The following is a 72,089-nucleotide window of genomic DNA, read 5'->3' as shown; positions in this document are numbered from 1 at the left end:
CTTTTTAAATATACACCTGTCTGAAATCCGTATATTTTTACGTTTTGTGGAGGTTATTTACCGAAGTGACCCAATAAATTCACGCTATTTTAATTAAATTTTAGACAAATTGTGTTTGATGTCAAAACAAATGTCCCATTTGTAACGTCTTAATCTTAAAAGTATTTGTACAAATAAACAGTATAGGATTTCTATCAAAATAAACAGGTACATCTAAAGTACGTAACTTTAACAGAAACAATATTATTGATTTCAAACGTAAACAGAGTGTTACATGACTTTGATAGGTTGTAAAAAGGGGTGGAATTTTGTAATTAAACTGATAAATCTTTAAAGAAAAATAAATCATTTGACATCAAACACTGTAAATCGAGGTCAAAGACTCCAAAACCTTTATTCTGTTTCAACTTTGAGGTTTGTTCTCTGGACATGAAATTCTTGAACTTCATTTAATTTCACCTTGCTTTTAGATCTGTACGTTAAAGTTTAGAACTCAATTCTGCTGCAGCTTTGAGGTTTGTGATCTTTAGATGAAATTCTAAAACCTTCTTGAACATAATTATGTTTTGACTGGGCGTATGACATTTGCTCCGATTTAAAAAAAAATTTGATCTTTCATTTTCGCCGATTTGATTTTTTCGTTTCCGCCGATTTTTCACATGTAAATAACAGATGAATGTTATTTTGTTATTTATCAATATAAACCTCTCCCGTTAGTCAGTTGTTCATATGTTATGAATTGTCAGTTATAACATGTATATACATAGTTTATGTTGTCTCCTGCAAATAGATTGATGCTGTTTCCATCTTGCTAAGAACTGGTATCGTTAAGGAAAGTCTGCTGGGCTACACACTGAGTATACAGACAAATAAATTTACACTTGTAAATGGCTACCATTCCTTCCCCCAGATGAAATCGAAAACTGCTTTTCGTTTGTACGAGGACGAATGACAGTCCAGAAACGTTTAATTCACATTACAATAAACAGTTCTATTAGCACCACCCTAACATATAATGATGAAATTATAAGAAAGAACATGTTTAATTTATAATGATTAAAACAAAAAATGTACACAATCGCGATCAGTCAGGTACATGTACATATAAAGAATACAGATATGTTGTAAAATTAAAGCCCAATGAGATAACCATCCATGCACCAGAGCATTCAGATACATGTATATATATAAAATAACATGTGGTATGATGACCAATTAGACAACCATCAGCCAGAGACTGTAGGAGGTATATGCAAGCAACTATACAATGAGCAAACGCATACCATATTGTGAGCTATAAATGACATGGACAATACAACACAACTGTCCTCATGTATGCACAAAACAATTAAGGAAGAACAAATATGCCAGATAACGACCAGCGACAGACACTGATTAACGGGTTTAAGAATGTATTGTAAGTACATGTTTTTGTTTAGGGGCCAGCTGAAGCCCGCCTTTCGGGTGCGGAATTTTTTCGCTGGGTTGAAAACGAATTTTTGCAGTTTTGTGTTTTTTCTGGCTCTTTGGTCGGGTTGTTGTTTATTTGGCACATTTTGCATTTCCATTCTCAATTTTATTAGACTATTTGCGATCTGAGTCTGATTTATGTCCGTCCTGTACAATTTTCATCAAACCATCACTTAAGGATTTAAAAATTAAGTGATAAACATTAACGTTGGAGGATCTTTGTAGTATGCATTTGTTTAATTAATAGATGTAGCATCCTATGTTAATGATGGAAGACACATAGATTAAACATGTAACTTTTCAACCTATTTGTATACCATGTGCATTAATCACCTGCAGTGTAAAAAATGTAAAAGTGATGCATCTGCTGTATGTAATAACACATTACAGGTACATTGTTTATATATAATCACGTAACAAAAACAAATCCGGTCTCATAGATAACACTTATGTGTGAGGAAATTACCCAATCTGTATAAAATGTTAAATAATGATTTATAAACAATTAGATAATTAGAATCAGCTGGTGAACAGTAAATTATACAAAGGTATTTCATAAAAATGTTTCGTTTGTTTCATTGAATTTCAAATAAACTACGAGATGATCTTTTGATGTAAATAGCTGTTTTTTTGTTAATCATTATTTCAAAGAATTAAAGTTTACATGTATTAACTATGCTACCGTACAAGCTGAAATCAAAGGTGTCCTAAATAAACATTATGTTATCCGAAAAAGCTTTTTGTAAACTTAATTTATTTGTATTATCTCATTTTTCATTTTTTGACTGATTTGTTTAGATTCCAACGATTAACATAAATTGATAGTCCAGTACCTTTGAACTTACAGATATGATGGAACTACAAAATGTTAATTTTACCAGAAGAAACTATATAATGTATTTATGTTGGAAAAAGTCATAATCGAAAATACGAAGCGATTTCAACCCCAGCAGAATAATTTCTTTGGTATGAAAATAAACGATTGCCACTATTCGCCAGAACTCGCACTCTCTAAACTATCTGATGAAGTAGCGGCGATCACTATTTTGTTTCTGTGTAGAAAGTTACGATGCTATACTGTATAATATAGTTGTAGATATAAAAAAAAAAGAAGATGTGGTTTTATTGCTAATGAGACAACTCTCCACAAGAGACCAAAATGACACAGAAATTAACAACTATAGGTCACCGTACGGCCTTGAACAATGAGCAAAACCCATTCCACATAGTCAGCTATAAAAGGCCCAGAAATGACAATGTAAAATAATTCAAACGAGAAAACTAACGGCCTTATTTATGTAGAGCCAATCTTCGCTAGCCAAAGGTTGCGATCACTTCCTAGGAGGTTTAATTTTAGTTTAGTTTAAACAATATTTTATTCAAATAAATTGAATTGGATTGGGCAACAGGCATATCCTATGTAAGCCCTGCCCTCTCCACAAAACGAGGTACAATATATTACATTCAAACAAAGCAACACATACATAAACTTAATGACAAAAAACAGAATTATTTTTTTCGAAAATACCTCTTAGCTGACTGGAATGATGTTTCAAATAGTTAACTCAAATCAAAAGTATGACTATTTTAAAGATGCTTCAAATGTTAACTCAGAAAAATTAATAAAAAAAAATAAATTATGAAAAAAAGTTTTAATATTCTAGGTAATAAACTCCAACATTGATTTAGAGGTCTCACATTAAATTTAATGGTCGCCAGTCAGCTATTTAAAATAATAAATTTAATAACAAATTTTGAAACAACATGTTTGATATCATGTACTTATTTTTACTAAATTATTGCACCTGAAGAAAAACGACAGCGAGTAGTAACCATATTGATACATTAAAGAATTATAATAATATAAAAAAGAATTTAGAATGTTAATAATAAAAGAAGAAAAAAATAGATTTAAGAAATTAAAGATATACAAATTGAATATATGAATGATATAGAAATAAAGGTGCATTTATTAGCTTTTTAGCTTTAATAATATTAATTTCAATGTACTGTCGTTTCATTATAACTTTTATTTCAATCTTAATTATTTTTCAGCTGGTTCGGGTCTAAGAGCTTAATATAATATAAAATATAGACATACAAAGTAAAAGTTAATTTGGTTTTGGACTATAAAATACATTTCATTATACAAATCTCTCTGAATTTTTTATATATTCATGAACAGCCTTAACTATCTGCACATTGTCTTCAATACTCATAGATTGGTCACCAAATAGTATCAAGTTTAAATCAATATCAACTCCATAAGCAGACAGTTTATCAAGGAGTGTGATCCTGTTAATATTGTATGATGACAATCAAAAAAATTATGTTGGTTGTCTTCACATTTATATAAACATTTAGGACAGGAAGGTTCTTTTGTCAAAAATTCATGAAACAAGTGAGAATTTAAATTACTTGCATCGTTTCGTAATTGACAATGATGTTAAATTTTCTTATACCTGAACAAAAATATTTAGGAGGAATCTCTGGTTTATATAATTTATCAAGTACAGATTAGAACTGGTTAATCGACAAAGCATTTTTAGCATTAGTATCTTATTCATTCCAGAGTTTAACAACAGAAGGGATGAAACTTTTATGATATGAAACTGTTCTGCACCTTGGGATGGTATAATTCTGAGAGTCTCTCCTAAGATTGTAATCATTCGGTGTGAGAAAACAAGGTTCTAATAAATCTATCATATAACTTGGAGAAAATCCATTTTTTATTTTATAAAATGTAGTAAGTTTATGCTTCTTCCTTCTGTCTGGTAATTTTTCAAGACCTATTTCATTGTATATTTTTTTAAGAGAAGTTGTACGTCGGAGACCAGTAATAATACGAGCAGCTTCAATTTGAACACTTTCTAATAAGTTAGCTTCTTGTAAAGTACAATTATCCCATATAATGTTTGCATATTCTAGAATAGGGCGAATAATTGCTGTATAAATTGTAATAAGTACATTTCGATCCAAACTATATTTTACTTGTCTTAATAAATGTAATCTAGAACATGCTTTTTTATAAGTTGCATTTATATGTAATTTCCAATTAGCCTTACTCTCAAAGTTTAGACCTAGGTGACAGTGACTTTTAACTTCTTTTATTTGGTCCCCTCCAATGCCAAAGTATAAAGGGGGAGGATTGATATCTTTTCTAGAAAATAAAAGGGTTTCTGTTTTGGAGGGATTAAAGGTTACAGCCCAGTTTTCAGCCCATGTTTTAATCCTCCCAAGATTATCAGTCAAAGACATAGAAACAGTATCATAGTCATCATCAATAATGGCATATAAAGAGGTGTCATCTGCAAATAATCTAATATGATTACTCATATTTTCCACAATGTCATTAATATAAGTTAAAAAAAGGAATGGACCCAGTACCGAGCCTTGGGGTACCCCAGCACTGGTACCTTTTTGAGATGAATAAAACCCATCCAAAACAACTTTCTGGCATCTGTCACCTAGGTAATCTCCAATCCAATCAATTAAATTACTATGGATACCAAAAACTTTCAATTTATATAGTAAACCATCACATCATGCCAAACTTTGTCAAAAGCTTTGGAAATATCGCAAAAAATAAAGCGAATATCTTTTCCTTGATCAAGATTGGAAATAATAGTATTATATATTTCTGCTAGTTGATTTACTGTACTATCACCTGGTTGAAAACCAAATTGAAATTTACATAATAAATTGTGATCTTTCATGTAATTAAACAAATGCTTGAATAAAATTTTCTTCATAATTTTGGATATGGTACTTGAAAGCGAAATAGGTCGGTAATTAACTGGATCATGACAACTTCCCTTTCCCTTAAAAATAGGAGGGAGCGATCACTATTGTGTTTCTGTGTAGAAAGTTACGATGTTAAACTGTATGATATAGTTATAGAGCCCATCTTCGCTAGCCAAAGGTTGCTCTCTCCTCCTAGGAGGGAGCGATCACTATTGTGTTTCTGTGTAGCAAGTTACGATGTTAAACTGTATGATATAGTTATAGAGCCCATCTTCGCTAGCCAAAGGTTGCTGTCTCCTCCTATGAGGGAGCGATCACTATTGTGTTTCTGTGTAGAAAGTTACGATGTTAAACTGTATGATATAGTTATAGAGCCCATCTTCACTAGCCAAAGGTTGCTGTCTCCTCCTATGAGGGAGCGATCACTATTGTGTTTCTGTGTAGAAAGTTACGATGTTAAACTGTATGATATAGTTGTAGAGCCCATCTTCGCTAGCCAAAGGTTGCTCTCTCCTCCTATGAGGTAGCGATCACTATTGTGTTTCTGTGTAGAAAGGTACGATGTTTAACTGTATGCTATAGTTATAGAGCCCATCTTCTCTAGCCAAAGGTTGCTCTCTACTCCTATGAGGGAGCGATCACTATTGTGTTTCTGTGTAGAAAGTTACGATGTTAAACTGTATGATAGAAGTTATAGAGCCCATCTTCGCTAGCCAAAGGCTGTCTCCTCCTATGAGGCAGCGATCACTATTGTGTTTCTGTGTATAAAGTCACGATGTTAAACTGTATGATATAGTTATAGAGCCCATCTTCGCTAGCCAAAGGTTGCTCTCTCCTCCTATGAGGGAGCGATCACTAGTGTGTTTCTGTGTAGAAAGTTACGATGTTAAAATGTATGATATAGTTATAGAGCCCATCTTCGCTAGCCAAAGGTTGCTCTCTCCTCCTATGAGGGAGCGATCACTATTGTGTTTCTGTGTAGAAAGTTACGATGTTAAACTGTATGATAGAAGTTATAGAGCCCATCTTCGCTAGCCAAAGGTTGCTGTCTCCTCCTATGCTCACTATTGTGTTTCTGTGTAGAAAGTTACGATGTTAAACTGTATGATATAGTTATAGAGCCCATATCTTCGCTAGCCAAAGGTTGCTCTCTCCTCCTATGAGGGAGCGATCACTATTGTGTTTCTGTGTAGAAAGTTACGATGTTAAACTGTATGATATAGTTATAGAGCCCATTTTCGCTAGCCAAAGGTTGCTCTCTCCTCCTATGAGGGGACTGGACTGTAACTTTAGGCTAGCAAACATGTTGTAAAGATAGAAACCAGGAGTTATCCTTGAATTTTACTGTGTTCTTTTTTAAACGAATTCAAATGTAATGTTAAAGCATTGAATATTTTTTCTGAACTTCATTATAAGGTATCATTGTCAGGTATACCACTAGTATATATGTATATACCAGGAAACATGTACATGTATTGCACTAATTTAATCGTTTCTGTTATTTATCTCGTAATACGGAAGCCGATAAGGGCCATTCAAAAAAAAAAAATTATGTCGTAATAACGACATAGCATGTCGTAATTTCGACATAACATGTCGTTTTTACGACATCGCTTTGTCGTAATTTCGACATAATATGTCGTTATAACGACATCGCTATGTCGTAATTTCGACATAACATGTCGTAATAACGACATACACCATGTCGTTTTAACGACATAGCTATGTCGTAATAACGACATCGCTATATATTAGAATATGTATTATGATTGCCAAGAGACTAAATGACACAGAAATTAACAACTATAGGTCATCATAATGCCCCCAATAATTAGAAAAGCCCCCGCATAGTCAGCTATAAAAGAGGGACGGTCGAAAGATACCAGAGGGAGAGTCCCCGAAATGCTGTGTGGCAGACAGTGTCATTAATTAATTATTAGCTCCCTTGGTAAAACTCCAAATTTCATATTTAATGTATTTCATTGTTAAATAATATACATGAAGCTTAATAAGTATATATTTGTTAATTGCATAGCTTTTGCTATTTGAATTCATTGGTTAAAGATATTTATTTATATTGTAAAGTTTAATTTTTGCATCGTCGCAAAATCTCTGGTACCTTCTTTGGTTACCTTCTGTAAGAAACTTATATATTTTATAGATCCAATTGAGGGTAAGCAAAGTTTCGATCGTGAAAGGGCTATACAGCCTGTCAAGGTCAATAATAACTTCTATTTGTTTCAGTCCTACCAAGGCAAGCCAAGCTGTCCACCTCCCTGTAATTAAGCACAACCTACATGGCTTCTTGCAGTAAGGGTGAACTGAAGTATTGATTGTTCTATATCTACTTTCAAACGGTGGGCACTATGTTCCTACAAGCCCTAGGATTTAAAACAGAATCTTCAAAATTTCATCCGCAAAACAAAATAAAAATGTTAGAAAACACGAACCAATATTAAAACAAAATCAATATATGTTTTAAATTATGTTTTTACAGCTCTTCATCATTTAGTAAGTAATACCTAGTTTATTTGAGGATTAAAATAACAAAGCTATGTGAAAAAAAACGGATGTCTAACGTTACATTTATGAAAAACTGTTTTAACTCTTATGTAAAGTGATCCTATTTCTTATTCTCTGATCTTTTTGATTCTTGGCAGGAACAGCGACATGTGTCGGTTCTTTGTGGCGTTAAAGCCGTTATTTTGCCAAATTTCATTTGACTCGGTGGCTACATATTAAGCTGGAATAAGAAAAATGTCCAACGACGTATTTCGTTAACTCAACGACTGAAAGTGAATTTTATAAGTAGATATAGCAGAAAATGAATAAAAAGAGTAAGACACTAATAATATCTAACAAAAGTACAAATATTTGCCTCATTGTTCTTGAGTTCAAATATTGCTGATTCAATAAAATCTTCTCTTCACAGTCGTTTTTCTAACGGTAGCCATTTTGTCCAAGTTGATATTTCATTTTCAAAGCAGTTAACGCGTATTTTTTATAATTGATCAAAACAAAAGTTGGAACGACGAGTAAAAAATGCCAAGATTCTTTTCTTATTAACTACATATTTGGGTCTTCAAGGAGTAAAATGATTCCACACATTACAAAACGGTAGCCAATTTGTCCAAACGTCGGAAAACGTCTAAAATCCGAAAGACGCTAATTTCCGACGTTACATGTGCTAAAGTTTCAATTAAATGTTCATGATAATTAACAACAAATCGTGTTATGAAATTTGGAAAAAGAGGTTGATGATTGCTGCAGAAAAAAAGAATACTGCATGTTGCTATAGACTCCGCCTGGGGACATAGGTTCGACACAGGTTAAATTTTGCAATTTTTATTAATCGTTTATAGCTTTTAACGATTTATTTAATAGAATGGGGAAATGGGGAAAAAATCACATGATCTTCGTCCACTTTTTGCAAAGACAAATTGGAGACACCAAGACAGTCCTCTAAATGTAAAATGCGAATTGAAATTTATGTTGCGGAAGTACTCTGAAATAGACAATTTAAAGTCGTCACTTTTAAGGTGTCAGTATTCACCTCAGAAAATTACAAAACCTTTGAATAGACTTATTAAGAAGGGATATAATTACGATACTGTTGTCAAGTCATTAAAGATTACATATTTTGGCGTTAATATTGAGTCACTGATAAGGTCTTTGCATCGGAACTAAACACATTTATTCTAAAAACAGTTGTTGGCATGACACGGGTTATGTTCTTCTCATATATGTTATGATGGTATGATACTAAACCCCTAACGGGAATGATTGTGCCTGATGTTCATATGATGAAATCATAATCTTTCAGTCAGTTTAGTTGAAGTCTGGAGCTGGCATGTCAGTTAACTGCTAGTAGTCTGTTGTAATTTATGTATTATTGTCATTTTATTTATTTTCTTTGGTTACATCTTCTGACATCAGACTCGGATTTCTCTTGAACTGAATTTTAATGTGCGTATTGTTATGCGTTTACTTTACTACATTGGTTAGAGGTATAGGGGGAGGGTTGAGATCTCACAAACATGTTTAACCCCGCCGCATTTTTGCGCCTGTCCCAAGTCAGGAGCCTCTGGCCTTTGTTAGTCTTGTATTATTTTAATTTTAGTTTCTTGTGTACAATTTGGAAATTAGTATGGCGTTCATTATCACTGGACTAGTATATATTTGTTTAGGGGCCAGCTGAAGGACGCCTCCGGGTGCGGGAATTTCTCGCTACATTGAAGACCTGTTGGTGACCCTCTGCTGTTGTTTTTTATTTGGGCGGGTTGTTGTCTCTTTGACACATTCCCCATTTCCATTCTCAATTTTACTTCAGTAATGTGCAATCACCAATAATAAAAGACTTAATACCAGTTCACGGAATGTTTTAATTCGCGATTTGTCCTGTTCATGTTATAACTGTCGTGATGAAAGTAATTCCTTACTATCGAAGCCGGAAATGTTCGTCAATATAAACTTGTGCATGAAATGGAGGTAATTGAAAGACGAATCCCAAACAGCGACGAAAACTGTTTCATCGAATTAATAACTAGAGGCTCTAAAGAGCCTGTGTCGCTCACCTTGGTCTATGTGAATACTAAACAAAGGACACAGATGGATTCAAGACAAAATTGTGGTTTGGTGATGGTGATGTGTTTGTAGATATTACTTTACTGAACATTCTTGCTGCTTACAATTATCTCTATCTATAATGAACTTGACCCAGTAGTTACAGTGGAAAATGTTAGTAAAATTTTACAAATTTTGTAAAAATTGTTAAAAAAAAATGACTATATAAAGGGCAATAACTCCTTAGGGGTCAATTGACCATTTTGGTCATGTTGACTTCTTTTTAGGTCTTACTTTGCTGTACATTATTGCTGTTTACAGTTTATCTCTATCTATAATAATATTCAAGATAAAAACCAAAAACAGCAAAATTTCCTTAAAATTACCATTTCAGGGGCAGCAACCCAACAACGAAATGTCCGATTCATCTGAAAATTTCAGGGCAGATAGATCTTGACGTGATGAACAATATTACCCCTGTTAGATTTGCTCTAAATGCTTTGGTTTTTGAGTTATAAGCCAAAAACTGCATTTTACCCCCATGTTCTATTTTTATCCATGGCGGCCATTTTGGTTAGTTGGCCGGGTCACCGGACACATTTTTTAAACTAGAAACCCCAATGATGATTGTGGCCAAGTCTGGATTAATTTGGCCCAGTAGTTTCAGAGGAGAAGATTTTTGTAAATTGAAAGATTTTTTATTTTTTATTTCTTTATCTTTTCAATAGAAAATGTAAAATATTTCCAATTAAGATTTATTTATAAAAATGACATTGTATTTATCTTATATGTATTATATTGTATGTATGTCATGTATATGTAGTAATTGTTGGAAATAAAAAAATCAAAAGTTAAAAAAAAAATTGAAAGATTACTAAGATTTACGAAAAATGGTTAAAAATTGACTATAAAGAGCAATAACTCCTAAATTGGTCAACTGACCATTTTGGTCATGTTGACTTTTTTGTAAATCTTACTTTGCTGAACATTATTGCTGTTTACAGTTTATCTCTATCTATAATAATATTCAAGATAATAACCAAAAACAGTAAAATTTCCTTAAAATTACCAATTCAGGGGCAGCAACCCAACAACAGGTTGTTCGATTCATCTGAAAATTTCAGGGCAGATAGATTTTGACCGGATGAACAATTTTATTCCTGTCAGATTTGCTCTAAATGCTTTGGTTTTTGAGTTATAAGCGAAAAACTGCATTTTACCCCCATGTTCTATTTTTAGCCATGGCGGCCATTTTGGTTGGTTGACCGGGTCACCAGACACATTTTTAAAACTAGATACCCCAATGATGATTGTGGCCATGTTTGGTTTAATTTGGCCCAGTAGTTTCAGAGGAGAGGATTTTTCTAAAAGATGACTAAGATTTACGAAAAATGGTTAAAAATTGACTATAAAGGGCAATAACTCCTAAAGTGGTCAACTGACCATTTTGAACATGTTGACTTATTTGTAGATCTTACTTTGCTTAACATTATTGCTGTTTACAGTTTATCTCTATCTATAATAATATTCAAGATAATAACCAAAAACAGCAAAATTTCCTTAAAATTACCATTTCAGGGGCAGCAACCCAACAACGAAATGTCCGATTCAACTGAAAATTTCAGGGCAGATAGATCTTGACCTGTTGAACAATATTACCCTGTCAGATTTGCTCTAAATGCTTTGGTTTTTGAGTTATAAGCCAAAAACTGCATTTTACCCCTATGTTCTATTTTTAGCCATGGCGGCCATCTTGGTTGATTGGCCGGGTCAACGGACACATTTTTTAAACTAGATACCCCAATGATGATTGTGGCCAAGTTTGGTTAAATTTGACTTAGTAGTTTCAGAGGAGAAGATTTTTGTAAAAGTTAACGCAGGACGACGACGACGACGGACGACGACGGACACCGGACGCCAAGTGATGAGAAAAGCTCACTTGGCCCTTTGGGCCAGGTGAGCTAAAAACCCGGGATTATATAAGCCGTTTTCGCGGACGATCCAGGAGTATATTACTATATTTTAAAATGTATATCAGAAGTTGAACACTATAGATGACTTGGGAAATAATTCTAAAGCCAAAGTTCAAGTAATTGTAGGGGTGTATTTCGACAACTTGTGTGCCAGGGAAAACACAATTCTATTCAAATTTAACCAAGGGTAAAAATGTCCGATTTACTTGCAGTGTCAGATATATTTGAATTGGAGTTGAATTAAGATATAGAAATTTTACAATGACAGATGATATGCACCTTGAAAGTTAAACATCCTATGAAAAAAGTTTTGTACATCTAAAAAAAAATATTTTCATTGAAAACCGTATACATGTACTTCCTCCCATCTTTCCTTCCTACATTACTTGTGACAGTTCTGCATTTTTTGTTGAAATAACTTAAAGGATAAACATTATTAAATCGAATCATTTCCACAACTTTAGGTAACTTATGATAAAATGACATCACAAAACGAACAGAACCAGAATCAACCAACATATAAAAAACCGAATAAAACTTGCAAAAATTAATCGAAGTCAAAAACCCTCTTCGACGCCGCATTTTAAGTGTAATGTGGTGTTGTAGGAACATCGTGCCCAACGTTTGAAAGTAAAAATAGAGCAATCAATACTTCAATTCACGCTTATTACAAGAAGCCATGTAGTTTGCGCTTATTGATTGGGATGTGGAAAGCTTAGTTTGCCTTGGTAGGTCTGAATGTCAGTCCACATATAGTTCTTCCAATAAATTGAAGTTTTTAATGTCTTTGACTGGCTGTGTAGCCTTTCACGATACGTCGGTAGTTGAAAGAACTTTAATGGGTTCTATAAAATATACAAGTTTCTCACAGAAGGTAACCAAAGAAGGTAACCAAAGATTTTGCGACGATGCAAATATTAAATTTTACAATATAAATAAATATCTTTAACCAATGGATTCAAATAGCAAAAGCTATGCAATTAACAAATATATACTTATTAAGCTTCATGTAAATTATTAAACAATGAAATACATTAAATATGAAATTTGGAGTTTTACCAAGGGAGCTAATAATTTATAAATAACACTGTCTGCCACACAGCATTTCGGGGACTCTCCCTCTGGTATCTTTCGTCTCTCTTTTATAGCTGACTATGCGGGGGCTTTTCTAATTATTGGGGGCATTATGTAACCTATAGCTGTTAATTTCTGTGTCATTTAGTGTCTTGGCAATCATAATACATATTCTTTTATATATATATATGGCGATGTCGTTATAACGACATAGTGATGTCGTTATTACGACATAGTGATGTCGTTATTACGACATAGCATGTCGTAATTACGACATAGCGATGTCGTAATAACGACATGTTATGTCGAAATAACGACATCGCGATGTCGTAATAACGACATGTTATGTCGAAATAACGACATGTTATGTCGAAATTACGACATGCTATGTCGTAATTACGACATAAATTTTTTTTTTTGAATGGCCCTTATCGGCTTCCGTTTATTAGATATAGGTTACACTGTTAATTTATTTATATTTATAGGTTACTATTGTTGCTTTTTACATACATAATTGTACGTGTAAGTCAATAGATCTCTACATCAAAAACAACACAATCGTAGAAATCTTTGTTAAACTATAAAACATAGTATTTTTTAATGTCCTACACATGTTTTTATCCTATCTGTAATTACAGCTTGGAGTATCTATTTAAACCTTATAAGTCATATGCACATTAAGAAATGATACAATAAATTACATGCACGTTAGACGTAGGAAGAAGAAAGACATGAACACAGTCATGGGTGTTGGTGAAGTTTGCATTGCTGCTGGAGTTTTTATCACGTGAATTCTATTTTTTTTTAAAGACGTCATCTTTAACATTGATTCATTTCGCTACAAGTAATGGTGTGGTTCATAAAGATAGATTGATGCATTTTATTAAAAAGAAAACGTTTTAAGTTAATTACTTTAACCGAATGAGTTTGTTTCTTTGAGGCATGCATTGATGAATTTATGATGATTTCATATCCTTCCGATATTTAAATGTTGCTGTTTTTTAATGTATGACTGAATTCAACGTGACCATGTTTTAAGTTCTTATGAGCAGATAGGGCATACTGAAATATTCGATGTTGGTATTGAGCATTCGTGTGCTTATTTCAGTTGAACGTGTTTAGATTAAAGGAAACAACTATGATTTCGAATCTTACAAATTTCAATAACAATATCAACTGAAGCCCGATAGAGTGACTGGGGGGATAGAAAAATGAAACTTAAATGATACACCTGAACGACAACCACTGAATTACAGGCTCCTGACTTGGCATTTCCAAATGGGGTGGGGCAAAACTAGTTTGTTGGCGCCAAATCCTCCTCTTAACCTACAACAGTGTTGTAACGGCATACTATATGAATAAACTTGGATGGAGAGTTGTCTCATTGGCAATCATACCACATTATCTTATATCTATGAGAAACAGCAAAAACAAAACCAACAGTCACTCACTTACAGGCTACTGACTTTGGACAGGCACATATAGAATGTGCTAGTAGGCTTGACACAATTTGAGGGCATCAACCATCCCTAATCAAGGACAGTGAAGTAACAGTGCACCATAAGAACGAACTTTAAATAACAGTGGGAAAATGCTTAACTCATGAGATGGATACAAATAGAAAAACATCTAGTACAAAAACTATAGTGGACGTTACAGGGTACTTATAAATCGTAGTATAGATTTGAGAGTACTCACAGTTACTGACAGCTAGTTCAAAGACAAAAACTCTTAATAAAACGATAAAGCATCTTAAATTAAAATATCAACCAGTTCACATTTAACATCGAATGAATTTAGCGTAAAGACGTCATCAACAGTCAGAAAAAAACATGACTGTGTGCAAGGTCAGGATGACCAAGTTAGAGGTATAGACAAGTTGTAGGGTCATGAATATGCATATTATGTTGATATAAGGTAGCATAATCAATATTAATATCAATAAAGCAAAATTCAAAAATTTAGCTACAGGGTTAAATTGGTAAACTTTTAGAACAAATTCTCAGACACGTCCTGTCAGAATATGGACGTTAAATCCGACGCCCCGTGTAAAGAGAGTGCCATAACCTTGCAACAGTTCTTTCATAGGTGGGTCGGTAGGTGATCTGTTGCAAGATTTAAGTTTGTCCCTATCAAATTTACCATAGTTTCCCTAACATTGATCACGAACGGCCTCTACTACAGAACAAACTTATTGTATTTATTGTTAATTTGTCCTGACCATGCATAACATATTTGTCACTGGACGTTAAGCAACACGAACTCAATCAATTAATTAAACCCTGTTTTCCAGTGGTTGTCGTTCGATGCTCTGTTGTATAATTAAACCCTGTTATCCAGTGGTTGTCGTGCGATGCTCTGTTGTATAATTAAACCCTGTCATCCAGTGGTTGTCGTTCGATGCTCGGTTGTATAATTAAACCCTGTTATCCAGTGGTTGTCATGCGATGCTCTGTTGTATAATTAAACCCTGTTATCCAGTGGTTGTCGTTCGATGCTCGGTTGTATAATTAAACCCTGTTATCCAGTGGTTGTCGTTCGATGCTCTGTTGTATAATTAAACCCTGTTATCCAGTGGTTGTCGTTCGATGCTCTGTTGTATAATTAAACCCTGTTATCCAGTGGTTGTCGTTCGATGCTCTGTTGTATAATTAAACCCTGTTATCCAGTGGTTGTCGTTCGATGCTCTGTTGTATAATTAAACCCTGTTATCCAGTGGTTGTCGTTCGATGCTCTGCTGTAAACTATTAATTAAACCCTGTTATCCAGTGGTTGTCGTTCGATGCTATGTTGTATACTATTAATTAAACCCTGTTATCCAGTGGTTGTCGTTCGATGCTCTGTTGTATACTATTAATTAAACCCTGTTATCCAGTAGTTGCCGTTCGATGCTCTGTTGTATACTATTAATTAAACCCTGTCATCCAGTGGTTGTCGTTCGATGCTCTGTTGTATAGTTAAACCCTGTTATCCAGTGGTTGTCGTTCGATGCTCTGTTGTATAATGAAACCCTGTTATCCAGTGGTTGTCGTTCGATGCTCTGTTGTATAATTAAACCCTGTTATCCAGTGGTTGTCGTTCGATGCTCTGTTGTATACTATTAATTAAACACTGTCATCCAGTGGTTGTCGTTCGATGCTCTGTTGTATACTATTAATTAAACCCTGTTATCCAGTGGTTGTCGTTCGATGCTCTGTTGTATACTATTAATTAAACCCTGTTATCCAGTGGTTGTCGTTCGATGCTTTGTTGTATACTATCAATTAAACCCTGTTATCCAGTGGTTGTCGTTCGATGCTCTGTTGTATACTATTAATTAAACCCTGTTATCCAGTGGTTTCCGTTCGATGCTCTGTTGTATACTATTAATTAAACCCTGTCATCCAGTGGTTGTCGTTCGATGCTCGGTTGTATAATTAAACCCTGTCATCCAGTGGTTGCTGTTCGATGCTCTGTTGTATAATTGAACCCTGTTATCCAGTGGTTGTCTTTCGATGCTCTGTTGTATAATTAAACCCTGTTATCCAGTGGTTGTCGTGCGATGCTCTGTTGTATAGTTAAACCCTGTTATCCAGTGGTTGTCGTTCTATGCTCTGTTGTATAATTAAACCCTGTTATCCAGTAGTTGTCGTTCGATGCTCTGTTGTATACTATTAATTAAACCATGTTATCCAGTGGTTGTCGTTCGATGCTTTGTTGTATAATTAAACCCTGTTATCCAGTGGTTGTCGTTCGATGCTCTGTTGTATAATTAAACCCTGTTATCCAGTGGTTGTCGTTCGATGCTCTGTTGTATATTTAAACCCTGTTATCCAGTGGTTGTCGTTCTATGCTCTGCTGTATACTATTAATAAAACCCTGTTATCCAGTGGTTGTCGTTCTATGCTCTGTTGTATAATTAAACCCTGTTATCCATTACTTGTCGTTCGATGCTCTATTGTATACTATTAATTAAACCATGTCATCCAGTGGTTGTCGTTCGATGCTCTGTTGTATACTATTAAATAAACCCTGTTATCCAGTGGTTGTCAATCGATGCTCTGTTGTATAATTTAACCCTGTTATCCAGCAGTTGTCGTTCGATGCTCTGTTGTATACTATTAATTAAACCCTGTTATCCAGTGGTTGTCGTTCGATGCTCTGTTGTATACTATTAATTAAACCCTGTTATCCAGTGGTTGTCGTTCGATGCTCTGTTGTATACTATTAATTAAACCCTGTTATCCAGTGGTTGTCGTTCTATGCTCTGCTGTATACTATTAATTAAACCCTGTTATCCAGTGGTTGTCGTTCTGTGCACTGCTGTATACTATTAATTAAACCCTGTCATCCAGTGGTTGTCGTTCGATGCTATGTTGTATACTATTAATTAAACCCTGTTATCCAGTGGTTGCCGTTCGATGCTATGTTGTATACTATTAATTAAACCATGTTATCCAGTGGTTGTCGTTCGATGCTTTGTTGTATACTATTAATTAAACCCTGTCATCCAGTGGTTGTCGTTCGATGCTATGTTGTTTACTATTAATTAAACCCTGTTATCCAGTGGTTATCGTTGGATGCTCTGTTGTATACTATTAATTAAACCCTGTTATCCAGTGGTTGTCGTTCGATGCTCTGTTGTATAATTAAACCCTGTCATCCAGTGGTTGTCGTTCGATGCTCTGTTGTATAATTAAACCCTGTCATCCAGTAGTTGTCGTTCGATGCTCTGTTGTATAATTAAACCCTGTTATCCAGTGGTTGTCGTTCGATGCTCTGTTGTATAATTAAACCCTGTCATCCAGTGGTTGTCGTTCGATGCTCTGTTGTATAATTAAACCCTGTTATCCAGTGGTTGTCGTTCGATGCTCTAGATCTGTTGTATACTATTAATTAAACCATGCCATCCAGTGGTTGTCGTTCGATGCTCTGTTGTATAATTAAACCCTGTTATCCAGTGGTTGTCGTTCGATGCTCGGTTGTATAATTAAACCCTGTTATCCAGTGGTTGTCGTTCGATGCTCTGTTGTAAAATAAAATCCTGTTATTCAGTGGTTGTCGTTCGATGCTCTGTTGTATAATTAAATCCTGTTATCCAGTGGTTGTCGTTCGATGCTCTGTTGTATAATTAAACCCTGTTATCCAGTGGTTGTCGTTCGATGCTCTGTTGTATAATTAAACCCTGTTATCCAGTGGTTGTCGTTCGATGCTCTGTTGTATAATTAAACCCTGTTATCCAGTGGTTGTCGTTCGATGCTCGGTTGTATAATTAAACCCTGTTATCCAGTGGTTGTCGTTCGATGCTCTGTTGTATAATTAAACCCTGTTATCCAGTGGTTGTCGTTCGATGCTCTGTTGTATAATTAAACCCTGTCATCCAGTGGTTGCCGTTCGATGCTCTGTTGTATACTATTAATTAAACCCTGTTATCCAGTGGTTGTCGTTCGATGCTCTGTTGTATACTATTAATTAAACCCTGTTATCCAGTGGTTATCGTTGGATGCTCTGTTGTATACTATTAATTAAACCCTGTTATCCAGTGGTTGTCGTTCGATGCTCTGTTGTATAATTAAACCCTGTTATCCAGTGGTTGTCGTTCGATGTTCTGTTGTATAATTAAACCCTGTTATCCAGTGGTTGTCGTTCGATGCTCGATTGTATAATTAAACCCTGTTATCCAGTGGTTGTCGTTCGATGCTCTGTTGTATAATTAAACCCTGTTATCCAGTGGTTGTCGTTCGATGCTCTGTTGTATAATTAAACCCTGTTATCCAGTGGTTGTCGTTCGATGCTCTGTTGTATACTATTAATTAAACCCTGTCATCCAGTGGTTGTCGTTCGATGCTCTGTTGTATACTATTAATTAAACCCTGTTATCCAGTGGTTGTCGTTCGATGCTCTGTTGTATACTATTAATTAAACCCTGTTATCCAGTGGTTGTCGTTCGATGCTTTGTTGTATACTATCAATTAAACCCTGTTATCCAGTGGTTGTCGTTCGATGCTCTGTTGTATACTATTAATTAAACCCTGTTATCCAGTGGTTGTCGTTCGATGCTCTGTTGTATACTGTTAATTAAACCCTGTTATTCAGTGGTTGTCGTTCTATGCTCTGCTGTATACTATTAATTAAACCCTGTTATACAGTGGTGGTCGTTTGATGCTCTGTTGTATACTATTAATTAAATCCTGTTATCCAGTGGTTGTCGTTCTGTTCACTGCTGTATACTATTAATTAAACCCTGTCATCCAGTGGTTGTCGTTCGATGCTCTGTTGTATAATTAAACCCTGTTATCCAGTGGTTGTCGTTCGATGCTCTGCTGTATACTATTAATTAAACCCTGGTATCCAGTGGTTGTCGTTTGATGCTCTGTTGTATACTATTGATTAAACCCTGTTATCCAGTGGTTCTCGTTCGATGCTCTGTTGTATACTATTAATTAAACCCTGTCATCCAGTGGTTGTCGTTCTATGCTCTGCTGTATACTATTAATTAAACCCTGTTATCCAGTGGTTGTCGTTCGATGCTCTGTTGTATAATTAAACCCTGTTATCCAGTGGTTCTCGTTCGATGCTCTGTTGTATAATTAAACCCTGTCATCCAGTGGTTGTCGTTCGAGGCTCTGTTGTATACTATTAATTAAACCCTGTTATCCAGTGGTTGTCGTTCGATGCTCTGTTGTATAATTTAACCCTGTTATCCAGTAGTTGTCGTTCCATGCTCTGCTGTATACTATTAATTAAACCTTGTTATCCAGTGGTTATCGTTCGATGCTCTGTTGTATACTATTAATTAAACCCTGTTATCCAGTGGTTGTCGTTCGATGCTCTGTTGTATAATTAAACCCTGTTATCCAGTGGTTGTCGTTCGATGTTCTGTTGTATAATTAAACCCTGTTATCCAGTGGTTGTCGTTCGATGCTCGGTTGTATAATTAAACCCTGTTATCCAGTGGTTGTCGTTCGATGCTCTGTTGTATAATTAAACCCTGTTATCCAGTGGTTGTCGTTCGATGCTCTGTTGTATAATTAAACCCTGTTATCCAGTGGTTGTCGTTCGATGCTCGGTTGTATAATTAAACCCTGTTATCCAGTGGTTGTCGTTCGATGCTCTGTTGTATAATTAAACCCTGTTATCCAGTGGTTGTCGTTCGATGCTCTGTTGTATAATTAAACCCTGTCATCCAGTGGTTGCCGTTCGATGCTCTGTTGTATACTATTAATTAAACCCTGTTATCCAGTGGTTGTCGTTTGATGCTCTGTTGTATACTATTAATTAAACCCTGTCATCCAGTGGTTGTTGTTCTATGTTCTGTTGTATAATTAAACCCCGTTATCCAGTGGTTGTCGTTTGATGCTCTGTTGTATACTATTAATTAAACCCTGTTATCCAGTGGTTGTCGTTCTATGCTCTGTTGTATAATTAAACCCTTTTATCCAGTGGTTGTCGTTCGATGCTCTGTTGTATAATTAAACCCTGTTATCCAGTGGTTGTCGTTCGATGATCTTTTGTATAATTAAACCCTGTTATCCAGTGGTTGTCGTTCGATGCTCTGTTGTATAATTAAACCCTGTTATCCAGTGGTTGTCGTTCTATGCTCTGCTGTATAATTAAACCCTGTTATCTAGTGGTTGTCGTTCGATGCTCTGTTGTATACTATAAATTAAACCCTGTCATCCAGTGGTTGTCGTTCGATGCTCTGTTGTATACTATTAATTGAACCCTGTTATCCAGTGGTTGTCGTTCGATGCTCTGTTGTATACTATTAATTAAACCCTGTTATCCAGTGGTTGTCGTTCGATGCTCTGTTGTATACTATTAATTAAACCCTGTTATCCAGTGGTTGTCGTTCGATGCTCTGTTGTATAACTAAACCCTGTTATCTAGTGGTTGTCGTTCGATGCTCTGTTGTATAATTAAACCCTGTTATCCAGTGGTTGTCGTTCGATGCTCTGTTGAATACTATTAATTAAACCCTGTTATCCATTGGTTGTCGTTCGATGCTCTGTTGTATACTATTAATTAAACCCTGTCATCCAGTGGTTGTCGTTCTATGCTCTGCTGTATACTATTTATTAAACCCTGTTATCCAGTGGTTGTCGTTCGATGCTCTGTTGTATAATTAAACCCTGTTATCCAGTGGTGGTCGTTCGATGCTCTGTTGTATACTATTAATTAAACCCTGTTATCCAGTGGTTGTCGTTCGATGCTCTGTTGAATACTATTAATTAAACCCTGTTATCCAGTGGTTGTCGTTCGATGCTCTGTTGTATACTATTAATTAAACCCTGTCATCCGGTGGTTGTCGTTCTATGCTCTGCTGTATACTATTAATTAAACCCTGGTATCCAGTGGTTGTCGTTCGATGCTCTGTTGTATAATTAAACCCTGTTATCCAGTGGTGGTCGTTCGATGCTCTGTTGTATACTATTAATTAAACCCTGTTATCCAGTGGTTGTCGTTCGATGCTCTGTTGTATACTATTAATTAACCCCTGTTATCCAGTGGTTGTCGTTCGATGCTCTGTTGTATACTATTAATTAAACCCTGTCATCCAGTGGTTGTCGTTCTATGCTCTGCTGTATACTATTAATTAAACCCTGTTATCCAGTGGTTGTCGTTCGATGCTCTGTTGTATAATTAAACCCTGTTATCCAGTGGTGGTCGTTCGATGCTCTGTTGTATACTATTAATTAAACCCTGTTATCCAGTGGTTGTCGTTCGATGCTCTGTTGTATACTATTAATTAAACCCTGTTATCCAGTGGTTGTCGTTCGATGCTCTGTTGTATACTATTAATTAAACCCTGTTATCCAGTGGTTGTTGTTCGATGCTCTGTTGTATACTATTATTTGTCGTATGATGCTGCAGTACAATTAATTGCAATAAAAATATCCTATCTTATATCGAACTTGTGTTGTGTTGTAGCATTTCCCCCCCAGATTGTGTATGCAACTATTATCTACTTTTTTATATGCTCAGTAACTGTTATAATTGATACATCCTTGTAGGATACATATACATTTATATTATAATAGGTTGTTAAAAGTGCTTTCTAAAATTGATTTAAGTTTAGATTGATACATTAAGTTGTTTAAGGGTAAATTTTACATAAACTTTTTTCATAGTAAATCTACCAGTTACTTTGATAGAGGTTAAAGTTCTCTAAACTTAATTACGACTTTATTAATACATTTTGCTAGAGGGAGATTGAGAGGTGTGCACTAGGTGCATTCGTTTACATTTGTGTCAGTCACCGAAAATGTATCAAACTGCTTTTTTTTATCAAGTGTAAAACTATAAATTGAAAAAGCTTAAGTGAATGTAACTCAAAGGTCTCAGATGCTCATTTCGCCTTTTAATTTTCAATTCGTTTATTTATAATTAAACGACGACAACATTGTGACTCATTCATATTATGAACCATACTTTCAATTACTGTTCAAAATTTCACATTAAATTTTACTGATTTAAAACCCGATAAGCATTCATTTAAAATGAATGTATACAATATTATTAAATGCAGCAAAATTTAACTGTAAAATATATTAGTTTCTTTAAAATCTTTCCCCTGAAATAACAATTAGAAGTCGGGTTGGATTATTTAAGTTTTATTACAAAATGAATTAGCCAGCACACCTGTAATTTTACAAAGAAAATAAGTAATCTTCCAAAGACGTTCTCACGTATGGTACAATCATTTCAGGTCTTTATACTTTTATTTCACAAAAAGTAAATATAATTTGTAAAAAGTATTTCCTCATATAAATAACACTTCACGTTCACTTTCACCTTTTATTAACTTTTTATTGTCATGAAGAATTATAATAACGGTGAAATAAATTGAGGAGAAAGTCAATTATAGGTTGACAAAATAAAACTCGAGATTTCAAATATATTAATAATGATACTGGTTGATATTCAAGACTCCAGACATAGAGGTTGGGAGCTGGTATACATATATACGACTCGTCTAAACATCAACCCAACATCTAAATCGGAATATGTCTTTATATTTTTGATTTTGGGCCCAGTTTTCTAGTTGGTCCAAATCGGGGTCCAAATTAAACTTTGTTTGATTTCAACAAAAATTGAATATATGCGGTTCTTTGATATGCTGAATCTAACCATGTATTTAGATTTTGGATATTAGACCATAATAGGTAAATGTCCAATTTCAATTTTTTAAGTTCTTAGACCACATTCTTTCTGTGTCAGAAACCTATGCTGTGTCAAATATTTAATCACAATTCAAATTCAGAGCTGTATCAAGCTTGAATGTTATGTCCATACTTGCCCCAACTGTCACAAGTCAGGGTTCGAAATCTGCGGTCGTATCAAGCTGCGCCCTGCGGAACATTTTATTGTCTTTAATCTTGAAAATAATACTGATTAATAGATTGTAAGAAACTTAAAAGCAGCAAAAATTATCAGCTTAACAAGATCTTCAAATGGACGAACCCATCAGCTGATTCCTTATTAGTTCAGGCCCTTCAATAATGATTTTTAGCAATGTTTGTGTTCAGTCGATAAAAACTGTAAACATTAAACTGTAAATATTATCCTTCAAGTTGACTTACATGTAAAAGTGGACTCCAAGAAGTCTGGAAATTGTCAAGTTCGGATCTGTTTTCTTCTGTGACAATTTTGACAGTCTTTTTTACTCTTGTAGTATTGCAGTACTAGTGCATGTGAGGGGGTTTCCTTTTGTGACCTCACTGGCAGTTTTAGTTTTCTTTATTTGTTTCCAAATGATACAGAAGGAATATTATAAGAAGTCATAGGATTGCTTTTCACCAATTATACTTGGATAATTCTTGTAAACTTTTAGAAAAACTATTTGATTCATTAGTAGGTCCAATCTTGCTTTATTGTAGTGAGGTTTGGAGTCTTAATAATGTGAATTCAGGAGACAGTTCATTTTTGGACCTAAAAGTTCTGAATGTGACTAGTTCTATATATACATTAAAGTCTAGATTGCAGAAATAAGATTTAATCTTCTTAATTATAACATATTATTTCATTATGCTGTACTACTGAATTCATTGTAATCGATGAATAATGTACGGAAATCATGGAACTGATATATGGGTATTTTTTGAAGAAAAAAAAACATTGCAAGAAATAAACTAGGTGTAAGAAAAAATAATGTTGTGTCTAATTGTTGTTTAGACAGCAAACTAACGAGGTTTATTATATATTCCTCCTCAATTTATATAAAAAATATTTATAAGATAAAAAAAACTACCATACAACTTCATGGCTGAAACTAAACAAAGTATGGCCGACGTAGCTGTGTGCCGAAACAACCTTGTAATCGGAACACAGTATGGCGGAAAGAGAAAGGGATCGAAAGTGCGACTATCGCCAATTCAAAAAAAGGTTTTGTTAACGGCAGTAAATTACACGACGTCATACATTTCTTTATTTTATTGAAAAGATTATTTGCAGGAACTTCATGTGTACATATTGTAACCTATCAACAGATCAAAAAAGGACCAGTCGCCCTAAAATTGGTGAAGTGTTCCTTGGCCTGCCGTCTCCCTTGACTCTATGTTTACAATTGGGGTTATATGAAGCCTGTAGTTCAGGAGTATAAATGTGAAGAACTGAAGTTATGACTCCCGAGTTGAGTTAACAAGCAGGGCTGTTTACTGCTATCCGAAGCCTTTGAGACGTTTCGGTCACACATCCAGTTCGGCCACAGTAACAATTCGGCCATAATTATCCATAAGCATGTTTTGACAGTTTGTTTTCCAAATAAGGAATACTGCGTTAAAACAACAGACCCCTGATATCTTCAGAAAAATATTTTTATTTCATTTGTAAAATTAAAGAGGGAGGATATGACCTTTATCAGGACTCCAGGACCAGGTGTTTTTAAGCACAGGATTCAAGAGATAACTGTATTGTATTAGAAGCTTTAAGGACGTCCATCGGTAGTTTTACTGTCGCAAATTTAGTTTAACTGGCGACGCGTAGCAAAACAAGTTCCTAATTAAATTTCAATCATTAATAGGGCTCTTCACGGTTAGTTCGGCCATATTGGATAGGGGGCAGATTTTTTGGAAGGAGGTGGAAATGGTATGAAAGTGTGGGAAATCCTATGTGTGTTTCCAAGCAACAGCTCTGTTTTAATGATGTTTTCCCGTATTTTTCACACCATTTTTACCTCTATTATGAAAATCTGCCCCCTATCCAATATGGCCGAACTAACCGTGAAGAGCCCTATTCAGTGTCAAAGCTTCATTATAGAAAATTCCGCGAAAAAATGTTATCCTTCTTGGTAGGTACACTTGGTGACGTCATAGGTATGCTTCCGGCGTCAAACATAAACACCGGGGGTTTTCTGGCGACTGCCGCTTCAAAATGTAATAAAATTTAATAAAAAGAAGATTTTTAGGTGCAACATGTGAGTTTTTTGGCTTATTATTGTAGAAATAACATGTCAATGTATTCAGCAATTCAAAATGTCGACTTCCTTAGTTACAGACAAGGAGATAGAGAATTTTACGCTAACTGTCATCCAATCAGAACCATTGATACAAAATAACTGCATTAGAATTTGGGATTGACCTTTTTCGGGATCTGGGAATTCTTTTTTACGAAATTTTGGGACTTCAGGATTTCGTGTTTTTAAGCCCGGGATTTTGGGATCTGGTGTTATTAAGCCCGGGATTTCGGGATCAGGATCCCTCCTAATCTTCCCCCCCATTACACTTTGTTTGATTTCATAAAAAATTAAATTACAATGTACTGTATTGTGATATATGCCAAGTCTACTTTGTATTTAGATTTTTGATTTTGGGCCCCGTTTTTAAATTGTTCCACATTAAGGTCCAAAGGGTCCAAAATTAAAAATTTATAAAAAGTTCTTTGGAAAGATATAATATGTGCAAAGTTGGGGACATTTGTTCTATTGTTTTGATGAGGACCTGATGTAACTGCAGAATTTATACTGATTTAAGATAGATCTGATGTCTTCCACCATCTTGGATTGTAAAAGACATTGGTTGCATATTTTGACGTTCATATTGATTCACTTATAGGGTCTTTGCATCGGAACTAAACACATTTATTCAAAAACCAGTTGTTGGCATGACACAGGTTATGTTCTTCTCATATATGTTATGATGGTATGATACTAAACCCCTAACGGGAAGGATTGTGCCTGATGTTCATATGATGAAATCATAATCTTTCAGTCAGTTTAATTGAAGTCTGGAGCTGGCATGTCAGTTAACTGCTAGTAGTCTGTTGTTATTTATGTATTATTGTCATTTTGTTTATTTTCTTTGATTACATCTTCTGACATCAGACTCGGACTTCTATTGAACTGAATTTTAATGTGCGTATTGTTATGCGTTTACTTTTCTACATTGGCTAGAGGTATAGGGGGAGGGTTGAGATCTCACAAACATGTTTAATCCCGCCGCATTTTTGCGCCTGTCCCAAGTCAGGAGCCTCTGGCCTTTGTTAGTCTTGTTTTATTTTAATTTTAGTTTCTTGTGTACAATTTGGAAATTAGTATGGTGTTCATTATCACTGACCTAGTATATATTTGTTTAGGGGCCAGTTGGAGGACGCCTCCGGGTGTGGGAATTTCTCGCTACATTGAAGACCTGTTGGTGACCTTCTGCTGTTGTTTTTTTCTATGGTCGGGTTGTTGTCTCTTTGGCACATTCCCCATTTCCATTCTCAATTTTATTGAAATAGCAGAAAACATTTGGTCTACATCTTCAATGAAATGTGCAAATTTTGAGAGAAGAAATTAATTCATTTATAACACTTATCATCTAAATGAAGAAATTACATGTGCTTTATCATATTTTTGGACTGTTATTTACAAATACAGAATATTTTTTGTTTGATTCAATCTTTTTCAACTTTGCCATATACATGATATAAGTGGAGATAACTCAGATAATGTAACTTTTATAAATTTATGTGTTATGAATTTACCTATTTTGTTTTGTAGCAATAAACAAGTCCCATGACCCTATTTTTCCTTTTTCTTTTTATTTTCAGCACATTATAAGAGCTATATCTTCTCATATTTTATCTTGAAAAATCTATTTTGTAATTTTCTTTCTATCACAAAAAATTGGGTTTATCATGTACAAATGTATAATCTATACCAAATCTGAAGCTGTAGCTTGTAGAAAAGTTCTATCAATTTTAATTTAGACCCACCCCATCTACCTTAACTGAGAAAAAAATGTATCAGCTACAAGTACCAAAATCCCACATGAATTTCAATAGCTCTGGATCACTTTACGTGCTGTACTGCCTTCGACATTGAGCAAAACTTTATTGTACTCAATATTATACGCTAAAAATGTGATAAAAAGTGTCCTGGCATGGACTTGTCGAGTCTATCTTCTGAAATTAATTGTCTGCTTGTGACTTTTGCTTTCCAATACAAGTTAATTATATTTATTTTATATCTAGAAATGGAGGAAGAGTACCATGTGTGTCACTAGGAAATTCTTATTTGGACAACAATGTTACAGGGGAGATAATTGGAATATGCTTTCAAAAAGTTGATGACGGAAAAGTAAATCCAGTTATAGACACTGATGAGTTTTTGAAGGTTGATTGGCCCTGTGCTCCAACAAAACCTGCAGTACAACATCTATATTTGGAATTAGATTACCATTCAGTACCATCTCAGAAATGGCAATTATTTGTAGATGTTATGGCAAACTTGAGAACAGCTTTACTTGTTCAGGTAATTGTCATGCATAACACAGTTAAAATGACCTTTCACAAAGTATGAGTACAGTCATCCCCAGGAACATTGTCAGTTAGGAAACTAACTGTAGATGAAGGGGGAAATGAGGCTAATACATCATCAAAAAGGAAAAATAGGACTAAGGGAGAAAAAAAACTTTCATTTTAGGTAACAGCATTTTTTCATTGATAAGTAAAGACATTCAAAATCATAGACAATTGATAGCATATCAGAAACAAAGTGAAAGTTTTGACTTTGAAGACCGATCTATTTTATTTCAAAGAAACAAGTCAACAATTTATGCAAACCAATCAAAATGATCAAATGAATTTGTTACTTCATTAAAACGTGATTAAAATTGTCTATAGTTTATGTTTGATCCATTTATTGCTTTTAAACCCTCATATTTCTTCCCAAATCTCTTGTCAAAGATTGTTTATTTGTAATTTTTTCTAAGCTGCTATTGCATTTAATGTACCCTAGGATCAGGATCAGGACTTAAGATAATAACTGCAGACGTATGCTTGGCTCAGCTGACAGAATATTAATGAGCAAAAAATATGTATTCCATATGCACTAATAGACATATAGTTAGATTCTCTTAGGTACAAGACAAGTAAACTGGGAATGATAAAAGGTGCCACGGACGGGTAAGCAGATCCTGTTTCGTTGTTTCATGCAATAAAAATCAATAAATTTGATGAATAATCTTTCAACATGTATTTTAGATGACCCCTCAAAATAATGTTGCTCCAACGACTCTTTATGATGGTTTTCACAAAGATGTGTGGCAAGGTGCTGGAAATAATATACCATACTCATCAGCCACTTTGCCGAGCAGAATTGCTGATGTTCTTCCAGTTGTAAGACAGGCTGGAGAGGTAAGGCAACAACTTTTGGGAAAAGATGGCTGCCAAGTTATCTTATGGCCTTTAAGCAAATGTTAAGGGAATTGGCTTCTCAGTTTAAAAAAAAAACTATATTTAATTTTTCAAAACACTAGCATATATTGATAGGGGATTAATAATGGAATCAAAAGAGCAAAAAAAAATATATAGGTCACCATGGTTGTTTTCTTTCGAGATATTAGCCATTGAAATTTTGGCGGGAAAATGTTTTCCCTTGACTTTTCATACATGTAGCGTTATCATTGACAAGTTTAAGTCCATGGATCAGTGATCAAGGTTAAAGTTGCGTGATTAAGTCTGTTTCTCAGATAAGGTAAGCAGTATGTCAAATATATTTGTTGTATGGAATGATTGTAAGGTGTACATGTCAGTTTGCCAGGTTTCATCTGACCTTGACCTCATTTTCATGGTGCATTGGTCAATGGCAAGTTTTTGTGTTTTGGTCTGTTTTTCTAATACTATAAACAATAGGTCAACTATATTTGGTGTACATGGAATGATTGTAAGGTGTACATGTTTGTCTGGCATATGTCATATGTCCTTGACCTCATTTTTATGGTTCATTGGTCAATGTTTAGTTTTTGTGTTTAAGTTTTTTCTTATATTTTAGGCAATAGGTCAACTATATTTGGTGTATGGAATGATTGTAAGGTGTACATGTCTGTCTGGCAGGTGTCATTTTTGTCCTTTGCCTCATTTTCATGGTTCATTGGTCAATGGTAAGTTTTTGTGTATTGGTCTGTTTTTCTAATACTATAAGCAATATGTCAACTATATTTGGTGTATGGAATGAATGTAAGGTGTACATGTCTGTCTGGCAGGTGTCATTTGTCCTTGACTTCATATTCATGGTTCATTAGTCACTGTTAAGTTTTTGTGTTTTGATCTTTCCTAAGATACTATAAGTAATAGGTCAACTATATTTAGTGTATGGAATGATTGTAAGGTGTACATGTCTGTCTGGCTTGGTTTATCTGACCAGGACCTCATTTTCATGGATCATTGATAGTTTTAAGTTTATGCATATATATATGTGATACTTGAAGTAAAACTTTATCTTTAGGACTGTCAACATAAAATCAATCAGTAAATGGTCAGTAAAGCAGGCAAGACATTTCAGCGTGTGCACTCTTCGTTGTTGAAGATATCATGTTGGATTCTTGTCTATTTATTATAGTTGGACTACAATGTGGAATACACAACCTCTTTTTCTTTATTTGAATAAAGATCATGCTAGAATATCAAGAGTATCCTTAGAATTGAAGTGTTCTCTTTAGAAACTTTTTTTTGGGGGGGTTGGGGGGGGGGGGAGTAATTGGACTTCTTAAAGACACTTGAGAAAAAAAATACTATAAAGGGGGATATATGATAAGAGCTATTGTTAGCGCCTGAAATTCAAACATAGTTATTTTGCCATTCTTTTTTAATATTATGATAAAACTATGGTTATAAAGACGGTGATAAGTACAGAAATACCATTTTACTATGAGGTCATCAACATATTCATGATATTAGAATTAACAAATTTTACCAAAAACAGTTATTATTATTAAATATTTCTGAAGCATAGTTTGATACAGTATTGTTTCTTACTGTTTTACTTGTTCATGTCTTTCTTTTATTTAATTTATTTACCATAGCAATGGCTGTTATAACAATGAATCATACTTTGAACAATAGCTAGATTAGATAATCATTCTTTGACATCATAATTAGTATCAATTTCAATTTTCCAACAAACACAGAGAGAGAAGGCGAGTTTCCATTGTTTTTCAGGACCAGAAACACAGCTCTTGTGTCGACAGATCTTGTAACATTATGATTATTAGGTCTTTCCACTTTTCTGTGGAAAGACCTATTGTTTTTCTTCTGATTATTTTTTTTTTCTTCCGCCAAATTTTGTTCTTGCGATAAACATTTGTTTCGCAATATGTCGCTTAGATATTTGGTATATGATATCGAACAGTTTCTGCGCTTTTGAAATTTACCCTGCGTAACCGAATACTTTTCTTTGTAGGAGTTATCTCCCCAAACACTGTTTTCCTTGTGTCCACAACTCCTTCGCAACTGTAAAAGATTACGACAAATTTATTTTATAAAATTGCTCGTTATATCCTTCGCATGATTTGTCCAATTTCGACCGAAGCAATATGAACGCTCCATATGAGAGTTATTTCCTTTTTTGTATTTGAAATTTTGAAATGTATTTTAAACTGGAACACCTTAAGTGATAGAGACCTAGGATCTTTTGATTTGAGGTCCTTGGTCCAAAAAAAATAAAATTAGGTCAAGGTCAAAGGTCAAGGTCATATTCTAATTTTTGAATTTGTCTTATTTTCACTCATTTTTATTAACCTTATAAGATATCGACAAATTATTTTGTATAAATTGTTAGTTGCGACATGTGGTAACTAAATAATTTTAGTTGAAAGGGTGCGTAAACAATGAATGGGAGTTTTAGCCCTATCATATCTTAAATTATGTTTAAAGTGATATAACTTATTAACCATACATATTAGAGACTAGGGTCTTTTGATTTGAAATCCTCAGTTTGTGACCTTGAAATTGAGGTCAAGGTCATAGGTTAATTTGACGTTCTAGATTTTGACCTTTGCGTTAAATTCATATCTATACATCATAAAGCCATATGAACTGACATTTTAGACTGATTTTTTATACGACCGCAAATTTTGAAAAAATTTTCGTCGTATATTGCTATCACGTTGGCGTCGGCGTCGTCGTCGGCGTCGTCGTCGTCGTCGTCGTCGTCCAGCGTCCGAATACTTTTAGTTTTCGCACTCTAACTTTAGTAAAAGTGAATGGAAATCTATGAAATTTTAACACAAGGTTTATGACCACAAAAGGAAGGTTGGTATTGATTTTGGGAGTTTTGGTCCCAACATTTTAGGAATTAGGGGCCAAAAAGGGCCCAAATAAGCATTTTCTTGGTTTTCGCACTATAACTTTAGTTTAAGTTAATAGAAACCTATGAAATTTTGACACAAGGTTTATGACCACAAAAGAACGGTTGGGATTGATTTTGGGAGTTTTGGTCTCAAGGTGTAATACCACCATTGATTTTTCCCTATTAGTCTTTGTTAAATTGGCACTTTTAAAAAAATCGTACAGTATTTACCTTTATTTCAACCAAAGAAATACTTTGCATGTGTAAAGTTCAATCCTTTCCAGTGATACAGTGAAAATTTCACACTACATTTCATTGCATATAAGAAAGTAACCACCGCCGAGGGTAGACAACCCAATTTTTACACTGTTATTTACTGGATACCTGCTTTGGTAACTATGTAACCTGAACGTTCCAAAATATTTTATAAGACCATCAAATAAAAAAAGAATGATGCTTTCAGACACCCAACATACATATTTACGACTCAGAAAAATTTAAGTGCATTGAAATGCAGGGTTAATTTTCTACAACTGTCAAATTCAAGGGAATATTTTTTTAGGCCTACTTTCGTATGCAACCGGATGTGACATACCATGAATTGGTGGTATTACACCTAAAGAACACCTAAATGTCAAATAAACTTAATGCAATTTTTTCCCCTCCAATTGCAAGTTATTTCAAGCTTAACTGTCAAGTTTTGTCTCAGTCAGAACTATAGTTTCAGAGAAAATCACTATAATGTAAGGCCATATCCTACGGCAATTTCAGTCCAATTTCTTCGAAAAATCCTAATTTCAGTGTATCATTATAAAATGCAGTGTTGACTAATATCTGATCATAAACTCATGATATATGCATTCAAACAATTAAATAGAATACAAAAGACAACTTTAAGATGATAAACAATTTTATTGCACCTTTTAGAGTTCATTTGAAGGTCTGTTTTGGTCTGTTTTGGTCCATTTTCCCTCCTTCCTTCCTTTTTCATCAAAACTTGATATCTTTTGTCTAAAAAATAAAACAAATGTGATTATTTTCCCACAAAAGTGAAATAAATGTAAAGTTAAATCAATAATTAAAGTGTTTTAGCTGAAAGAACTGTCTCTATAAATGTTAACAGTCTACACAGAAGTTTCTATAAGCCCTTATGTGTAACTTGAGTTTTTGGTCTGTTCCCCTAGTGTGAGAAATAACGGTTCCCTTTCAGTCAATCATTTATTGCTACTGGTATCAAAGTCTTTTTATTTACTCATAACAGTATATTTCTAATAGATTTACACAAAAAGTCCACTTTCTTGTATTTTACATTAGAAAATGGGGAGAAAGAGTAATAAAAAAATACCTCAAAATGTTTTTAAAAAGGGTTATGTCCCTTGGAATGCTGGTACAAAAAATAATTGGTAAGAATTATAAAGTTTAAGTATGTGAGACTGGATTCTGATGTGTATAAATCCAGGACAAATAAGTGTTTAGATGAGTTATTGTCTGTGCAAAATGTAGACGGCACAATGGCAAATTGTAAACTTTTGCGGCCAAAACAAAAAAAAACATGATGATAGTTGATACATACTTTAATGCTGAAGTGTCATCTGCAGACCAATTCACATATAAGATTTTTCAACAGAATGCTCTTCAGAACATGGTTAACACTGAAATAAAAAATTCACATGTTGTATAAACAAAACAAAAACTGTAAGGGTAATTTAAAATTTAACACAGTAATCTAAATACAGCTTTGTCTGTCCACCCATTTGACTAAGAAAACACCCGTAAACCCCCATTTCAATGTAATTTTACCTCAAACGTACTTTCTGTGTCTAAATCCATTCCGAAAAGTCCATGTTTACAATGTATGAACTGGTTTATTAATAACTTTTAAAAATGAAAGTACAATAGGGTCACGAGTGCACATTCTGTTTCCCTAAATAGGTGTAATACCACCATTGATTTTTCCCTATTAGTCTTTGTTAAATTGGCACTTTTAAAAAAATCGTACAGTATTTACCTTTATTTCAACCAAAGAAATACTTTGCATGTGTAAAGTTCAATCCTTTCCAGTGATACAGTGAAAATTTCACACTACATTTCATTGCATATAAGAAAGTAACCACCGCCGAGGGTAGACAACCCAATTTTTACACTGTTATTTACTGGTTACCTGCTTTGGTAACTATGTAACCTGAACGTTCCAAAATATTTTATAAGACCATCAAATAAAAAAAGAATGATGCTTTCAGACACCCAACATACATATTTACGACTCAGAAAAATTTAAGTGCATTGAAATGCAGGGTTAATTTTCTACAACTGTCAAATTCAAGGGAATATTTTTTTAGGCCTACTTTCGTATGCAACCGGATGTGACATACCATGAATTGGTGGTATTACACCTCAACAGTTTAGGAATTAGGGGCCAAAAAAGGGCCCAAATAAGCATTATTCTTGGTTTTCGCACAATAACATTAGTTTAAGTAAATAGAAATCAATGAAATTTAAACACAATGTTAATGACTACAAAAGGAAGGTTGGTATTGATTTTAGGAGTTTAGGTCACAACAGTTTAGGAATTAGGGGCCAAAAAGGGACCCAAATAAGCATTTTTCTTGGTTTTCGCACCATAACGTTAGTATAAGTAAATAGAAATCTATGAAATTTAAACACAAGGTTTATGACCATAAAAGAAAGGTTGGGTTTGATTTTGGGAGTTTTGGTCCCAACATAATAAGGGGCCCAAAGGGTCCAAAATTAAACTTTTGTTTGATTTCATCAAAATTGAATAATTGGGGTTCTTTGATATGCTGAATCTAACTGTCATGACTGTGTATGTAGATTCTTAACTTTTGGTCCCGTTTTCAAATTGGTCTACATTAAGGTCCAAAGGGTCCAAAATTAAACTTAGTTTGATTTTGACAAAAAATGAATCAGTAAGGTTCTTTGATATGCTGAATCTAAAAATGTACTGAGAGTCTTGATTATTGGCCCAGTTTTCAAGTTGGTCCAAATCGGGGTCCAACATTAAACTTTGTTTGATTTCATCAAAAATTGAATAAATGGGGTTCTTTGATATACCAAATCTAACTGTGTATGTATATTCTTCATTTTTGGTCCTGTTTTCAAATTGGTCTACACTAAAGTCCAAAGGGTCCAAAATTAAACTTAGTCTGATTTTAACAAAAATAGAAATCTTGGGGTTCTTTGATATGCTGAATCCAAAAATGTACTTAGATTTTTTATTATGAGCCCAGTTTTCAAGTTGGTCCAAATCAGGATCTAAAATTATTATATTAAGTATTGTGCAATAGCAAGTCTTTTCAATTGCACAGTATTGCGCAATGGCAAGAAATATCTAATTGCACAATATTGTGAAGTAGCAAATTTTTTTTTAATTAGAGTTATCTTTCTTTGTCCAGAATAGTAAGCAAGAAATATCTAATTGCAAAATATTGTGCAATAGCAAGATTTTTTTTAATTGAAGTTATCTTTCTTTGTCCAGAATCAACTTAAATCTTTGTTATATACAATATACAATGTATATTCACTTTTTACTACCAACTGATAAATTAAAATAATCTTTACCATTCAGTGATAACAAGCAGTTTTTTTACATCTTAATATTTTATGATGTATTTAAATGAGTAGTTATTGTTGCAAACTCCATTAGAAATTTTAATTGAGATTAGTTTTGGAATAAGGGAAAGGGGGATGTGATTAAAAAAATTGGGTTCAATTTTTCTCATTTGAAATTTCATAAATAAAAAAGAAAATTTCTTCAAACATTTTTTTGAGAGGATTAATATTCAACAGCATAGTGAATTGCTCTAAGAGAAAACAAAAATTTTAAGTTCATTAGAACACATTCATTCTGTGTCAGAAACCTATGCTATGTCAACTATTTAATCACAATCCAAATTTAGAGCTGAATCCAGCTTGAATGTTGTGTCCATACTTGCCCCAACCGTTCAGGGTTCAACCTCTGCGGTCGTATAAAGCTACGCCCTGCGGAGCATCTGGTTATATTTTAATATCAAAATAGATATTAACTGGTGGAAAGACCTTCAATTGTTCTCTGAACAATTGGTTTTTGATTATACATGTTATGATAAATAAGATCTATCTGAATAAAATTTTTAGTTTTTTGGATTACTGCACTTTATTTCTTTCAAGCCTAAACTTGGTAAAAATCCAGAAGATTTGGAAAATTTCATCAAATCTGTATCAGAGTAATATAAAAATAAGGAGATGTGGTAGGATTGCCAATGAGACAACTATCAACCAGAGTTCAAATGATGCAGAGTAATTATAGGTCACCCTACAGCCTTCAACAATGAGAAAGACCCGTACCATATAGCCAGCTTTAAAAGGCCCGACATGAAAAACGTGAAACAATTCAATAGAGAAAACTAACTGCCTATTTTATACAAAACAATTTACGAAAAACATATATGACAGACATGAATCAACAACAACTGAATTACAGGCTCCTGACTTGGGACAGGCACACAAAGGAACATATTTGTAAGTGCTCAATCCTCCTCCTAAATTAGGACAGTGATGTTACAGCACAATGACATAAGAACAAAATATAAAAGTCAGTTGCAAATGGCTTAACTCAGTAAATGGGTACGAAGCACAAATACACCAACTATCAAAAAAACAATAAACACTTAGCACTGATATAGAGGCATATTTTTGGTAAAAATTCAAATGTAAATTTGGAAACGTGAGACAAAATTTGTTCAATTTCAGTTTGTTGCTAATTCATCAACTTAAAACACTTTTCATCCTGAAATAATGGACATGATAATGATGATATTTTGAGTCAAATAAGGCCGTTACCTTACTTGCCCCCAGTCAAAGCCAAACAAACTAAATTGACATTTTTTTTTTTTGTGGGAGACCATATGTATGTTGACATATATATATATATATATACATGTAGATGTTTTTTTTTGTTTTGTGATCAAAGTATTTGTATTTTTATACATGTTTTTAAATTCTTCTAGAAAACACCAAACTTCTAATAATAATTTCTAATGCCAACAGTAATTTTGTCTTTTAAACATGTAAAATTTGTATTTCTTTTCTTTCCCTTTCTCTCATATAGGTCATATAGAATGTATAACTAGTATAAATAGTTGCTACCATCTCATAAGAAGTTTGTTTCTGACTCTGTTCATTGTTTTTAGTTATATTTTGATTAATTTTTATACGAATGCAAAAAAAACTTTGGTTTAAGTGAATGGATCTCTATGAAATTTTACCAGAAGTTTCAATACCACAAAAGGAAGGTTGGGATTGATTTGGGGGGTCATGGTACCAACAGTTTAGGAATAAAGGGCCAAAAACAAGCATTTTTCTAAATTCAAGACAATAACTTGTGTGTGAGTGTATCGATCTCTCTGAAATTGTACTACAAGGTTCCACACCACAAAGGGAAAGCTGGGATTTAGTTTGGGGGTAATTACTCAAAGGGAAGGGGAGGGGGTCAAAAAGTTTGGGGGGATTTTTTTTCAAATTTAATTAAGGGGGTTCATATTTTTTTCTTCAAAATTTTGAATATTTTTTTTAATACTAAAATTGATATAAAAAAGAGACAATTTTGGGTCCCTATTGTTTATTTTCATTTTTTCTATGGCAATGTTCAACTTTGTTCCTTCTTACAGGGTGTTTATTCAGATTCTTTCCCATTTTGTTTCCCTGTTCCTTTGATAGCGTACAATCTGGTATTGATTTTGATTATTGTTGAAGGCTGTATACATGGTGACCTGTAGTTGTTTACTTCGGATCTTCCATGTCCTTTGATAGCGTACAATCTGGTATTGATTTTGATTATTGTTGAAGGCTGTATACATGGTGACCTGTAGTTGTTTACTTCAGATCTTCCATGTCCTTTGATAGCGTACAATCTGGTATTGATTTTGATTATTGTTGAAGGCTGTATACATGGTGACCTGTAGTTGTTTACTTCGGATCTTCCATGTCCTTTGATAGCGTACAATCTGGTATTGATTTTGATTATTGTTGAAGGCTGTATACATGGTGACCTGTAGTTGTTTACTTCGGATCTTCCATGTCCTTTGATAGCGTACAATCTGGTATTGATTTTGATTATTGTTGAAGGCTGTATACATGGTGACCTGTAGTTGTTTACTTCGGATCTTCCATGTCCTTTGATAGCGTACAATCTGGTATTGATTTTGATTATTGTTGAAGGCTGTATACATTGTGACCTGTAGTTGTTTACTTCGGATCTTCCATGTCCTTTGGGGTTTGGTGGATGGTTGTCTGATTGACAGTCATACAAAATGTTGGGTTTATATTTGCACCCGTTAGACAGCGTTAACTTGACCTTAACCTCTTTTAAATTTTTCTTGATATGGTCATTTTTCAGAAAGTATAAGTAAACAGTCAGTTATGTTTGCTTTATTGAATGATTGTAAGGTGCAGGTGTCCATCTGACAGGCATCATCCTACCTTATATTATAATTATAAGATGCACTTGTCTGTCTGGCAGGGTTAATAAGACCTTGACCTCATATTATGGTTTCTTGCTCAATGTTAAGTCTCGTGATTAGGTCAGTTCTCAGATACTATATAGTTATATAGATTAACAATATTTGGTATATAGAACAATGCAAGGTGTACATGTATTGTTTGTCTGACCTTGACATAATTTTCATGGATCATTGATCATTTTCTAAGTAGTAAGACCTTAATTTTAAGGCTTTCAAAATCAGTAAAGCAGGTGAGACATTTCAGTATGTATGCTCTTGTTTGAGATCTCAACCTTCCCCCTTCTGATCATGATCAATTGACTTATAAAAGGTGCATAAAAATATGTACAATAAAAATCATTACATACACTGAACTGTATAATGGTATGATAGATAACAAAAACACAAGTAGAAACAAAATAGTAACTAACATTATACCTATTTCAGAGAATGATTGCAGTTACTTCAAACAAGTTTGAAGTACTTATAATTTGTGTAATGAACTCGTGCTGTGCTACTTACTGACAGTATCCATTTTTTTTTATATTAAAACTTGTTATAATAATCATTTTTCAGATTAATACATTGGATATTCAGACCATACTTCATGCTATGCTGGAAGGGTTTCATTCAATGGGAGAACTAATGATGAAATTCTTTATAGATAATATTTTAAATGTAACAGTTTTTGGGGAGACTGACAATTTTACAGTTATACCACCATCAAATCCTTCATTTAACAGCTCAATAGAAAATGGAGTCCTTCACTGCTTAGTTTATGGTTGTCATGAGGATCAGCTGGAATATGAAGAGTTAAAACATCAAAATGGTCAAGTTCGAGGTAGAGTACCGTTACGTCAGAACATTTTGCATCCTAAAGCTAATGGTTTTAGATCCAGATCGAGGTCACGTTCTCCGTCACCTGCAGGGAACAATATCTTGTCAGACATTGAAAACACAAAAAATCTTGATCCAAATACAGATACTGACATGTCTCTTTTGCTTGAAAATCCAGGCAACTTCCTTGTTAAGCCTTATTTATTACACAAGTACTTTGAGCCACATAAACCACATCTTGTTCTGTTAAAAGATACCATTGAGGAAAGGCAAGTAAAAATTGTAGTGGAAATATCATCCTACAATAAATATGGAACACATGTATTGTTTGCTACACATTTGAAGCGATCTACTGAGCAGTGTTTTCAGCAGTGTATGGCAGGTTTATCCTTTAACCAGGAAGAAATAGCAGGACTTGTTGTAGTGCCTGATGGAATGAAACTCATGGTTGTTAATAAAGTTGAAAATGAAAATAATACTTTTTCTTATATAGTTAAAGAAACAGACCTTGTCAAATGGAATGAAAAATATGAACTTTTTTGTATAATGCAGAAATTGATCGATTGTAGCTTTTAAATATAAGAAAAGAAAAATAAAGGAATGTTAACAGTATTTAGGTTTAACTTTAACTTGTATTCTAAATATCAATTTTTAGACATTAATCATGTTAATGGAAATTATCATATTTTTGTTTAATTTTGTATCGAAAGTCATCATTAACATAAATGAATTATTTTTTTTAGCTCACCTGGCCCGAAGGGCCAAGTGAGCTTTTCTCATCACTTGGCGTCCGTCGTCCGTCGTCGTCCGTCGTCCGTCGTCCGTCGTCGTCGTCGTCCGTCGTCGTTAACTTTTACAAAAATCTTCTCCTCTGAAACTACTGGGCCAAATCAAACCAAACTTGGCCACAATCATCATTGGGGTATCTAGTTTAAAAAATGTGTGGCGTGACCCGGTCAACCAACCAAGATGGCCGCCACGGCTAAAAATAGAACATAGGGGTAAAATGCAGTTTTTGGCTTATAACTCAAAAACCAAAGCATTTAGAGCAAATCTGACACGGAGTAAAAATGTTTATCAGGTCAAGATCTATCTGCCCTGAAATTTTCAGATGAATCGGTCAATCGGTTGTTGGGTTGCTGCCCCTGAATTGGTAATTTTGCGGAAATTTTGCTGTTTTTGGTTATTATCTTGAATATTATTATAGATAGAGATAAACTGTAAGCAGCAATAATGTTCAGCAAAGTAAGATCTACATATAAGTCAACATGACCAAAATGGTCAGTTGACCCGTTTAGGAGTTATTGCCCTTTATAGTCAATTTTTAACCATTTTTCGTTAATTAAAGTAATCTTTTACAAAAATCTTCTCCTCTGAAACTATTGGGCCAAATTAATCCAAACTTGGCCACAATCATCTTTGGGGTATCTAGTTTAAAAAATGTGTGGCGTGACCTGGTCAACCAACCAAGATGGCCGCCACGGCTAAAAATAGAACAAAGGGGTAAAATGCAGTTTTGGGCTTATAACTCAAAAACTAAAGCATTTTGAGGAAATCTGACGGGATAAAAATGTTAATCAGGTCAAGATCTATCTGCCCTGAAATTTTCAGATGAATCAGTCAATCGGTTGATGGGTTGCTGCCCCTGAATTGGTAATTTTGAGGAAATTTTGCTGTTTTTGGTTATTATCTTGAATATTATTATAGATAGAGATAAACTGTAAACAGCAATAATATTCAGCAAAGTAAGATCTACAAATAAGTCAACATGACTAAAATGGTCAGTTGACCCGTTTAGGAGTTATTGCCCTTTATAGTCAATTTTAACCATTTTTCATAAATTAAATTAATCTTTTACAAAAATCTTCTCCTCTGAAACTACTGGGCCAAATTAATCCAAACTTGGCCACAATCATCTTTGGGGTATCTAGTTTAAAAAATGTGTGGCGTGACCTGGTCAACCAACCAAGATGGCCGCCACCGCTAAAAATAGAACATAGGGGTAAAATGCAGTTTTTGGCTTATAACTCAAAAACCAAAGCATTTTGAGGAAATCTGACATGGGATAAAAATGTTTATCAGGTCAAGATCTATCTGCCCTGAAATTTTCAGATGAATCGGTCAATCGGTTGTTGGGTTGCTGCCCCTGAATTGGTAATTTTGAGGAAATTTTGCTGTTTTTGGTTATTATCTTGAATATTATTATAGATAGAGATAAATTGTAAACAGCAAAAATGTTCAGCAAAGTAAGATCTACAAATAAGTCAACATGACCAAAATGGTCAGTTGACCCCTTTAGGAGTTATTGCCCTTTATAGTCAATCTTTAACCATTTTTCATAAATCTAAGTAATCTTTTACAAAATCTCCACTGAAACTACTAGGCCACAATCATCTTTGGGGTATCTAGTTTGAAAAATGTGTCCGATGACCTGGCCATTCAACCAAGATGGCCGCCACGGCTTAAAATAGAACATAGGGGTAAAATGCAGTTTTTGGCTTATAACTATGAATTCAACGCATCTAGAGCAAATCTGACAAGAAGTTAAATTGTTAATCAAGTCAATATCTATCTGCCCTGAATTTTTCAGATGAATTGGACAACTGGTTGTTGGGTTGCTGCCCTCCAATTGGTAATTTTTAAAGAAATTTTGCCGTTTTTGGTTATCTTGAATACTATTATCGATAGCGATAAACTGTAAACAGCAATAATGTTCAGCAAAGTAAGATCTACAAATAAGTCAACATGACCTAAATGGTCAATTGACCCCTTAAGGAGTTATTGCCCTTTATAGTCAATTTTTGGGGAAGACGGCTTCAAGCCGTCAATCCCCTATGGGGTTGACCATAGTGACATTCCCTCACATCATTCATTTTGTTTTTATAGTGTGGAAAACCCCCCAACAAATCTTACTAAGATTGAAGAGAAGGAGACCCAGAAATGAATAGTTTGACTTTAAACACTTTTTTACACATTTCCCTTCTGTTTCTCACGAAATTATCGTATCTTGAGCTCTCCTTTACACTGTTTATGTTTCTTTTACAATCCGGAAAAATCAGTATGACGAGATATTCTAAATATATCCAACCTACATTGTATTTTATAGTGACGTCATTCTTGGAATGCCACACTACGCAGAAGCAGGGATATCCTTCACTGGTTATTTAAATCATTCTCCGAGATCGTGCACTAATTACACATAGGTATTTGTTAAATTTAAACATAATAATGTTTGCTGTAGATGATTCAAACATCAACATGCAATACTTTAATTTGTAGGTGAACAACTTTCAAAGTAAACAAAGATCGTGGGGATACATGATATAGGGGAAAGAAACGATTTCATTAATTTTTTTCTGTAAAAAATTCTGTTTTGAGAATCTTCCTCCAATTCAGGAGCACCTAAATTGTTGTGTAATTATCCACTAAAATAAAAGTTAATGTATCTAAACACTTAAAGTGTGACATTTTATTGGATTAGTAGTCTTCCATTAAAACTAAATTTTTGTGTACCAACATAATCATTGTAATGATAAAAATTTTTTTTTTTTAAAATGTTGCATTTTGTAGTTTAAACCTATTTATTCATGAAATTTACAAATATTTCAAATTTAGGAGTTGGGAACAAGCTTCACACAGTTTACCTCAATCATATTGTTTTTTTATTAGTACCTGTTTCCCTGTGATGAGAGTTGTAACTGGGAACTTTATCAATGGAAAGTTAAAACTGAATAGATTTTTCAGTCCAAACTTTCTTAAGAAAAAAATTTAAAATCTAAGAGTACTGTCACAAAAAATGGAAAATGGCCCTAGCCTGCAGCTCAGTGGTACACAATTAAGATTTCAAAAAATATTGTAGTTGTGAAATGACAGAATTCAGTTGAAATTTAGATAATTAACTATCAACTTTAATCATATGTTTAGATTTAGAAGTTGCAGATCTCTTCCATTGGTCCAAATTGAATCCTAAACTAAGGAAACAAAATTACATTAAACAACAATTGATTTCAATATCGTCAACCTTTCTACATGTTCTAGCTGTTCTTTTTTTTATTCTTTATATGAAGACTATCAAAAGATACCCCCCCTTTTCCAAAAAAAATAATTAAATAGAAACAAGTGCCGTCTTTCCCCTCAGAGCTATTCAGCTCTTTGATTAACAATTTTCATTAATTTGGTAAATATATGTAAATTTTTACCAAATATAGTTCTCTGTTACTAATGGGCAAAGCTCATTATAGATATAATTGTAAGAAGCAAAATCGTTCAGTAAAGTAAGAACTTCAAACACATCACCATCACCAAAATACAATTTTGTCATGAATCCATTTGTGTCCTTTGTTTAATATGCACATAGACCAAGGTGAGCGACACAGGCTCTTTAGAGCCTCTAGTTATCTGAAAGACAATATTTAAAATACTTCCAATAAAATTTTGGTTCTGGTTAAGAATGTCCTTATAATTACTCAAAATTTGCCAAAATTGAAGTGTTTAACCATATATAAGGGAGAAATTCAAAGTAAATGAGGCACAGCATATTTGGCCAATTAGCTTAATTTACAGACAGTCTGAATGATTTGAGGCACACCATAGCATGTGTTGTGATATTCTGCACTTGTATACCAAAAATCTAAAGAGATATCTTTCAAAATAATGAATTGGTTCCCGAAGATGATGCTTAAAACGTCAGGAGTGCAACACCTTTTTATACGACCGCAAAATTTGAAAAAATTTTCGTCGTATATTGCTATCACGTCGGCGTCGTCGGCGTCGTCCGAATACTTTTAGTTTTCGCACTCTAACTTTAGTAAAAGTGAATGGAAATCTATGAAATTTTAACACAAGGTTTATGACCACAAAAGGAAGGTTGGTATTGATTTTGGGAGTTTTGGTTCTAACATTTTAGGAATTAGGGGCCAAAAAGGGCCCAAATAAGCATTTTCTTGGTTTTCGCACTATAACTTTAGTTTAAGTTAATAGAAATCTATGAAATTTTGACACAAGGTTTATGACCACAAAAGAACGGTTGGGATTGATTTTGGGAGTTTTGGTTTCAACAGTTTAGGAATTAGGGGCCAAAAAAGGGCCCAAATAAGCATTATTCTTGGTTTTCGCACAATAACTTTAGTTTAAGTAAATAGAAATCAATGAAATTTAAACACAATGTTAATGACTACAAAAGGAAGGTTGGTATTGATTTTGGGAGTTTAGGTCCCAACAGTTTAGGAATTAGGGGCCAAAAAGGGACCCAAATAAGCATTTTTCTTGGTTTTCGCACCATAACGTTAGTATAAGTAAATAGAAATCTATGAAATTTAGACACAAGGTTTATGACCATAAAAGGAAGGTTGGTATTGATTTTGGGAGTTTTGGTCCCAACAGAATAAGGGGCCCAAAGGGTCCAAAATTAAACTTTGTTTGATTTCATCAAAATTGAATAATTGGGGTTCTTTGATATGCCGAATCTAACTGTCATGACTGTGTATGTAGATTCTTAACTTTTGGTCTTTTCTCAAATTGGTCTACATTAAGGTCCAAAGGGTCCAAAATTAAACTTAGTTTGATTTTGACAAAAAATCAATCAGTTAGGTTCTTTGATATGCTGAATCTAAAAATGTACTTAGATTCTTGATTATTGGCCCAGTTTTCAAGTTGGTCCAAATCAGGGTCCAAAATTAAACTTTGTTTGATTTCATCAAAAATTGAATAAATGGGGTTCTTTGATATACAAAATCTAACTGTGTATGTAGATTCTTCATTTTTGATCCTGTTTTCAAATTGGTCTACACTAAAGTCCAAAGGGTCCAAAATTAAACTTAGTCTGATTTTAACAAAAATTGAAATCTTGGGGTTCTTTGATATGCTGAATCCAAAAATGTACTTAGATTTTTTTATTATGGGCCCAGTTTTCAAGTTGGTCCAAATCAGGATCTAAAATTATTATATTAAGTATTGTGCAATAGCAAGTCTTTTCAATTGCACAGTATTGCGCAATGGCAAGAAATATCTAATTGCACAATATTGTGAAATAGCTAATTTTTTTTTAATTAGAGTTATCTTTCTTTGTCCAGAATAGTAAGCAAGAAATATCTAATTGCAAAATATTGTGCAATAGCAAGATTTTTTTTTAATTGGAGTTATCTTTCTTTGTCCAGAATCAACTTAAATCTTTGTTATATACAATATACATTGTATATTCACTTTTTACTACCAACTGATAAATTAAAATAATCTTTACCATTCAGTGATAACAAGCAGTTTTTTTACATCTTATTTCCTTATCTTATCTAAAATGTTTTTAGATAATGTATTTTGGACATTTGCCAGACATGACTATGATGTCATTTTCTATTTTTATTTGCCCATTACTTTATGTAAATAACTTCATTGGAAATTTGCCAATATAAAATGTTGCTGATGAAGTTTTTTTTATTGTTTTATACAATAAACAATGTATATTCACTTTTACTACCAACCAATCTTTACCATTCAGTGATAACAAGCACTTTATTTTACATTTTAATATTATATGATGTATTTAAAAGAGTAGTTATTGTTGCAAACTTCATTAGAAATTTGAATTGATATCAGTTTTGGAAAAAAGGAAACGGGGATGTGAAAAAAGGGGGGGGGGGGGTTAAATTTTTCTCATTTCAGATTTCATAAATAAAAAGAAAATTTCTTCAAACATTTTTTTGAGAGGATTAATATTCAACAGCATAGTGAATTGCTAAAAGGCAAAAACAAACTTTTAAGTTCATTAGACCACATTCATTCTGTGTCAGAAACCTATGCTGTGTCAACTATTTAATTTTAGATTTAAAAAGTTTGAAGAAGAAATCTTTAATTGTAAAAAATGTAAAATCTTGACATTTGTTTTGTGTAAAAAAAAACCATGTAATGTCAAAAATTTGATCACAATCCAAATTCAGAGCTGTATCACGCTAGAATGTTTTGTCCATACTTGCCCCAACTGTTCAGGGTTCGACCTCTGCTGTCGTATAAAGCTGCGCCCTGCGGAGCACCTGGTTGTGACATAAAAAAGAGACTTTTTCAAAGTCTTGCCGTTTAAAATAAAAAGATTTATATCAAAAAGCAGCTGTTGTGTCAAAAACTTCAATGTATATATATACCTTTAATTTCCAATAATGATTAAACATTTGAGGCGTAGGATGTCACTTTTTTCTCAATTAAAAAAAGGTGTAGTACCCTGTCAGGAGTGCAACACACAAAATGACCAATTTGTATAGAATTGTGTATTTTTAATTCAAGGACGGCAATGTATGTATAAAAGACATTTAAACTTTTAAAACAATATCTCATCTGTCCAATCAAACAAATATTTCAATGCTGGAACTCACATCCAATTTGTGAGAGCCAATTTTATGAGCACACCCTACATGGTCAGGAGTGCAACATGTTGACTTTTGACAGTTACCAGTCAAAAATAATCACTTCAATATAAACTTTTGCTTTATTTTTCTGGAGAAGCAGTATATGAGACTAGATTCCTGTAAAAAAGATGACAGAAAAAGATTTTATTTTCCAATAGGGCTAACTAATTCTATGTCAGGAGTGCAACACTTTTATAATACAATTATTTAGCTTTGATACTTTTATATGTAAATCATTGTCAATGCATTAATTTTTACCATTCATACCATTAGTAGAGGTGTTTAAGGAAACAATAAAGTATTTTGTTATTGATTTATTTATATGATTAAGTTTTCAAATTGAAAATTAGAAGAAATCATATTGTATTACATGATTTCTGGTATTTTTCATTATATTTTTTGTTTCTCATTTCTTAAAGGTAAACATTACTTTGTGAATGCATCCTTGAAAAGAATTATGAATGCAAAACACAATCTTTTATAGTTTTAGTCCATTTTATAATTGTTCTACATTAACAGTGTCAGGAGTGCAACAGAAATAGGTGAAATGAAGGTACGTTTCTATAAATATGTATGGATAAAAGCAAATTTAATAGATCATATACCGGTATGTTTGCTTTGAGAATATTAATCATTTGAAATAAAATATATTTTTAAGGATCAGAACCAATTAGTGATCTACTTCAACTACTTTTTGAAAACAAAATTGAAGATAATTTGAGATATTTTGGCAATTTTTTACATTTTTTATTAGAAAAATTACAAAATTGTAGCCAATAAATGAAGAAAAATTTCTTAACTATGATTGTTTTAATGTTAGATTCATTGTTCTTTAGTTGATTGAATGCATTTTTCTTAAACATCAACTTATTCTTCTATATTTCATATATTTTCTTTCAACTGTTGTATTTGGTAAGTGTCAGGAGTGCAACAAAATCTGGAAAACAGAATGTTCATATACCATTTTTATTTTTTTTGGTATTTGAATAAATGTTTTTGGCAGTTTGCCTTCTAAAAGGATTACTCTTACATGGAAAGTAATATATCTTCATTTTTCTTATCATTTGTTCTCAATATAAAAACTTTTTGAACCAGCCTCATAAAAAGTGAGGGGAAAATGAAAAAAAAAATTAATAATAAATAAAAAGAATATAAAACAAACTATTTATGCCTGAACATAATAACTATAGTCCAGTGATTAATTTCACTGTAAAAAACTGTCAATTTCTGTTATGAATTTTTTTCGAAAGATATTATGCAATGTGTTCATGTTATAGTTTTTTAGCTTACCTGGCCCAAAGGGCCAAGTGAGCTTTTCTCATCACTTGGCGTCCGTCGTCGTCGTTAACTTTTACAAAAATATTTTCCTCTGAAACTACTGGGCCAAATTTAACCAAACTTGGCCACAATCATCATTGTGGTATCTAGTTTAAAAAATATGTGGCGTGACCTGGCCAACCAACCAAGATGGCCGCCACGGCTAAAAATAGAACATAGGGGTAAAATGCAGTTTTTGGCTTATAACTCAAAAACCAAAGCATTTAGAGCAAATTTGACAGGGGTAAAATTGTTTATCAGGTCAAGATCTATCTGCCCTGAAATTTTCAGATGAATCGGACAACCCGTTGTTGGGTTGCTGCCCCTAAATTGGTAATTTTAAGGAAATTTCGCTGTTTTTATACGACCGCAAAAATTTTAATTTTTCGTCGTATATTGCTATCACGTTGGCGTCGTCGTCATCCGAATACTTTTAGTTTTCACACTCTAACTTTAGTAAAAGTGAATAGAAATCTATGAAATTTTAACACAAGGTTTATGACCACAAAAGGAAGGTTGGGATTGATTTTGGGAGTTTTGGTCTTAACATTTTAGGAATTAGGGGCCAAAAAGGGCCCAAATAAGCATTTTCTTGGTTTTCGCACTATAACTTTAGTTTGAGTAAATTGAAATCTATGAAATTTTGACACAAGGTTTATGACCACAAAAGGAAGGTTGGGATTGATTTTGGGAGTTTTGTTTTCAACAGTTTAGGAATTAGGGGCCAAAAATGGGCCCAAATAAGCATTATTCTTGGTTTTCGTACAATAACTTTAGTATAAGTAAATAGAAATCAATGAAATTTAAACACAAGGTTTATGAACACAAAAGGAAGGTTGAGATTGATTTTGGGAGTTTTGGTCCCAACAGTTTAGGAATTAGGGGTCAAAAAGGGGCCCAAATAAGCATTATTCATGGTTTTCGCACCATAACTTTAGTATAAGTAAATAGAAATCTATGAAATTTAAACACAAGGTATATGACCATAAAAGGAAGGTTGGGTTTGATTTTGGGAGGTTTGGTCCCAACAGTTTAGGAATAAGGGGCCCAAAGGGTCCAAAATTGAACTTTGTTTGATTTCATCAAAAATTGAATAATTGGGGTTCTTTGATATGCCGAATCTAACTGTGTATGAAGATTCTTAATTTTTGGTCCCGTTTTCAAATTGGTCTACATTAAGGTCCAAAGGGTCCAAAATTAAACTCAGTTTGATTTTAACAAAAATTGAATCCTTGGGGTTCTTTGATATGCTGAATCTAAAAATGTACTTAGATTTTTGATTATTGGCCCAGTTTTCAAGTGGGTCCAAATCGGGGTCCAAAATTAAACTTTGTTTGATTTCATCAAAAAGTGAATAATTGAGGTTCTTTGATATGCCAAATCTAACTGTGTATGTAGATTCTTAATTTTTGGTCCCGTTTTCAAATTGGTCTACATTAAAGTCCAAAGGGTCCAAAATTGAACTAAGTTTGATTTTAACAAAAATTGAATTCTTGGGCTTTTCTGATATGCTGAATCTAAACATATACTTAGATTTTTTATTATGGGCCCAGTTTTTAAGTTGGTTCAAATCAGGATCCAAAATTATTATATTAAGTATTGTGCAATAGCAAGAAATTTTCAATTGCACAGTATTCAGCAATAGCAAGACATCTTCAATTGCACAGTATTGTGCAATAGCAAGCAATTTTCAATTGCACAGTATTGCGCAATAGCAAGAAATCTTCAATTGCACAGTATTGTGCAATAGCAAATATTTTCAATTGCACAGTATTGCGCAATAGCAAGAAATATCTAATTGCACAATATTGTGCAATAGCAAGAAATTTTCAATTGGAGTTATCTTTCTTTGTCCAGAATAGTAGTTGAATCAACTTAAATCATTGTTTTATTCAATATACAATGTATATTCACTTTTACTACCAACTGATAAATTAAAACAATCTTTACCATTCAGTGATAACAAGCACTTTATTTTACATTTTAATATTTTATGATGTATTTAAATGAGTAGTTATTGTTGCAAACTCCATTAGGAATTTGAATTGAGATCAGTTTAGGAAAAAGGGAAAGGGGGATGTTAAAAAAAAATGGGTTGGGGGGTTAATTTTTTTTTATATTTTATGATGTATTTAAATGAGTAGTTATCTGTTGCAAACTCCATAAGAAATTTGAATTGAGATCAGTTTTGGAAAAAGGGAAAGGGGGATGTGAAAAAAAAATGGGAGGGGGGGGGGGTAAATTTTTCTCATTTGAGATTTCATAAATAAAAAGAAAATTTCTTCAAACATTTTTTGAGAGGATTAATTTTCAACAGCATAGTGAATTGCTCAAAGACAAAAAAAATATTTTAAGTTCATTAGACCACATTCATTCTGTGTCGGAAACCTATGCTGTGTCAACTATTTAATCACAATCCAAATTTAGAGCTGAATTCAGCTTGAATGTTGTGTCCATACTTGCCCCAACCGTTCAGGGTTCAACCTCTGCGGTCGTATAAAGCTGCGCCCTGTGGAGCATCTGGTTGGTTATTATTGTCGAGCCTGCGATTTTTGTCGCAGAAAGCTCGACATAGGGATAGTGATCCGGCGGCGGCTACGGCGGCGGCGGTGTTAGCTAACTTCTTAAAAGCTTTATATTTTAGAAGGTGAAAGACCTGGATGCTTCATACTTTGTATATAGATGCCTCATGTTACGAAGTTTCCGTCAGTCACATGTCCAATGTCCTTGACCTCATTTTCATGGTTCAGTGACCACTTGAAAAAAAAGTTCAGAATTTTTGTAATGTTGAATTCTCTCTTATTATAAGTAATAGGATAGCTATATTTGGTATGTGCGTACCTTGCAAGGTCCTCATGCCCGTCAGACAGTTTTCACTTGACCTCGACCTCGTTTCATGGATCAGTGAACAAGGTTAAGTTTTGGTGGTCAAGTCCATATCTTAGATACTATAAGCAATAGGGCTAGTATATTTGGTGTATGGAAGGATTGTAAGTTGTACATGTCCAACTGGCAGGTGTCATCTGACCTTGACCTCATTTTCATGGTTCAGTGGTTATAGTTAAGTTTTTGTGTTTTGGTCTGTTTTTCTCATACTTTATGCAATAGGTCTACTATATTTGTTGTATGGAATGATTGTAAGGTGTACATGTCTAGCGGGCAAGTGTCATCTGACCTTGACCTCATTTTCATGGTTCAGTGGTTATATTTAAGTTTTTGTGTTTTGGTCAGTTTTTCTTATTTTGTATGCAATAGGTCAACTATATTTGGTGTATGGAATGATGGTAAGGTGTACATGTCTAGCTGGCAGGTGTCATCTGACCTTGACCTCATTTTGATGGTTCAGTGGTTATATTTAAGTTTTTGTGTTTTGGTCAGTTTTTCTTATTTTGTATGCAATAGGTCAACTATATTTGGTGTATGGAATGATGGTAAGGTGTACATGTCTAGCTGGCAGGTGTCATCTGACCTTGACATCATTTTGATGGTTCAGTGGTTATATTTAAGTTTTTGTGTTTTGGTCAGTTTTTCTTATTTTGTATGCAATAGGTCAAGTATATTGGTGTATGGAATGATGGTAAGGTGTACATGACTAGCTAGCAGGTGTCATCTGACCTTGACCTCATTTTGATGGTTCAGTGGTTATATTTAAGCTTTTGTGTTTTGGTCTTATTTTCTAATAATATATGCAATAGGTCAACTATATTTGGTGTATGGAAATATTTTATGATCTATATGTCAGTTGCTCAGGTTTTATTTGACTGTGACCTCATTTTCATGGTGTCATCTAACTTTGACCTTATTTTTATAGTTCATTGGTCAATGTTAATAATTTAAAGTTGATCCAGTGTATCAGTTACAAGAAGGGACTAGTCAATTATATCATGTATTGAATAATTATAAGGTGTAATTCATTTTTATATTCATTTATTTATTTTTAATCAGAAATGAATTTGAATATTGAATACAAGAATCTTTTTAATGGAAATATGATTAAATCATACATTTGTGTCATAAGTGATAATTACTGAACACTAATTAAATGAAACATTGGAAGGTGTGGGAATGTCAAAGCATTAGCTCACTCATGCATGAACATTTGTCCTGTACTACAGTTCACCACAACCACTTTAATTTATTGTTTGAATGTGTACAGATTGAACAATATTTTCTTTCCACAAAGTTAAAGAATAACATTTACAGAATTGTTTTATACATATGATCTAAGATAAGTATACTTTGGTTTTAAATATAATCTTGATTTGATGGTAGTAAATATGAATTAAATGACGTAAGTTAACATATTGTTAAAATCATTTTTGCAGAAACATCAATTATAAATTTTTAATGTATTCTTATTGATTAAATTAGTTATTTTTTTTTTTATTAAAGGCATAAAATAATAATATTACTATTAAAGTATATAGAATAATAGATGTGGGAAATATCAATAAATAATATATTTAGGCTTAATTATATTATGTAACAATGTCCTTTTACAATAAACAATTATACCCCACTTTAAAAAAAGTGCAGGTATACTGTTTTATCTCTGTCTGTTCATTGGTCAGTCCATCCACCCATCTATTACTCTGTCCATCAATTCATTTGTCCTGCAGTCTGTTTGTCCGTCACATGAATATTTTCATCACATCTTTATGAGGTACTACATTACAAGGATTTCTGAAATTTGGTTTCAGGGTTTATATAAGTTAGCTATACCTTGTGATGCGTTTTCAGATTCATCAATCAACAACTTCCTGTTTACCTTATACTTGTATTATTTTACACATATAAGCCCAGTTGAAAAGTTTCGTCAGATTTTTCTCAGGAACTGCAATACAAGGATTTCTGAAATTTGAGTTTACCATGTGATGTGTTTTTAGATTCACCACTCAAGATTTTCCTGTTTAAGAAAATATTTTAAAGGGTGTATCATAAAGTAAGCAGTTTCTCACAGTTTCACTTGTTTGCTTAGGGCTCAGCAAAACAAAAGAATGTTAATTATCCAATAACTTCTTCAAATATTTATTGCCCTATATGGCTAGACAGTTACTTTCTATTTGGTGATAATAAATATTCATATTAAAGGGGCACTAGCTATGAGATATATGAAAAATCTAATATATTATTTTTTTTATCAATCAATAATGAAATGCAAAAAGTGAAATAATAATTCACTTTTAGCAGCCAGTATGGTTCAATTTTGTCAAAATAAGCTAAAAAAAAAATGATTATGAATTATTTACTTGCAAGTGAATAATTCAATTTCATTGAATTTGTATTCAAGTGACCTTCAATTTAACCCCTTAGCTTGAGATAGATAACACATGAAATGTATGTGTAAAGTTATTTAAAGGAAAAGAACTTTTTAATAGTTTAGATAAATATTTTACTTTGTTTTAAATCAGATATGAGAATTTGATTAAAATTGGTGAACATGAATTTGACAGCTAGTTCACCTTTAAATACACATGGCCATTAACTACATCTTACCTTTTTAACTCACCTGGCCTAAAAGGCCAAGTGAGCTTTTCTCATCACTTGGTGTTCGTCGTCGTCCGTTGTCCATCGTCGTCGTTAACTTTTACAAAAATCTTCTCCTCTGAAACTACTGGGCCAAATTAAACCAAACTTGGCCACAATCATCATTGGGGTATCTAGTTTAAAAAATGTGTCCAGTGACCTGGCCAACCATCCTAGATGGCCGCCATGGCTACAAATAGAACATAGGGGTAAAATGCAGTTTTTGGCTTATAACTCAAAAACCAAAGCATTTAGAGCAAATCTGACATGGGGTAGAATTGTTAAACAGGTGAAGATCTATCTGCCCTGAAATTTTCAGATGAATCAGATAACCCATTATTGGGTTGCTGCCCCTGAATTAGTAATTTTAAGGAAATTTTGCTGTTTTTGGTTATTATCTTGAATATTATTATAGATAGAGATAAACAGTAAACAGCAATAATGTTCAGCAAAGTAAGATTTACAGATAAGTCAACTAGACTGAAATGGTCAGTTGACCCCTTTAGGAGTTATTGCCCTTTATAGTCAATTTTTAACCATTTTCGTAAATCTTAGTAATATTTTACAAAAATCTTTTCCTCTGAAACTACTGGGCCAAATTAATCCAAACTTGGCCACAATCATCTTTTGGGTTAGTAGTTTGAAAAATGTGTCCGGTGACCCGGCCATCAAACCAAGATGGCTGCCATGGCTAAAAATAGAACATGGGGTAAAATGCAGTTTTTGGCTTATAACTCAAAACCCAAAGCATTTAGAGCAAATTTGACAGGGGTAAAATTGTTTATTAGTTCAAGTTCTATCTGCCCTGAAATTTTCATATGAATCAGACAACCCGTTGTTGGGTTGCTGGCCCTGAATTAGTAATTTTAAGGAAATCTTGCTCTTTTTGGTTATTATCTTGAATATTATTATAGATAGAGATAAACTATAAACAGCAATAATGTTCACCAAAGTAAGATTTACAAATAAGTCAACATGACTGAAATGGTCAATTGACCCCTTTAGGAGTTATTGCCCTTTATAGTCAATTTTTAACCATTTTTCGTAAATCTTAGTAATCTTTTACAAAAATCTTCTCCTCTGAAACTACTTGGCCAAATTAATCCAAACTTGGCCACAATCATCTTTTGGGTTAGTAGTTTGAAAAATGTGTCCGTTGACCCGGCCATCCAACCAAGATGGCCACCATGGCTAAAAATAGAACATGGGGTAAAATGCATTTTTTGGCTTATAACTCAAAACCCAATGCATTTAGAGCAAATCTGACATGGGGTAAAATTGTTTATCAGGTCAACATTTATCTGCTCTAAAAATTTTAGATGAATCGGACAACCCGTTGTCGGGTTGCTGGCCCTGAATTAGTAATTTTAAGGAAATGTTGCTCTTTTTGGTTATTATCTTGAATATTATTATAGATAGAGATAAACTATAATAAGCAATAATGTTCACCAAAGTAAGATTTACAAATAAGTCAACATGACTGAAATGGTCAATTGACCCCTTTAGGAGTTATTGCCCTTTATAGTCAATTTTTAACCATTTTTCGTAAATCTTAGTAATATTTTACAAAAATCTTCTCCTCTGAAACTACTTGGCCAAATTAATCCAAACTTGGCCACAATCATCTTTTGGGTTAATAGTTTGAAAAATGTGTCCGTTGACCCGGCCATCCAACCAAGATGGCCACCATGGCTAAAAATAGAATATGGGGTAAAATGCAGTTTTTGGCTTATAACTCAAAACCCAAAGCATTTAGAGCAAATCTGACATGGGATAAAATTGTTTATCAGGTCAACATTTATCTGCTCTAAAATTTTTAGATGAATCGGACAACCCGTTGTTGGGTTGCTGACCCTGAATTGTTAGTTTTAAGGAAATTTTGCTGTTTTTGGTCATTATCTTGAATATTATTATTGATAGAGATAAACTGTAAACAACAATAATGTTCAGCAAAGTAAGATTTACAAATAAGTCAACATGAACGAAATGGTCAATTGACCCCCTTAGGAGTTATTGTTCTTTATAGTCAATTTTTAACAATTTTCATAAAATTTGTAAATTTTTACTAATATTTTCCACTGAAACTAATGGGCCAAGTTCATTATAGATAGAGATAATTTTAAGCAGCAAGAATGTTCAGTAAAGTAAGATGTACAAACACATCACCATCACCAAAACACAATTTTGTCATGAATCCATCTGCTTCCTTTAATATTCACATAGACCAAGGTGAGCGACACAGGCTCTTTAGAGCCTCTAGTTATATCAAATGTCTGATACACAAAGGTAAGTATCATGAGGGTAGTAGTGCCCTTTACCGTCAGGCATCAAACGGCAATTTCAACTACCGTTAGCATCAAATTGATTAAAACTTTACCGTGATTGGTAAAAATATCATCATGAATCGTCACAGGTCTCAAATAGTTATCGTTACCGTTATTTTTGAAAAAAATTAACGTGATACGTCAAAAACATTTGATTTTTGTATTGTCTAAAAGAAAGTGCATATTTTATCATCATGCACCAAAAACTACTGTTCATGGTTTTTGGCAAGAATTTTTACTGTTATTCGTCACAAAGGTACACCCATTACCACCCTCTATCATATGCATGACATAGTGAGCAACTCTATGTTGCGATTTGCACATGTGTCATTTAGTGACGACATCAAGTGGTCAATGAAGGATAAAAAAATTAATTCATATTTTTTTTTTTCACTGACACCCTTACCCCTCTAAACTTAATTTTGGAACAATTGATTGACCAATATGGATATATATATAAAATTGATGGCAATTAAACAAAACTTGCTGCAATTCCCTTCCCATCAGCACAAAAATTGAAAAGACATAATTGCAAACAACAGATATTAAACAAGGAGATACTGAAATGCCAACTTTGTAAAAAGGAATATTCTACAGAGAATAGACTAAGATCTCATAAATGCTCATATTGCCAGATGTGTTCAATTCTTTTCTCAACATACCAAAAATTTTCCAATCATATCTGTCAACATGCAGGAAAAACCTTGAATACAGAAAATAAAACAGAAGATGAAGTAAAGAATAACACTCAGAAGACAGATGAAGTCAAGAATAACACTCAGAAGACAGATGAAGTCAAGAATAACACTCAGAAGACAGATGAAGTCAAGAATAACACTCAGAAGACAGATAAAGTCAAGAATAACACTCAGAAGACAGATGAAGTCAAGAATAACACTCAGAAGACAGATAAAGTCAAGAATAACACTCAGAAGACAGATAAAGTCAAGAATAACACTCAGAAGACAGATGAAGTCAAGAATATCACTCAGAAGACAGATAAAGTAACATTAGAAAAAAAGATAACAGAGAATGCTACAACTGCATCAAACAGCATACAAACAAATAAAAAAAAGTGTGTTTCTCAAATTATAAACAACACCAAGCAGTTAGAATCAAAACCTTTTCACAGGAAAAACACACATGATAATTTGGAAACAAACCATTATGAAATAGAAAAGAAAACCAAACATGTATATCATAATTCAGCTTTAACACACACAGATAACGTAAGTAGCATGGGTTCAAATCAAGATCTTGTTGCAGTTGATGTTATTCATGAAATCTTCCAATTTAAACCGATAAACTTGACATGGCAAATGAAACAATGCACAAATTTAGGGTTAAGGTTTGAGAAATCATCATATCCATTGTATGATTTAACTGCGCCAAACATAATTGGAAATCCTAAAGACTTACAGAAAATTATAGGTGATGGAAACTGCTTTTACAGAGCCATTTCTTATGCTATTACAGGAACTGAGACAAATCATATTAAAATAAGATCTGCAATAGTTAATCGTATCCATCAGTTAGGGACAAATCTTCATTCCCTTCTACAACATGGCCAAACATGTTTTTCTTATGTACTGCAAAATCAAATAAATATTCCAGGAAGTTGGGCAACAGAAGTTGAGATTTTTGTAGCATCTAATTTATTAAGAACTGATATTTTCACCTATGTCAACACTGGCAATAACTCATATAAGTGGACCAAATTTGATGCAAACTACCTAAATCCAAATATTATAACACATGAAACTGGTATTTATCTAAACCATACAAATGGTAATCATTATGATATTGTTTTGTCAACTTCAACAGTACATAAAACATTACCCTGTGGACATTTTGATGAAAAAAGGGAACAAAGACAACCAAAAAAACAAGAATCTGAAACATTTGGAGAAAAGAAAATAAGGAAAAAGGAGTATATGAGAAAATTCATGCAAATGAGACGATCCAATACAGATTATGCAGAAAAAGAAAGAATAAGTCATCAAAATCGAAGATTAGAAAGTAAATTTAAACATTTTGAAGTAGACTACAACAAAAAGAGAAGGACAGATCCAGAGTTTGTTGCATTTGAGAAGGAACACAATAAAAAGCGAAGGACTGATCCACAGTTTGTTGCATTTGAGAAGGAGCACAATAAAAAGAGAAGGACTGATCCAGAGTTTATTACATTTGAGAAGGAGCACAACAAAAAGAGATGGACAAATCCAGAATTTGTTGCAAATCAGACAGAGCACAACAAGAAGAGAAGGTCAAATCCAGAGTTTGTTGCATTTGAGAAGGAGCACAATAAAAAGAGAAGGACTGATCCAGAGTTTGTTACATTTGAGAAGGAGCACAACAAGAAGAGAAGGTCAAATCCACAGTTTGTTGCATTTGAGAAGGAGCACAATAAAAAGAGAAGGTCAGATCCACAGTTTGTTGCATTTGAGAAGGAGCACAACAAAAAGAGATGGACAAATCCAGAATTTGTTGCAAATCAGAAGGAGCACAACAAGACGAGAAGGTCAAATCCACAGTTTGTTGCATTTGAGAAAAACCATAATAAAAGTAGAAGAACTGATCCAATTTTTGTGAAATTTGAAAAAGATTACAATAATAAAAGAAGAAGTGACCCAACCTTTAAAGCCTTTGAGCATGACATTGACAGGAAACGCAATAGTAGTATTAACAAAGCTTTAGATTCACATCAATTAATTGATGCATTTCAAAATGAGGTTTCAACAGCTTGCATTTACAGATGTACATCTTGCGACCAGCTGTGGTTTAAGGAATCTGTTGAACCAGTTGGAAAACTACAAAATTTGAAAGAACCCTTATTTTCACAGTGTGTTCGAAAGAAAAATAGTATTGATGGATTTGAGTATGTCTGTCGCACATGTTTAAAATCTTTGAAGAAGGGTAAACTGCCAAATTTAGCAATTTATAATAAACTAAATTTCCCATTAAAACCACAAGTTTTGATGCTAAATTCTCTGGAAGAAAAGCTTGTGGCACCAGTATCAACATTTTTTCAAATGCGTGAACTTCCAAGTGGAGGTCAGTTTGGTATTCAAGGAAATGTAGTCAATGTTCCAGCTGATAATATGTCAACTGTTAAAATGCTTCCAAGAAGACTGCCAGAGTCACAGACAATACCAGTAAAATTGAAAAGAAGATTAAGATACAAATCGCATGTAATGTTTCAGAATATAAGACCACAAAAATGTATAGATGCAACAAAATATCTTCTAACTAAGCCTTTGTTTAAACAGTATGTCACAGATGGACTTGATGAGAAATGGCTTACTGAACATATGAAAAGTTTAGAAAACACAGATTGGGATACATTTATTGAAAAAAATCCAGAAACAAATCATCCTCATCTCGTTAAATCACCTGAAATAAAAAACAAACAGAATAAAGAAAAAACTGAAATGAAACAAGAGACAGACATGACAGAAGAAGATGACCTATGGAGTGAATATGATGATGATTTTGTTAATAAAGATGATATGGAAAAACAGCAGGAATGTGATGGGGTCTATGACACAATGTTATACCCAGAAAACTTAGATAGTCAGAGAAATATACTGTCATTTGCACCAAGTGAAGGTAACTTACCAGTTAGCCCTTTTGGAGATGCTATTGAAGAATTGTCATTTCCCGGTTTATTTTGTGGTGAAAAACGTCCATCAAACAAAGAACGTTCAGTGTCGGTGAAATATAGCGAAATATGCAAGTCTGAACTACGCCAAAATGATCGAAGAGCAGCACAAAATATTACTAATATCTTTTTCAAAGCCAAAAAAATTCAAATGAAACAAATTCAAGATAAGGTTTGGTTGTCACTACGACGAGTAAAAACCAAAGGAAAGAAAATTACAGCAAAAGATTTAAAAGACGAAAGCAATGTTGATACTTTGGTAAAGTTAGATGATGGTTACAGAATATTTAGAACACTACGAGGATCACCACCATACTGGGAATCTGCCAAAAAAGATTTATTTGCAATGGTTAGGCAATTAGGTTTACCAACTTGGTTTATTTCCCTGTCATCAGCAGAAACAAGATGGAAACCACTATTAAGGTCACTTGGAAAAATAATTGATGGAGTGCAGTATTCAGATGAAGATATAAATACCATGACCTGGCAAACTAAATGCAGATTGGTGCGATCTGATCCAGTCACCACTGCTCGCTACTTTGATTATAAAGTACAAACATTTTTCCATTCTTTTTTGAACTCATCTGTAATGCCTCTTGGGAAAGTTAAAGATTTTTTTTATCGAATAGAATTCCAACAAAGAGGTTCACCACATGTTCATTCAGTTTTATGGATTGAGAATGCACCCTTCTTAGAAATAAACGAAAACAAAGATATTGAAGACTTTATATCTAAATATATCACCACAAATAGAAATTTGCCTGTTCAGGATGGACAACTAGACTTAGTAAAATTGCAAATGCATAGGCATACACATACATGTAGAAAGCAAAAGAAAAAAACCTGCCGTTTCAATTTTCCACTACCACCTATGAAAAAGACTATCATTCTAGATAAACTGCCATCAAATATGACTCCTAAGGAAGTGAAGAGACACGCAAAGGGCTATGAACTTATTCAGAAACGTTTAGCACAACAAATGTCCTTAGATTGTACTTTTGAAGAATTTTTGCAAGACATCAAAATGACCGAAGATGACTATATTCTTGCCATTAGATCATCTTTAAAAGAAGCAAAGGTTTATTTAAAGAGAGATCCAGAATGCATTCGCATCAATGGGTACAATGATACCGTATTGCAAGCATGGATGGCTAACATGGACATACAATTTGTTACCAATGCATTTGCATGCTTAATGTATATTGTAAACTATGTTAGTAAAGGACAGAGAGGGATGAGTAACCTTTTAAGAAGAGCATGCGAGGAAGCTCACAAGCAAAATAGCTCTATGAACAATCAAGTAAAAACTATGGGTAACAAATTTTTAAAACATGTCGAAATATCTGCACAGGAGGCTGTTTACATAGTTTTACAAATGAAGCTGAAAAATTCAAGCTGTGGACATATTTTCATAAATACATCTCCCCCAGAAGAACGTCCATTTATTATAAAACCAAATGAGGAGTTACAGAAATTGCCAGATAACAGCACGAACGTTCAATGTGACAACATTATAAAACGATATTCTCAAAGACCCAAGAAGGTAGAAACTATATGTTTGGCAGATTTTGCAGCATGGTATGACCTTAGATCAGAAAAGAAAGCAAAATCAGATAAATTGAAAAATGAAGAAGAAATTGAGGAAACTGACATTGAAGATAATTTGGAAGATGAAACCTTAAGTCAAGATGAATATGACCCTGAAAATGATCCTAAAACTTTGAAATATAGGAATGGAGTAATTTTAAAACACAGAAAGAAGAAAAAAGTCATCAGATATGTAAGATATTCAAAGACAAAAGACCCTGAAAATTTCCATCGAGAAAAACTTCTTCTTTTTCAACCTTGGAGAAAAGAAGAAAGGATTATATATCCCTTTGACACATATGAAGATAAATACAATAGTGTAAAAGAAGGTACTGACTGCAATGCAACTCAATATGAACATCATGCTGAAGAAATTGAAGAAGCTGAACATCTTATTGAAAATGAGTTAGAAGAAGAAGCATTTGACGAAGTTGCCCCTGTAACACAGCATATAGAACTGAAGGATGAAGATGAAAAAGAATCTGAAGACCTTCATCAGATGGGTGAAGACATCTTCACACAATATGATATTGCCAATGATTTACAGTGTACAGGAACAGATATAGAAGAAGAAAAATTAAGAAACAGATTAACTGATACAGAATTTAGAAATATGTGTAGGTCATTAAACCGGAAACAAATGGAGTTTTTTTTTCATGTGCTTAATATATCAAAATCTGATAACAAACAATTTATGCTTTTTTTAAGTGGTGGAGCAGGAGTAGGAAAAACAAGACTTACAAAATGCATATACCAAGCACTAATAAAATATTACAATACAACACAGGGAGAAAATCCAAATCAGAAGTCCATTATTCTGGCTGCACCAACAGGTAAAGCAGCGTATTTGATAGGAGGTGTTACATTGCATGCAGCATTTGGAGTTCCAGCAAACCAGGGATTTCAGTATCGTCCATTAAAACATGAACTTTTAAATACATTTAGACATCAACTTGAACATCTTCAACTTATTATCATAGATGAAATTTCAATGTGTGGATCAAAATTATTTTGTTTCATCAATCAGAGAATGCAAGAAATTATGGGTGTATCAAAACCATTTGGAGGGATTAATATCATCACTATTGGAGATCTTTTCCAACTTAGGCCAGTAATGGATTCCTGGATTTTTAAACAACCTTCTGGCAATTCTACTGAAATTTTATCACAAAATGTGTGGAAAGAAAAATTCATGTTTTATGAACTGACAGATATAATGAGACAGAAAAATGATAAAACATTTGCAGAGATACTTAACAGAATAAGAGAAGGAAACCAAACTGTTGAAGATGTGAATTTTTTAAAGACAAGAGTAATACAATCTGATATTCCAGAGTATCCTACATTTGCCACTCATCTGCTTTACCACAACAAAAGTGTAGATATGTATAATAACAAACTGCACAATGAGTGCAAAAACCATAAAGTGATAGTGAAATGCAAAGACATAGTAATAGGAGATATATCTGCAGAGACAAAAGAAGAAATTAAAGGAAAAGCAAAGGATTTTGAAATGGGACTGTCCAAAACATGTGGTATAGCTGTTGGAATGCGTACAGAGTTAACAGTTAACATTGATCTGTTTGATGGATTAGTTAATGGAGCTGCTGGAGTTATCAAAGATATTGAATGTGTGTGTTCCCAACCAGATGTTATATGGGTAATATTTGATAAGGATGAAATTGGAAAAAATTTGAGAAAAGATTTCATGAAAAAAAAGAAAAATTGGACTCCTATCAGAAAAATATCCAGAGAATTTCCTGTAGGAAAGTACAAAAGTATCAAAATTTCCAGAAAACAGTTTCCATTGAGATTAGCAGCTGCAAAAACTTTACATAGATCTCAAGGTGACACTCTGACTGAAGTTGTAATACAGTTGCCAACACGAAAAGAATGTCATATGCATTATGTTGCATTTAGTCGTGCTGAAAAGGCTGAAAACATGTTTATACTGGAAAATGTATATCAAAACAACATTACAGTATCTCAAGAGGTAAAAGAAGAAATGGAAAGACTCAGAACAGAAAGAAATATGTTGCTTTCCTTTACTCCCTTGTATTGTTTAGATAAATCAAAATTTGTCATATGCTTTCATAACAGCCAATCACTACACCTACATATAGAGGATGTTAGAGCTGATTTTAACTTTAGAGAAACTGATGTAAATATGTTTGTAGAATCTAGATTGTGTTCAGAAGATAGTGACATTGACTATAATCTACCAGGATTTAAATTGTATCGCAATGACTTTTCTAAAAGAGAACAAGTTATGGCACTGTTGCATATCTCAAAGAATCATTAAAAGCAGACATAGTCAAAATGAACATTAAAAGTATTGAGATTATGAAAATTATCAATCCATTTCTTCAAATTGTTTGTATATATTCCCGTCCTAAAGAATCAGTTGGCAATCTGTTTAGTGCAATGCAGAATCTATGTTCTTCGTTAGATCATAAAAAAGTTATTGTCATAGGCGGGGACTTCAACTGTGATATTCAGAATCCATCACAAAGTACGAAAAGGTTATTAGAATATATGAAGCTTCAGGGGCTTTTTCAAATTATTAATCACATTACTACAGACGGGAAAACAATTCTGGACTTAATATTCACAAACTGTTGTGCAGGAATTCAATTTGGAACATTAGAAGCATATTATAGTTATCACAAGCCAGTTTGGATAGCTTTAGATAGTTTTGATACCAGTTTCTAAGCAAAAGATTATAATAAAAAATTATCAATTTATAACTAGGTGGTGAAACACTATCAGTTATAACTTGAACAAGTAGTACCAGCTTCTCTAGCAGTTCACTATCTCATCACACATATTGTCTATGACAGTACTTATACAAATATCATCTAAATGGCCTCTCCATCTATACACATATAACATCTCTAGCAGTTGTTGATCTCTACAAACATATTATTTCTAGCAATATTTTCTTCCTAAACAAAAATCAGACTGGAAGTTCTACATCTCTACACAGATATCAACATAGATACCATCTCTGGCAGTTCATCATTTCAACATAGATAACTTCTCTGGCAGTTCTTCATGTCTACATAGATAACATCTCTGACAATTCTTCATGATTTTTACAAAAATAGCATCTCTGGCAGTTCTTCATATCAACATACATATCATCTCTGACAGTTCTTCGGGTCTCCATACGTAACCGTACTTGGCAATACGACTTTTTTAAAGATTATAACTCGGTGGTGAAACACTATCAGTTATAATTTGCCGAATATAATTCATGTCTCTGGCAGTTCTAATTATAATTTGCTGAATATAATTCATGTCTCTGGCAGTTCATCATGTCAATATAGATAACATATCTGACGTTTCTTCATGTTTACAAACCTACATCTCTGGCAGTTCTTTATATCAACATAGATAATATCTCTGGCAGTTCTTCATATGAACATAGATAACATCTCAGGCAGTTCTTCATATCAACATAAATAACATCTCAGGCAGTTCTTCATATCAACATAAATAACATCTCAGGCAGTTCTTCATGTCTACATAGATAACATCTCTGGCAGTTCTACATGTCTACATAGATAACATCTCTGGCAGTTTTTCATGTCTACATAGATAACATCTCTGGCAGTTTTTCATGTCTTCATAGATAACATCTCTGGCAGTTCTACATGTCTACATAGATAACATCTCTAGCATTTATTCATGATAACAAAAATACCAGCTCTGGCAGTTCTTCATGTCTACATACAAAGCCGTACTTCGCAATAAGACTATTTTTTTAATTATAACTAGGTAGTGAAACACTATCAGTTATAACTTGCAAATAGTTTTCTGACAGTTCTTCATGTCAATATAGATAACATCTCTGGCAGTTCTTCATATCAACATAGATAACATATCTGACGTTTTTCATGTTTACAAACCTACATCTCTGGCAGTTCTTCATGACAACATAGATAACATCTCTAGCAGTTCTTCATTTCGACATAGATAACATCTCTGGCAGTTCTTCGTGTCAACATAGATAACATTTCTGGCAGTTCTTCATGTCAACCTAGATAACATGTCTGGCAGTTATTCATGATAACAAAAATACCATCTCTGGCAGTTCTTCATGTCTACATACAAAGCCATACTTCGCAATAAGACTATTTTTTGAATTATAACTAGGTGGTGAAACACTATCAGTTATAACTTGGCAAATAGTTTTTCTGGCAGTTCTTCATATCAACATATATAAAATCTCTTGCAGTTCTTAATGTCTACATATATAACATCTCTGGCAGTTCTTCATGTCTACATATATAATATCCCTGGCAGTTCTTCATATCAACATAAATATTATCAAAGGCAGTTCTTCATGTCTACATATATAACATCTCTGGCAGTTCTACATGTCTACATATATAACATTTCCGGTCATTCTTCATGTCACCATAGATAACATCTCTAGCAGTTCTTCATGTCAACATATATAACATCTCTAGCAGTTCTTCATGTCAACATAGATAACATCTCAGGCAGTTCTTCATATCAACATAAATAACATCTCAGGCAGTTCTACATGTCTACATATATAACAACTCTGGCAGTTCTACATGTCTACACATATAACATGTCTGGTCATTCTTCATGTCAACAAAGATAACATCTCTAGCAGTTCTTCATGTCTACATATATAACATCTCTGGGACGTTCTTCATGTCTACATAGATAACATGTCTGGCAGTTCTTCATGTCAACCTAGATAACATGTCTGGCAGTTATTCATGATAACAAAAATACCATCTCTGGCAGTTCTTCATGTCTACATACAAAGCCGTACTTCGCAATAAGACTATTTTTTGAATTATAACTAGGTGGTGAAACACTATCAGTTATAACTTGGCAAATAGTTTTCTGGCAGTTCTTCATATCAACAGATATAAAATATCTTGCAGTTCTTAATGTCTACATATATAACATCTCTGGCAGTTCTTCATGTCTACATATATAACATCCCTGGCAGTTCTTCATATCAACATAAATATTATCTCAGGCAGTTCTTCATGTCTACATATAGAACATCTCGGGCAGTTCTACATGTCTACATATATAACATTTCCGGTCATTCTTCATGTCAACATAGATAACATCTCTAGCAGTTCTTCATGTCAACATAGATAACATCTCTAGCAGTTCTTCATGTCAACATAGATCACATATCAGGCAGTTCTTCATATCAACATAAATAACATCTCAGGCAGTTCTACATGTCTACATATATAACATCTCTGGCAGTTCTACATGTCTACATATATAACATTTCCGGTCATTCTTCATTTCAACATAGATAACATCTCTAGCAGTTCTTCATGTCTACATATATAACATCTCTGGGACGTTCTTCATGTCTACATAGATAACATATCTGGCAGTTCTTCATGTCAACCTAGATAACATGTCTGGCAGTTATTCATGATAACAAAAATACCATCTCTGGCAGTTCTTCATGTCTACATACAAAGCCGTACTTCGCAATAAGACTATTTTTTGAATTATAACTAGGTGGTGAAACACTATCAGTTATAACTTGGCAAATAGTTTTCTGGCAGTTCTTCATATCAACATATATAAAATCTCTTGCAGTTCTTAATGTCTACATATATAACATCTCTGGCAGTTCTTCATGTCTACATATATAACATCCCTGGCAGTTCTTCATATCAACATAAATATTATCTCAGGCAGTTCTTCATGTCTACATATATAACATCTCTGGCAGTTCTACATGTCTACATATATAACATTTCCGTTCATTCTTCATGTCAACATAGATAACATCTCTAGCAGTTCATCGTGTCAACATAGATAACATCTCTGACAATTCTTCATGATTACAAAAATAGTATCTCTGGCAGTTCTACATATCAACATAGATACCATCTCTGAACGTTCTTCGTGATTGCAAAGATAACATCTCTGGCAGTTCTTCATATCAACATAGATAACATCACTAGCATTTCTTCATGTCAACATAGATAACATCTAAGGCAGTTCTTTATGTCTACATATATAACATCTCTGGCCATTCTTCATCTCAACATAGATAACATCGCCAGCAATTCTTCATGTCAACATAGATAACATCTCTGGCAGTTCTTCATGTCTACATATATAACATCTCTGGCAGTTCTACATGTCTACATATATAACATTTCTGGTCATTGTTCATGTCAACATAGATAACATCTCTAGCAGTTTTTCATGTCTACATATATAACATCTCTTGGACGTTCATCATGTCTACATAGATAACATCTCTGGCAGTTATTCATGATAACAAAAATACCATCTCTGGCAGTTCTTCATGTCTACATACAAAGCCATACTTCGCAATAAGACTATTTTTTGAATTATAACTAGGTGGTGAAACACTATCAGTTATAACTTGGCAAATAGTTTTCTGGCAGTTCTTCATATCAACATAGATAAAATCTCTTGCAGTTCTTAATGTCTACATAGATAACATCTCTAGCAGTTCTTCATGTCAACATAGATAACATCTCTGACAATTCTTCATGATTACAAAGATAGTATCTCTGGCAGTTCTTCATATCAACATAGATAACATCTCTGTTCGTTCTTCATGATTACAAACATTACTTCTCTGGCAGTTCTTCATGTTTACAAAGATACCATCTCTGAACGTTCTTCGTGATTGCATAGATAAAATCTCTGGCAGTTCTTAATGTCTACATATATAGCATATCTTGCCGTTCTTTATGTCTACATATATAACATCTCTGGCAGTTCTTCATGATTACAAACATTACATCTCTGGCAGTTCTTCATGTTTACATAGATACAATCTCTGAACGTTCTTCGTGATTGCAAATATAACAACTCTGGCAGTTCTAAATGTGAACATAGATAACATCTCTGGCTGTTCTTCATGATTACAAACATAACATCTCTGGCAGTTCTTCATTTCTACATACAAAGCCGTACTTCCCAATAAGACTGATTTTTTTAATTATAACTAGGTGGTGAAACACTATCAGTTATAACTTGGCAAATAGTATTGTGACAGTTCTTCATGTCAATATAGATAACATCTCTGGCAGTTCTTCATATCAACATAGATAACATATCTGGCGGTTCTTCATGTTTACAAACCTACATCTCTGGCAGTTCTTCATGTCAACATAGATAACATCTCAGGCAGTTCTTCAAGTCTACATAGATAACATCTCTGGCAGTTCTACATGTCTACATAGATAACATCTCTGGCAGTTCTACATGTCTACATAGATAACATCTGTAGCAGTTCTTCATGTCAACATGGATAACATGTCTAGCAGTTTTTCATGTCTTCATAGATAACAATTCTGGCAGTTCTATATGTTTACAAACCTACATCTCTGGCAGTTCTTCATGTCAACCTAGATAACATCTCTGGCAGTTATTTATATTAACAAAAATACCATCTCTGGCAGTTCTTCATGTCTACATAGATAACATCTCTGGCAGTTCTACATGTCTACATAGATAATAGCTGTAGCAGTTCTTCATGTCAACATGGATAACATCTCTAGCAGTTTTTCATGTCTACATAGATAACAATTCTGGCAGTTCTACATGTTTACAAACCTACATCTCTGACAGTTCTTCATGTCAACCTAGATAACATCTCTGGCAGTTATTTATATTAACAAATGTCTACATACAAAGCTGTACTTCACAATAAGACTATATTTTGAATTATAACTAGGTGGTGAAACACTATCAGTTATAACTTCGCAAATAGTATTCTGACAGTTCTTCATGATATTTTAATACTTCCCGGGCAATATGAGCATTTTTATGAAATGTTGAACATCATCTGCATTTTCGGTCATTGTAACTGATATAAAACATCGCAACAAACTTCAGGTACTTGAGGGATCAACTTGAACCTTATATGTATATGTAAGTCAGTTAAATTAATTTTATTTATCTAATAATTTTGTATATCCTTATATATATATATTTTCTACAATACTATCACTACATTTTGCCTCATTCAAGAGAAAAACTCACTGTTGGGGCTATTGTCATGGCTATGTCCATATGTTTGTCTGTCCATATAATGTTGGTTATGTCAACATTTTTGCATCCCATAAACAATCTGTTTCTGGGTCTTCCTTTTACTATTGATATTTTGTAATACTTGTTGGAAAAAATATTAAACAGAACATTATGACCTTTTAAAAATAGTCAATTTGTGCTGATCAATGTCCATTCTAAGGGATCAAAACATAACTTAAAAACATACCTTCCAATCAAGATTCAGAAGAAAAAGAAGTGACATTGGGGTCAATTAAACTTTTTTTTAAAAAGGTGCTCACGAATGTTAATTTAAAATTAAAACTCTATGGATAGTTGCATTTTGTATCATACTTGATGTAATATGTATACAATATGTATTCAATAAGCATGTTGAAATTTAAAAAAATTACTAACACTTATTTATGTAAAGTTAAAGAATATTATATGATCAACAATAAAATGTCTTTTTATTTTATATTTTATTGATTGATTATATATACACATCTACTTTTAATTTATTTACCTAATCCTGACCTAATGATGATTTTTAGTTCACTTCTTAAATCTACTCATTAAAAGTAAAAACAATTTTAAAGTGAGTATAATCTTATAATTCTAAATTCATAAGGAATAGGATGAGTGTTTCTAAACTAAAGAAATATATTAATGAACAACCTGAAAAACCTGAGGGATTGCAACTTAAAACTCCAATATTAGTATCTGACAGTAAAGGATTTACATTGAGGAATAATTGTTTAGATTATGAATTTCCTTTAGAATTGTGGTGTTTATCATCTGCAAGGACTAAAGAATTAGTGGATATCGTAGATCAACGTATTGAAAAGGCAATTAAACGCCATGGTCATATAATTTTGTATATATGGTCAGGATCATGCGACATTAGTTCGAAAATAGGAAAATACATTGAAATTCGATCCAAAAACTTTTCAGTAGTAGATAGAGTCATTGAACAATATCATAGAGCAATAGGGATTGTAAATAAATATCCAAATAAAGCAGAAATCAAATTTGTGGAATGCCCTACAATTTCATTTAAAAAATGGAATAAAAATCATGGAAAATTTGATTCAAACTTGTATATATGGGATGATAAAATTGCTACAAAACAAATCAATTATTTAAATCAAGAAATAAAAACTTTAAATCAAAGATTGTCAAAAAACAATTTAGCATTTAATCAGTATTTTCTCAGAAGCAGGAAAAAAAAAAGGAAAAAAAAACAAGGTATTCAGTAAATGCAAATTTGAATATAGATGGAATCCACCCTGGAAAATATTTAAGTTTATCTTGGACTAAATATCTACTGAAAGATACATACAAAGAATGTTTTGTAAATCTTCACTCCTCTGATGAAGTATCATTCTCAGTTGAGGATCCTGATATCACATGTTAATTAGACAGGTAATATTATAAGCAATAACGTAACTTATCATGTTAATTTTTAAAATCTTGTAATTTCTCAAAATAAAACACGAATTGTCATTCAAAATAAAGCTTTAATTAACAAACCGCGTGGAGTGCCCGCGGTATATAAATAGGCCTCCAATTCAGAATATATTTAAAAAAAAAATATGTACATCCTGTTTCATTTATATGTACCATAGCTAATTCCTAATGCATTTCAAGGGTTGTGTATTAAAAAGAATCATATTTTGTCATCTGGGTTACATGCAAGGTCGGAGATTATTCAAACAAAGATTGTCTGTCTGTCAGTGTCGGATCTTGTAAATACTCTTAAATGTATAATTCTTGCCAGATTTCTATAAAATATCTATCAAACATTTAAAGTATCAAATATTGTTTAGGACAATATGAAATCTTAGATCACTGTACGTCCTTCAACCATGAGGAAAATGCCCTATTATTATATGAATAAAACAATCCAAATGGTCTATTTTATAGCAATACAATTTATGAAATACAAATATAACATACTATCCAAGATATATGTTTATTTAAACAGATATAAATCAAGCTTTGTATGATAAGCTATTGATTTTTAGCTATTGATTTGACTTTTTTGTTACCTTGTATCATATCATAATTTTATAGTCCAATTTGGAATTTGCATGAAATGTGATAGTACTAGCAATGCAATCCACAGGCACTACATGATGACTTGTATACAAGTTCTATTTAAATATTATATATCTCTGAAATATATTGTTTATTTTTTCAAGTTAATCATTCACAGCTATCAATGTTTATTTATTATTATGATTAATTTTTACTGTCTCTTTTTAATTTACATGCATTACTTCCCTTTAAGGAAAACTATACATTTATATTACTTTCAATTCCCAATTAATCTTTTCAAATTATTGTAAAAAGATAAAGTTTATCCATATGTAATATCATCATCTTCAACTTCTTTCATGTAAATTAAAAAGAGATGATTATTTTTCCTTTATTAACATCATCTTTTTTTCAGTAAACCATGGGGAAAATAAACAAAGCCTTAGAAAAGGTCAAATCAAATGCAATAAATCTCAGCAGGAATATTAATGAACTGAAAGTCAGTCGCAAACAACACCCAAACAAAACAGCAGATTGTGTAAAAAATATTACAAAATCAGCCAGGATAATGAAGGCTTCCATTAGGTCTTTTTCCTCCTTATTCGCTAACTTCATTATTGGCGATATTGATAGTTCCCTGCAACTGGTTCAAAAATCATCAAAAGAGTTGCAGGATGCTCATAGAAATATGAACTTACCCTTAATGGAAGAATCTCTGAATGAAATTGAAAACAATTCAGAACTCTTGCCAAAGGAAATTGACCAACTTCAAGATTTCATAACAGCATTTGAAAATTTTCCACAATTTAAGGCAAGTCTTCACAAATTAAAATTAATAACTTAATAATTTTATTAGATGAAACAAGTATTTAATATGTAACTAGATTTATCAATAACAACATAGTATATACATGATATAAACCAATTTGAATGCATAAAAATATTACAACGCCAAAACAATTAATATTTAAATACAAATAACATTTTTAATCTGTGAAGTAATTTTTCTATTAGCAATTTATTACCTTGTTCTTTTGAAAAGACACTAACAAGATTTAAGATTTATTTTATAGTCCAAATAGATAAGACATTTAAAATCTAACAAATGTGTTTACCCCTACAGATATATTTTTAAGATTTATGGTATAAGAAAGTTAATATCAATTTTTCATTGCTTTAATGAATATTTTTTTCACAACAGGATTCGCAAGATACAACACCATTAGAAGCTGGCAATTTGATTACCCCTCAAAAGGCATGTTCACATTTTAAAACTTTGATAGCTATAATAAATTCAAAAATAGTTATTCTTCTGATTCATATTACAATAATGTAATAATAAACCCAAACTAACTTTTTGATAAAAGATGCGTAAAATATTAATGTTTGGACTTAAACTGTTTTTTACAATCATTTCATTAAGAATAAAAAACTTCAATTAATTAATTTGATATACATATATAAGATCCACAAATAATCTCACATTTATAATTTTAAA

General features: G+C 33.1%; 2 protein-coding genes and 1 long non-coding RNA gene across 4 annotated transcripts; 2 read left to right on the top strand and 1 right to left on the bottom strand.

The window, feature by feature from the left end:
* The first annotated feature begins 24,088 nt into the window (after positions 1–24,088).
* LOC139529765 (uncharacterized) lies at positions 24,089–39,299 on the top strand. Its single transcript, XM_071325642.1, has 4 exons — positions 24,089–24,188; positions 27,258–27,537; positions 28,269–28,421; positions 38,427–39,299. Exons 1-4 carry the CDS (start codon positions 24,136–24,138, stop codon positions 39,261–39,263), a joined length of 1,323 nt encoding a protein of 440 aa, XP_071181743.1. The 5' UTR covers positions 24,089–24,135; the 3' UTR covers positions 39,264–39,299.
* LOC139529764 (uncharacterized) lies at positions 32,246–33,696 on the bottom strand. Of its 2 annotated transcripts, none has more exons than XR_011665886.1 (3): positions 33,362–33,696; positions 32,927–33,005; positions 32,246–32,364 (listed from the first exon to the last, which is right to left on the bottom strand). It is a non-coding gene; the product is annotated as an uncharacterized lncRNA (long non-coding RNA). The 2 variants fall into 2 exon arrangements; XR_011665887.1 differs by lacking the exon at positions 33,362–33,696 and adding an exon at positions 33,154–33,214.
* Positions 39,300–55,883: 16,584 nt separating the features above from the next.
* Positions 55,884–62,798, top strand: LOC139482608 (uncharacterized). Its single transcript, XM_071266521.1, has one exon. It carries the CDS (start codon positions 55,884–55,886, stop codon positions 62,796–62,798), a length of 6,915 nt encoding a protein of 2,304 aa, XP_071122622.1.
* Positions 62,799–72,089: the final 9,291 nt, after the last annotated feature.

Source organism: Mytilus edulis, chromosome 7, assembly GCF_963676685.1.
Source record: "Mytilus edulis chromosome 7, xbMytEdul2.2, whole genome shotgun sequence".
Lineage (NCBI taxonomy): Eukaryota > Metazoa > Mollusca > Bivalvia > Mytilida > Mytilidae > Mytilus > Mytilus edulis.
The sequence above is the reverse complement of the archived record's forward strand: the minus strand, read 5'-3'. Positions and strand labels throughout refer to the sequence as shown.

Bases quoted from the DNA above. Each gene is read 5' to 3' on its own strand.
- LOC139529765 (XM_071325642.1), top strand. From the start codon at position 24,136: ATGGCGGAAAGAGAAAGGGATCGAAAGTGCGACTATCGCCAATTCAAA. The intron at 27,538-28,268 runs GTAATTGTCATG...CATGTATTTTAG, and splicing joins GAACAGCTTTACTTGTTCAG to ATGACCCCTCAAAATAATGT. The intron at 28,422-38,426 runs GTAAGGCAACAA...ATCATTTTTCAG, and splicing joins TTGTAAGACAGGCTGGAGAG to ATTAATACATTGGATATTCA.
- LOC139482608 (XM_071266521.1), top strand. From the start codon at position 55,884: ATGTGTTCAATTCTTTTCTCAACATACCAAAAATTTTCCAATCATATC.